At 55.1% G+C, this 61,602-nt stretch overlaps 2 protein-coding genes across 2 annotated transcripts; both read left to right on the top strand.

Annotated features, from left to right (window-relative positions):
* The first annotated feature begins 12,689 nt into the window (after window positions 1-12,689).
* Window positions 12,690-35,883, top strand: LOC134159797 (diacylglycerol kinase gamma-like). The gene is made up of 25 exons (XM_062611154.1): window positions 12,690-12,989; window positions 18,174-18,405; window positions 19,918-19,994; window positions 21,028-21,193; window positions 22,042-22,281; window positions 22,795-22,965; window positions 23,324-23,373; window positions 23,944-24,018; window positions 24,122-24,241; window positions 25,264-25,381; window positions 25,559-25,647; window positions 26,089-26,205; window positions 26,343-26,441; window positions 26,572-26,685; window positions 26,764-26,837; window positions 26,968-27,042; window positions 27,131-27,216; window positions 27,424-27,513; window positions 27,882-28,042; window positions 29,190-29,254; window positions 30,231-30,321; window positions 33,043-33,244; window positions 34,652-34,772; window positions 34,863-34,923; window positions 35,468-35,883. Exons 2-25 carry the CDS (start codon window positions 18,339-18,341, stop codon window positions 35,564-35,566), a joined length of 2,628 nt encoding a protein of 875 aa, XP_062467138.1. The 5' UTR covers window positions 12,690-12,989; window positions 18,174-18,338; the 3' UTR covers window positions 35,567-35,883.
* Window positions 35,884-40,619: 4,736 nt separating this feature from the next.
* On the top strand, window positions 40,620-54,312 carry ETV5 (ETS variant transcription factor 5). The gene is made up of 13 exons (XM_062611146.1): window positions 40,620-40,752; window positions 41,238-41,376; window positions 41,493-41,580; window positions 41,730-41,777; window positions 41,891-41,941; window positions 47,386-47,515; window positions 47,652-47,903; window positions 49,590-49,852; window positions 50,599-50,658; window positions 51,133-51,201; window positions 51,531-51,700; window positions 52,301-52,402; window positions 52,520-54,312. Exons 2-13 carry the CDS (start codon window positions 41,332-41,334, stop codon window positions 52,739-52,741), a joined length of 1,500 nt encoding a protein of 499 aa, XP_062467130.1. The 5' UTR covers window positions 40,620-40,752; window positions 41,238-41,331; the 3' UTR covers window positions 52,742-54,312.
* Window positions 54,313-61,602: the final 7,290 nt, after the last annotated feature.

Raw genomic sequence — 61,602 nt, 5'->3', positions numbered from 1 at the left:
CCCATTCCCAAAGGACAGGGGGTAAAACCATGTCCCAAAGCACTCTGCTCAGGCAGCATCACAACCCTCGTCACAGTGACGGTCAAAAAACAATTCTTTTGGGCTGTCTGCATTGCTGGGCATGAATCATAGAATCGGCCCCTTCAGGCACTGTAAGACTGTTAGAAGGTCTCCCCTGAGCCTTCCCTTCTTGAGGCTGAGCAAGCCCAGCTCTCTCAGCCTGTCTCCATAGGAGAGGTGCTCCAAGCCTCCTCCAAGTGGTGCGGAGCTCCTTGGCTCCAGCACAGGAAAGCACTCTGCTTTCTTGACCTATGGCATGTGAAAAACACCATTTATATTGATGCGGTTCTCACATTGCAAATGTTGAGCATGTGGGCTTGAGGTCAGTGGGCTTCTTGTTTTGCCAGGAGGAAGACCCCAACACCTGGCTTTTGCTAAATGAGGAGATAGGCTGGGATGCAAAGCCTTTTTTACAATTACAAGGGTAAATATTTACTCATTCACACAAGGTATCCCAGACAAATCAGGGCATCAGAATGTGGTTTTACATGGGCTTCTTATACTTTTCAAACAGTCAGGTACAACATGACTAATCACTAACACCCACACTACCAATCGCTAGTCGCAGTAGAACTTTGCAAAGTAACTATTTTTTCAGCATTCTTGCTGCTTGTCTATTAAATGAGGTGGTTTTGGTGTCAGTCTTGCTCAGATTACTGATCTGCAACACTAGACGGTGCTGGGCAAGTTTCAAAGACATGTCACAGGGGCTGGGATGCTGGTGTTACAGTGGTTGTGCTGAGTTATCCTTATCCTCCGTGGACTGCTCTAAGCTGAAGGTAGCTGATGACACAGAGCTGTGTGGTGTGGTTAACACACTGGAGGGAAGAGATCTGGACAGGCTGGAGAGGTGGGACAGTGCAAACCTCATGAAGTTCAACAAGGCCAAGTGCAAGGTCCTGCACCTGGGTCAGGGCAATCCCAAGCACAAATACAGGCTGGGCAGAGACTGGATTGAGAGCAGCCCTGAGGAATAGGACGTGGGAGTGTTGGGTGATAAGAAGCTCATCACGAGCCGGCTTCAGTGTGCACTTGCAGCCCAGGAACCAGCCATGTCCTGAGCTGCATCAAAAGAAGCATGACCAGCAGGTTGAGGGAGAGGATTCTCCACCTCTGCTCTGCTCTTGTGAGAGCCCCCCCTGCAGTCCTGCATCCAGCTCTGGGGCTCCCAACACAAGGGGGACATGGAGCTGCTTGAGTGAGTCCAGAGGAGGCCACAAAGGTGCTCCAAGGGCTGGAGCAGCTCTGCTATGGAGACAGGCTGAGAGAGCTGGGCTTGTTCAGCCTGGAGAAGGGAAGGCTCCAGGGAGAGCTTAGAGCAGCTTCCAGTGCCTAAAGGGGCTTACAGGAAATCTGGAGAGGGACTTTTTACAAGGGCCTGTAGTGATAGGACAAGGGGGAATGGCTTTGAGCTGACAGAGGGGAGATTTAGATTAGATATGAGGATATGATGGTGGTGAGGCACTGACACAGGTTGCCCAGAGAAGCTGTGGCTGCTCCATCCCTGCAATGTTCAAGGCCAGGTTGGATGGGGCTTGGAGCAATCTGGTCGAGTGGAAGGTGTCCCTGCCTATGGCAGGGGCTTTGAATTAAATATCTGAGGTGTCTTCCAACCCAAAGCAGTCTATGGTTCTATGATCACTCCAGAATTAGCAGGCCCATGGAAGTCTCTCTGAAGCTGCCTTCTGTACTGGGGACAGCTCTTTCACACTTGCTGAGCAACGCCCTGACACTAGAGGCACTGCCAGCCAGCTTGGGCAGCAGGAGGAAGCATCTACTGAACCATTTATGTGTGCAAAGTGCCTCATTTATTTGTCCTGGGTTCATCTGTAAAGCGACACTCGAGCTGCAGAGCATCCTGGTGACACAAGGCAGGGACCCAGGCAGGCATCTGGGCAGCGGGACCAGGCAAGGTGCCATCGGGCAAGCCAGGGAATACTGAAAGGCCACTCTAATCCCACCAGCCTTTCCACTCCCTCTCCTTATTTGTCTCTGAAGGGTATTTTCAAACCCTTCAAGATGGCCTCAAGTGGTTTCCAAGGCGACAGTGCTAAAGTCATTACTGCCATGGAAACCCTCTCTTTGGCATAATATAAATATTTCCCTTGAAGGAAGCTGGATGAGTGGGCGATGTGCTATTTTCTAGCACTCCCTGGCTGTAACAGGACAATCTCCAGGAGATGGGAGGGAGGAGGAGCAGGGGAGGATAAAATTAGCTTGCCACACTGGCTGGCGATGGAAAAGGTGATTACCAGCAGTTCAGTGCAAAACCCCGGCTTGTTTGTGTCAGCAGGGTCCAAATGAGAGAAGATTTACCCTGTAGGGAGAAAAAGGGAATAAAAAAAGAGGGGGAGGGAGAAGTAAGTTTGAAAACAGTCAGGTTTTTCCCTGTCCTTCTTCGAAGTTTTCCCTTTAGTCCCACCCCTGCATCCCTTCTGATCAGCGCAGACAGACGGGGCTTCTGGAGCATCCTCAGTGCTGGGCCAGAGACAGCTGAGCCTGAGCCAGACTGAGAGCATGGATGAGATGCTTCTTTTTTTTTTGTTTTTAATTGCCTCCTTTCTGTCTCAACAACTCACAAATACCTTCACTTGAGCCCTGGGGAGCGGTGTCGCCTGCAACCCCTAGCACTGATGGTGGAGCAGCAGCGCTTGGAACACTCTTTGTGATGCAGCATCCCCCAAACCTGAGGACTGCTCTGCTGTGGTCCCCAGCCCATTGACCCCTCCAGTCCCTGCCCCTGCCTGCACCGTACTCAGCACTGGGGCATATCTCCAGAGAGGGGCTACTGGTGTGCCCCACACAACATGGACAGCTGGGCAGACCCCTGTGTGATGGCAGGGATTGTCCCTGCTGCCACCTCACCACACCAGCTCTTGTCAGCCTCCGGGGGAAATCCCTGTGGATTTCCGAGCTGCTATGGGGGATCCCGACACGGCACAATGGTGTTTTCCTAAATGGAGACAGCTGCATCATCATCACCAGGGCTGTGCAGGGTGGAGGTGCTGGCTGTGTGATGGGAGCTGGGGACCAGGCATCTGCACAGCCCATCTCTGCTTGTGTTGGCACAGAGGTGTAAATACCGCCTGGCCTGGAGCAGATGGCTCCTCTCACATCCATGCTCCAGGCAGATACCAGAGGGCTTTCCTAACAAATAAACTCCCCACTGAACACACATTCCCAGCCTGGAGTGCTTCTCACTCTCCTGGAAGAAGGGGATGCTCTCACTTCACTGGGCTGCCCAGGCTATTTTTAAACCACCGCAGCAACTGAAGGATGGGGAGACACCGTGTGTCCTCCAGCTGCGGATGACACCCCCCCTCCATGCTCTCACCTGCTGATCTTGCCTTTGGCAGGGGCTGGGCATGAATGTGTGCTCCCAGCAGCTGGCCAAGCTGGAGGACAGGGGCTTGCCCTGTGACTCCCCAGCACCACCCCAGAAAACCTGCTATGAGGCAGAGAGCTGCCCTGAGGCCCTTTTGCCCTCGGAGGTGCTGCTGACAGTGTCAGGAGGCCAGTGTGGTCAGACCCTGGCATCTCCTTTCCTTTTTCTCCCTTTGGAAAAAAAAAAACCACACAAAACAAAATCCAAACCCAGAGCAAACAATGAAAATGTTCCAGCTGCTGGCTCAAAGCAGTGATTCCGGATAAAACCCCAAGGATCTGCTGGCTAAATATAGCCTGAGCCCCATAAATTAAACAAAAGCTTTTCACCGGGCTCTCAGAAAGCTGGTTCCAGCAGCAGTTTTAGCTATGTAAGGTATAACTCTGGCAGTATTTGTTATTATTATTAGCCGTACCTCCTCCATGTCATTGACCTCCCCAGCGCTGTCGTTTAGGAGCATGAGTTTTGCAGAGCCAGGCTTCTCCCTTCTGGCAGCTTCTCTGCTGTGGAGGATTCCCACCTCAGGCTGCTTTCCTGCCTTTTTCATTCTAAATAGGAATTTACAAACACTTTTTTTTTTCCCCCTTTGTTCAACTTGTAATTACTCGATGCTTGCCCATCTCAGATGTCTGGTGTTTTCTAGGGCCACCCTCATTTTAGGCCTGTCTCAGGCATCTCCTTAAGTTTTATCCCTATCAGCTGTCCTGTGAACCCTAAAATAAAACACTGCCAGCCATGCAAAGGTGTTGGAAAGCTCTTGCTGAAACTTTGCTAGCCAGTGCATATGTAGGTTCTTGTCTGACTTCCTTTTTCTCATCAAGGTTATAAACAATATATTACATATACTATATATATCTGTTATTGGATAGCGAATGACTTAATGGCTTTCTGAGAGTTTTCTCCTCCAACCCTTTAAGGAAGTTTCATCATTCTGCTGCTTTGAGCAGGAGCAATACTGCTTGTGCTGCTGAGCATGAGTCGGCTCCACTTTCTCTCCAACGCTTCCTCCCAACACTCTTCTCAGTGTGATGAGTGCATTCCTTGCCTGCTTTTCCATCCCAGATATTCACTTTCTTGCTTTTTCTATGGGCTTTTTGCCAAAGTATTTTACTTCTTGCACCCAGAGCTCCTCCATCCCAAAGCCGAGGGCTGGCTCAGCTGGCAACACCACTGCGATCCTGGCCCCTTGCTCCGTCCTGCTGCTGAGCTTTCATTTTGTTTCTGCATTTGCTGGTGCGCTTATGGCTGAGTAACGCAGCCAACATCTCAGAAAGGTGTGAGCAGGGCTGGCAGCTTACAGGATCCAAATAGCCTTTTCGAAGTGAAAACACCATCTCCTCACTGAGTTTTGCTCAGCCTCCCATCGGTCCCAGCTCCCAGCTCTGCCAAAACCACCGGGCAACGTTCCTTCTTGCTGAGCTAAGTGTGACTGGGCCCCCGCAGGCACCAGTCTTTCTCCAAGGCCACCTGCTTGTCTTGTCCCCCATGTTGTCCTGCCCCCCCCCCCCCCCCCAGCGTTTTTGGTTCCCTGCAATGGTTTCTATGGAGATGGCCCTTTCCTTGGGCAGGACCTGAGGAAGAGGAGCCCAGAGCTACCTCCCCTGAGTCCTACTCAGAGGCTGGATGCAACTTGGGGGCTCTGCCTATACATCCCCTCCATCCCTCAGAGCATCCCAGAGCAGGCAGGAGATGGTCCTCCTGCCACCTCCTTGGGCTTGTACCTCTGTAAACATGCCTCTACCTGCTCCCTCAGCAGGGCACAAAAGAAAACATAATACAAAAACCAGGCTATTTTAAGTGAACTCAACCTCCCCCCCCGCCCCCCAAGAAAGAAGTCAACTCTGAGGCTGTCATGTCTATATTTAGTTGGAACTTTTCTGTCCAGGATTCAGACTCTATTTGGAAACCCTGTGCCTTGGCGTGTGGCCAAGCATCTTGGTTTTATACAGTAATCCCTCAGCATATGGCAAATGTTTCTCATCTCCCAGCGGCTGCGGCACTGGCCCCGGCAGCCCGGCAGCCCGGCAGCGCAGGGTTTTAAGCTGACACGGAGACAAGCTGGCTGGCTGTGGCTGCAGATTCATGTCTTAGACCCAAAAGGATTTTTAATAGAAACATCTTCTGACGTGGCTTTTAAAAACAAAAAAAAAAAACAAACCAGGAGCACCAGAGCTGCCCCTGCCGGGCCCCAGTGCCTTTGTGGTGCAGAGCTCAGGGCATCTCTACCAGCTGTTGGCCTGGGGTGATGCCTGCATGCATGGTAATGGCGAGGAAGATGTGGGGCTGCCCAAACTGTGCCCCCAGGCCTCCCCAGCTGGTTCAGCTGTTGAGGTAAGAAACAGCTTCTGGCTTATTTTGCCCCTCTCTCCATTGAAAATGTCATGAAAATTCCCATTTCACAGGCTGGGAGTTCTGGTGTTGACACAACAATTGCCTGGAGCACGGTGTAGTTCCCAGTAGTGTGATGGAGTTTTGGTGCCAGCAATTTTTTCCTGACAGTCTACAGGTGGCTGAATGATGCTCAGGAAAGCATCATCTTCACAGCATCTTTGCACACCCTGTTTCTCTCCTCTCCTCTCCTCTCCTCTCCTCTCCTCTCCTCTCCTCTCCTCTCCTCTCCTCTCCTCTCCTCTCCTCTCCTCTCCTCTCCTCTCCTCTCCTCTCCTCTCTCTCCTCTCCTCTCCTCTCCTCTCCTCTCCTCTTCTCTCCTCTCCTCTCCTCTCCTCTGTTACAAGCTTGTAACATGGAAACTCATAAATTAGTTGAAAGTAAAACTGCAGGTTCCCAAGTGCTACACATATGTCCATGCTCTGTGGCAGCTGTGAGATAGAGGGAAGCAGGAGCCAGATGAGAAAAGGTGATCAAACAGCTATTTATACACCCCTTCCAAATATTTTAGACTTGTGACATGCATGATGATGTATAACAAAAATATCTGCTTCAAAACCTTCCAAGTTAAATCCCACATCCTTATTTCAATTCAGGAGTTCAAGGGATTTAAGGAAGTATACACTTAAAGTGATACTTCTTATCTCTCACAGCGAGGAATGCTCCTCAGGGACAATGTAGCAGGCTTTGCGGAGAGACCAACAGTCCAGCACCATCACCCTGGGGAAGAGGAGACACCATGGGGACACAAGTCTGGACCCATTGCAGGAATTATGTGAAGGGCATCTGCAGGGATGTGTGGGATCAGTGCCTTTGGGGCAGCTTGATTTGGGAACTCCCTGTCCCTGCTGGTGGCCCCATGAAGCCTGTTATGGGGAGACTTGGTGTATTTCATCATCCTCGAATGAGGCATTTCCCCTGCTTCCCCTTCACAGCGGGTTTGACCCCTGCAATTCCTCTTCCCGGAGGACAGTTTTCTACAGCGTGGTTATTGCCCCACGCAGACACCCATGTTCCTTGTGGTGAAGCAATACAGGATGAGATAAAAGTCCAGTGGCTTTTTGTGGATGAAGGCTGGTTGAAAACCTGGGCATCCCAGCCCGGCCTTTGGTTAAGCTGTGTGGTCCAGTTGACACGCTGCAGGGCAGGGATATCGTCCAGAGGGACCTGAACAGACTGGGAAGGTGGGACAGTGCAAACCTCATGAAGTTCAACAAGGCCAGGTGCAAGGTCCTGCATCTGGGTCAGGGCAATCCCAAGCACAAATACAGGCTGGGCAGAGGCTGGATTGAGAGCAGCCCTGAGGAACAGGACGTGGAGGTGTTGGGTGATAAGCTCATCACGAGCTGGCTTCAGTGTGCACTTGCAGCCCAGGAACCAGCCATGTCCTGAACTGCATCAAAAGAAGCATGACCAGCAGGTTGAGGGAGGGGATTCTCCACCTCTGCTCTACTCTTGTGAGACTCCCCCCCACCAGCAGTCCTGTGTCCAACTTTGGGCCCCCAACACAAGGGGACGTGGAGCTGCTTGAGTGAGTCCAGAGGAGGCCACAAAGGTGCTCTGAGGGCTGGAGCAGCTCTGCTATGGAGACAAGCTGAGAGAGCTGGGCTTGTTGAGCCTGGAGAAGAGAAGGCTCTGGGGAGACCTTCAGTGCCTAAAGGGGCAGACAAGAAATATCAAGAGGGGCTTCTTATGTGGACATATAGTGACAGGACAAGGAGGAATGGCTTTGAGCTGACAGAGGGGAGATTTAGATTAGTTATGAGGATATGAGGGCGCTGAGGCCCTGGCACAGGTTGCCCAGAGAAGCTGTGGCTGCCCCACCCCTGCAGTGTTCAAGGCCAGGTTGGACAGGGCTTGGGGCAACCTGGTCTAGTGGAAGGTGTCCCTGCCCATGGCAGGGGGGTGGAACTGGATGAGCTTTAAGGTCCCGTCCAACCCAAACCACTGTATCATTCTGTGATCTGTGCATGCACTCCCAGAGAGATGGAGCATCCATGGGAAACAGGTACACCACCAGAAGTGACCGTCAGCTGGGAGGCTGTTTGCAGTCTGTGGAACCCGCACACCACAGGAGATGAAGTGAGTTGTCTGGGAGCTGTGCTGCACAGCGAGGATTTTTGCTGTAATTATGGGTTTTGTCAGTCTCACCCTGGGAAGTTGGAGCGCACGGTGCCAAACGCCACCCTGGCATGTTTATTAATGATGATTGTAAAACCTTGGCAAAAGCATTCACCATCAGGTCTGCAGAAATCCTGCCGGATCCACTGCCTTCCAACCAGATGGGCCTTATTAAGAGATGTCACACCCCTAACAACACCTGACAGCTCTTTGACTCTCTTCCCCGTGCTGTTCCACGTGCTACAAGCAAGGCAGCAGCCTGAGCTGAGGGCCAAGGGGAGACAGGAGCCTGCTGTTCCCATGCCTGCCCCAAGGGCATAAAGCCAGGGCTCTGGCTTGCCATGAGCTCCTGCACCCTTCATTTACTTCTTGCTCCTCATCTGCCTTCCTTCTCCTCCCATCTCCATTTTCCTGCTGGAGGCACCTAGTTCACCCACGTGTGTGCAATGAATGACCAACAGCATCAGTCACTTGAGGTTGCAGAGGATACTTTGATATCTCTGTATAAGAGGAGTTTTCCCTGCATTTTTTGAATGTGTGATTTTTTCACCATGCAATTGGCACAGGCTGCCCAGAGAAGCTGTGGCTGCCCCATTCCTGGCAGTGTTCAAGGCCAGGTTGGATGGGGCTTGGAGCAACCTGGTCTAGTGGAAGGTGTCCCTGCCTGTGGCAGAGGGGTGGAACTGGATGAGCTTCAAGGTCCTTTCCAACCCAAACCATTCTGTTATTCTATGATTCCATTTACTGGAGTTAAAATAACTGCTGGGATCACAGAGATGACAGTCGACAGCACAGTTTTCTCTGTGTTTAATAACACTCTATCACACCAGCATTAGCACAGGCAGAACACCTCCTGCATGGCTGGGCTGAAGCATCTCTCACGTCTTTGCTCTGTATTTACACTGCCAAGATGTAATTTTGGGAGCAATGTGCTTGGGACAGCTATGGGAAGTTACGAAACCACACCCTGAATTTTGGGTGTGTGGTCATCCCTGGTGCTCTCTGCTGATGGCTCCTGGTTGCTTCATGCTCCTGATGGGGTCCTCCTCCAGACTCAGGGAAAAGGCCGCTTTGCCCAAATCCCTGACTCACTTGCACCATCTTTCCCTGACAGCAGGCTGGCTCCGTGCAGGAGCTGGGCTTGGGCAGGAGCTGTGCAGGCTTTGGAGAGCTGCTGCTGGCGCTTGCTGCACGCATTCCCTCTGACTGCATCACTGCAGCTCTTGCTTGCTGCCTGCCAGCGCTCCCCCCGTGTGATATGCCAACCCCATGGATTCCAAAATCAGAAATGTTTCACCTTCCAGAATGTTATCCTGCCTAAAAGCCATGCTCTGGGAGAGACTTTGGTCTCCAGACGCACAGGGGTACCCGCATCACCATGACCGGCAGATGGGAAGGGGCCAGTTTGGCCGTGCTGGCACCTCCCAGCTCTGTGTCTGTGTCTTTCTCAAGGGACATCCCATCCACAACACAATTGCTAATTTCCAGCCTAATCTGCAGCTCTCGAGGCTCACTGTGACTTAACACAAATGCCGGGGACCGCCCGCGGGCAGAACAAGAGCTGTTCATTAAAGACCAGCCTGGAAATTTCTCAAGTGTTTTGTTTTTTGGGTTTCAGGCTGTTTTTTTATGTGTTTTCCCTTTGGAATTTGCCGTCTTTTCCCGGTCACTAAGAACTGATTTGCGGGGGGTGAATGGCTTTTTGAGCAGTCCCCTTGTCTTTGGAGCAAAAGCTGGGGCCAGGGGAGCCTGGGCTCTTTTTAATTGTATCCTGACTGCAGTGTTCATTACTCAGAGCCTTAACAGGCTCTGCAGTTCCCATTTGTAATCACACATTCAGTAAAATAATGAAGTTATAATTGCTAGGAATCCCTTCTCCTGTACGTAACAGAGCCTGGGCAGGAGAGGTGGCACTATGACTGAGACAGCAGCAAACACCAGCGTTGCCTTGGTCAACATTTCAAGAGCAAATTAAGCAGAGTTAAAGCAAGATGTGAACTGATAAAAATACCCCAAATCTGCCTAGATGATGACAACAATGATGAAAAGACACTTTTAAGCTCTCCTTTGCTTGTTGCACTGAGAAAAGCATCCTCTTCCCATCAGGTGGACCCCAACCTGATCTAGTGGAAGGTGTCCCTGACCATGGCAGGGGGTTGGAACTGAATAAGCTTTAAGATTCCTTCCAACACAGACCAGTTTGTGATTTCATGAAAACAAGGCTTGAGGTTCTCCTGTGCCTCTGCCCATGGCTCCTCATCACTGCCCACCCTGCAGAGCAACCATCTCCTTGGGATACCAGCCACCTGAATCCCATGGGTGCTGGGCAGTGGTCTGGGAAGGGATTTCAGCCCTAAACCACAGGTACCTGTGTTTTCTGCCTACAGCTTTTCCAGCCCTTTTGCCTGCTGGGATTTGGGCCCTGCTAAGGAGAACCAGTAAAAGAGAAGAAATTACCAATCAGCACAAGGAATCATAAGTGACTCAGGTTTAAGAAGGGCAATTTTTTGCCAGGAAAATGTGATGGGGTTTTCGGATGGAGATGGAAAATGGGGCTGAAGCTCTAATCGATCCAGCGTTCAGCACATTAACCTGGAGAGTGAGGCTCAGCCAGCCCTGGCCTCAAGGCACAGGGCTTGGCAGGAGCATTTTGCCCAGGAGATAGGGGCAGCCATGGCTGTGAGGTCTCTGGTGGGTCATCACTGCTGCACAGCACCGAGCTATCAGCATGGCAGGGAGAGCATTGGTAAAGTGATGGGGACCAGGGAGACGTTATGAATTCCCAGGGGGAGAGATCATGGAACAGGGCAGAGTCCCCACACCAGCACTGCCAGACCTCAGTAGCTGCCACTCAGCAAACACACCCTCCTTTTCGTGCTGGTGAGAGCACTGTGGGCTGCATGGTCAGGGCTTTCAGACATGGAGATCGATGTTTAAGGCACTCATAGCAGCTGTCATCTGCCCAACCCAGTGTCTTTCCCACTAAGGGAATCCATTTTGAGGGTCGATCTGCTGCCCACAGACCTCAGAGGGAGGTGGGAAAGTGCTGGGACACAGCATGCAGCCCTCCAAGAGAGACGTCATTATCAGGACTTGTGCCTAATTATAACAGTTTTTTTCTTTCTAACATTTTATTTTAGTAATTAATCACTAGAAGGAATTGGATGAGAGTAAAGAATGAGACTCTTCCATCTGGATGTGCTGGAATTGTTTCACCGATAGCCTAGGCAGAGCATTAGCAAACCTAACAGAGAACTGGGGAGGACAGCATCTTGGCTGGGCCATTGGCTTCTTGTGGTCGAGCTGGACTTCCCGCTTGCAGAAAATATCCATGCACCACTCATGCAGGGACATTTCCAACAACTGACAAAAACTGTGGGAGCTTCCAGCTATCTGGAAAGCCCTGGGGAACTGCTGCTGGCCAGAAAGCATTGCTGGAGGTAATAGCACATCCTGTGTGCATCACTCCTGCAATGGCCAGGGTCAGCCCTCAGCTATGCAAAGTTTCATCTGGTACAAGGATTTTTTCTGGGACAAGGGCTGTGTGTCTGCCAGCTGAGCCTTTGCAGGAGGTATTTCACCAGATCTGGTCAGGTCTCTGCCTGACCAGCCTGGAGTCAATGTGCCCTGGGCAAAATCAATAGCAGATGTCCAGCCAGGAGCTTTCCCCATTCTCCTCCTCCTTCTCCACTCACCCCTATGTTTGACAAACTGCCACCTCCCTGGGATGGAGGAGAAGTGGCCTGGAACCATTGGACAGGACAAGGACAGGGCCCGGAAGCTCATCTCAGGGGAAAGGAGAGGACTCCTGATATGGCTATTCGACCTATTGACACAGGTTACAACTCCTGAGGGAGATGGTCAGTGCGGACAGCAGCAGGGAAGCTCAGAGCCCTCTTTGCATTGCTCCACAAGGTGAGACTCCTCTGTGCTTCATCATCACCAGGGACTGCTTGGTGCTTTGAAAGGGTGCTTTCTCTTGCCTGGAGCATATGATGTGCCACCATCTCCCCTAAAACTGTCATGACTCTGGGGACATTATTGTCCTCAGCATCGCAGCCAGGAGCCCTGACACATCCCTCTGGCATCCCAGCCAGGAGGGAAGGAAGGAAAGTGGGGCTGGGACCAAAAAGATCCCAGGAGCAGAGCAGGAACATCATACAGCACTAGCACAGAGTACAGCTATAGCCGTGCATTCTGCTTCTCTCTGCTTGTTCTCTCAGGAAAGTTCAGTCTCGGCTGTCAGTCCCCTTCTCCTGCTTTTTTTGAAGTTGCAGATCTACGTACATGATGGTGTCTCTAATTAATATAAATATAGCGAAACATAAATAATAGACATGCCTGAAATAGTGTCACCCCGAGCAGGCAGGCGTACGCGTCATGGAAAGAAAATAAAGAGGCTTTTTTGTCTGTTTTGGCATTTTTTGTTTGTTTTCGGTGGTTTGTTCTGTTCCTTAGGATACAGCAACCTTTGCCACGGGTGAAACCACTCCAAAGCAAGAGAGACAGAGGGGTAAAAAGCCCCAGGGAAGAGAGAGGGATGAGGATGGGGACAAGGATAGTGACGGGGACAGGGATAGCGGCGGGGCTGCGGGGCACGGTGCCGGACCGGTGGGAGACAGGGAAAGCCCTGCCGCTCTGGGGAGGCGGGGATTCACAGTAAATGAGGTTTATGATGGAAACGCGGTTCCCTGTCCTCCCCGCACGGCGGCTGCTCCCCGCCACGGCACTTCCCGGCGCTGCCCCGGGCCCGGGGAGGGGCGAGGGCGCGGTCGGGGCCGCCGGGCTCTTCCCTCCAACTCCTCCTCCTCTTCCTCCTCCTGCCGGCCGCCCGCCGGTGCCGGCGGACCGGGCGGAGCGGAGCGGGCTGGGCCCGCTCGCATCCCTCCGCATCACCCTTCCCGGCTCCGCCTCGCCGAGGAGCGGGGAGCTGCCGGGCTGCTCGCTGAGCCCGGTAAGCGGCAGACGCGGAGCCGCCTTCTCCGGAGAGACCTGGCTGGTCCGGCCGCCGATGACACCGCGCTGCCGCCGCCAAGTAAGGGGACAGCGGCGAGGGGACGCGAGGTGCGGCAATGGGGTGGTGGTGGGGACACATGACATAACGGGGACCCGCGGCGGGCTCATCCCCTTCCAAGGGGAAAACCCCGCTCGGGACCGTCTCTTGGGCAGCCCGGCGCTCGCTGCCGCCCCGCACAGTGCCCTCGGAGCCTATCCCGGTCCCGTCCCGAGGCCTTTGGGTCGAGTTTGAAGCGGTCTGGGGAGAGGGGACAGGCGTTCAAGCAGTGGGGCAGCGCTGGGGCGGGGAGCCCGTGGGAAAAGCTGCTTAAAGGGTCGGGAAGGACGGGGCAGCATCCTTTTGTCCACCCCAAGGTGGAGAAGATGGCTTCCACCAAGCCTCTGAAGAGCCCGGGGAGGCTATGTGGTCTTCACTGGTGTCTCAGCATGTGTTGGTTCTCAGCTTTGCTATAAAACAGCACACCCTTTTGACTGGCAGAGAAACAGCCGGAGTCAGCTGTTCCCCCACATTGCCAGGCCAGGGAAGCTCATTAGTGTCTTCCTCATTAAGTAAAAATTGCTGGGGCCATTTGCTTTGGAGGGCAGGAGGATTGAGGAGGTGTTCGGCATGCCCAGCCTGCAGTAAGAGGCTGTCTTCAACTGTTCTTCAGGTTGTTTCAGGGTATGAAAGGGCATAAGAATGTATTTCAAAGCTCCTGGAAAGTGGCATTATCCCATGCAAGGTGCAGTTAACCTGTGGGACTTGCTGCCGCACGATTCCTGCAGGGACAGAGGCAGAGCTTCCCTGCAGCAGCAGCGGGAAGCCCTGGGTTTGTAGGTGTGAAGTGATGGAGCCAGGAGGATACCTCAGCCCCGAGGCTGTGGGGGCCAGCCACTGCCTCCCTGCCAGCCCTGCCTTCCTGTGGGAAGGGGCTTTTCCGAAAGACAAGCTCCAGTCTAACTGGGACATGCCCGGGAGGCGGTGAGGGGACAGGTCTCACTCTAAAGGCATCCTAGCTTGGATCCAGCCTGCTCTGGATGCAGCCAGCAGAGTTATTCTCTAAAAAGGCAACAGGAGTAAGTCGGGAAGTTGTTGGTGTCCCTGGGGTGAGAGCTGAGCTGTCCTGGCCCTGGCAGGCTGATGGAGAGGGACTGGCTGTGCTGGGTCTCTGCTGTCCCAGCTGGGAGTTGGTATGCCTGCAGCCTGACCTCAGGCCACCCTCCTCCTCCCGTGCCACTGCCCAGCTGTGTGGGAGAAAGCACTCGCCATGCAAGAGCTGGTCATGGTGGCAGACGTCTCTGCTTTGCTTGTCCTTTACACAGCGATCAGGGAGAGGGGAGCATCTCTGAGCAAAATGCTGCTTGCTTGCTTGAAAGCTGCCAGGGAGCAATGCCCTGCAGCCAGGAGTGGGCACAGAGGCCCAGCAAGGTGCTCCTGGCAGATGTGTGCATGTGGCTCTGCATGGATGGGTGGGCAAAGGGAATGTGTAGAGAGCAACAGGCAGGAAGATGGAAAAAGCAGATCCCAAGTGTCCTCTCAGGCTGGCAAAATGCAGAGAAGTGCGTTCCCCTGTCATTGCAGAAAATAGTTTGAGCGTGACTTGGTAGGGGTTTGTTTGCTGCAGTGGGACAGGAGGGATTTACACTCCACCCACCAGCTCAGGGGCCTCTCCCCAGTCCAATGCAAAAATAGGCTGATCTTCCCAAATGATGTGGCGGGCTGGAAAATGCCATTCATGCAGGGACCCACAGGGCTTGTGCCCCAGGAGAAACTGTTGTGAGTGACTCTTTCAGCAGGCCCAGTGAGGGATGCAGGGAAGAGCCTGGCTTCGGGCTGTGCTGTGCTCACGGCTGCTGGAGAGCTACAGCCTCCACACGTGCCAGTGTGCAGCATAGGCACAGCAGGAGCTCGCCCTCCTCGCACAGTCTTCTGAAGCTTGAGGAGCTGGTGTTTTTTCCTTCCCAAAGGGCATCTGAAGCAGAAATCTCCCGTGGCCATCAGCACACTCCTGCTTAGCCGGCCAAAGGAGGCTCTGCAAGAGTGGCTGCTTTTCTGCCAGCACATGGAGGCTGCTGTCCTACCCACTGCCCGCAGTATGTCTGCCCCAGACTGGGTAAAATGAGGTCTTCAGTAGCTCCAGTCCTGGAGAGGGCAGGCGGATGCCAGCAGCACAAACCCTCCCAAATCTGTGGCGAGCCCCATGGCACTGCGCTGTGTGCTGGGCAGCAGCCCAGGAGCTGGATCCTCTGTCCTTAGCAGCACCAAGTGGCCAGGGATGGCTGGGGAGGCTTGTGGAAAGTGACAGCTGGCTGGAAAAGCAGGTCCTCTACCTGCCCATCATTGTCCCCAGCAGCCCCCCAGCCCTGGACACTGGGGGTGCCTGCAGGCAGCCCTTTCTCATGGATATTAAGACATGCCTCCTCTCCAAGGCATGGCCTGGCCACCAACTGCCTGGGCCCCACTGGCCAGTGGGGACTGGCCCATCCCCAGCTTCAACCTGGCATCACCCTTGTTGATGTGAATGTTTCAGGTCCTACGTGGCCGGGCCCTGGCTCCCATCGAGCTGCACCTCTGCCTGCATCCGGTGATGCTCCCCAGAGTGCCTCCTCCATCATCCCTCAGCTCCCACACCAGCCCCGGGGCGGGCAGGATGCTCCATGCATGAAGGGGCTTCCTGAGGGCTCTGGTACGAGCTAATCCCCAGGGAGGACTTGGGAGGTGCTCGGAGCCCTCCCAGCTCCCCCCTTTCCATCCTCCCCCGGCCACTTCAGCCATCCTGAGTCACGCCGTGCTGCCAGTGCCAGCAGAATGGCAGAGCCCACATGCACAGCTGGTGGGCATGGAGCGAGAAGGGGAGAGGGGCCATGTCCCAGGAGGTGCTTTCAGGCAGGGTAGTCCACTGTTCTTAACGCTAGCAGGGAGCTATTTTTAGAGAGAGGCAAATTTGATTTAATAGAACATAATTTGCTGCTGACAATTCAGAAGGCGACTGAACGAGCAGCTGGATTCCTAAGGAGGTTTTCCCTGCCCTTCCTGAAATCCAAAGCTGATGCGCCAGAAGTGGCATTTGTTATTCCAGCAATTGCTGGGGGAAAGCCCCTTGGGATGGCACAATTAGCTCCACTTTACTTTCCTTCTGTTGCTTCATGCTACCCCATAACCCTACACTAAACCAAGCAAGGGGTATGTTCACTGCTGTCCATTGCAGGAAGCTTGGTGCACTGGGACTCCTTTGGGCAGCTGGAACCAACCAAGAGTTCCCCCCCCCCCCCCTTGCATTTTCTTGTGCGGGCTGCTCTGGCTCTGTTCTCTCAGCCCCTCCTTGTATAAATTTAGGATAAAGAATAGGTTCTGGTCTAACAAAACAGCTCACTTGTCAGGAAACAGAAAGTGTATGCTCATGGAAGGTTACTTACAGACTGAGTTCTGCTGGACCAGCCTCGGAGATACCCTGGGACAAGCCCTTCATCCTGAAAAGGTGGAAACACTGTACTCCTGCTTGTCCTTTCCCCAGGATGAAGATCCCTAGAAAACCTGTGCCAGTATGGGAAGACGTTGGGTGGTTTTTACTGGCCCAGCTACACAGCTGTTTTAATACCTGTGTCCAGCCTTTCCCTGATGGGTGGCATGGGGACAAGGAGCTGCTGGGATGAGCTGGGATGGCCACAGGCTGGAGGAAAGGTGCCTCATGGCCAGCAGGGCCTGGCAAGGGTGGAGAGGTGGCATTTCCCTCAGGGCTGTGCATTGTCCCCACATGAGTTCCCAAGGGCAGAGCAGCATGAGGAGACCATCATCCCCCTCAGCCCTGAGGTAGCTGTGCCCCTGTAGTGTTGGGCAGGAGCAGCAGAAGCATCTCAGGGGTCATAGAATCACAGAAAGATTTGGGTTGGAAGCAATCTTGAAGCTCATCCAGTTCCAACCCCCTTCCACTAGACCAGGTTGCTCCAAGCCCCGTCCAACCTGGCCTTGAACACTGCCAGGGATGGGGCAGCCACAGCTTCTCTGGGCAACCTGTGCCAATGCCTCACCACCCTCACAGGGAAGAACTTCCTAATGTCAAATCTAAATCTCCCCTCTGTCAGCCCAAAGCCATTCCCCCTTGTCCAGTCACTGCAGGGCCTTGTAAAAAGTCCCTCTCCAGATTTCTTGTTGGCCCCTTTAGGCACTGGAAGCTGCTCTAAGCTCTCCCTGGAGCCTTCCCTTCTCCAGGCTGAACAAGCCCAGCTCTCTCAGCCAGTCTCCATCTCCCCTGATCGTGTCACAAAAGCCTTATGAAGGTGGTCACATTTCCTTGCCAGCCCTGGGGCTGCCCTTTGTGGCTGAAGTGAAGGAGGTCTGTCCCAGAGACACCTGGGGGCAAATCCTGGGATTAGGGGTAAGTGTCTGTCCCTGGTGTACCGCATATGCAAATATCCCTAGGGACACTGGGTGGGTTTGGTGTGGCACGTGGGACCCAGCAGCTCCCCAAAATGACTTGCTCACCTTTGCCAAATGCCTTTTCCTGCAAATGGACAGCACCACGAGCAGCCCAGCCGGCCGCTGGGGGTGCGGGTGCTCTCCAAGCATCATCCCAAGTTGTGTGGCCTTTCCCTGCTCGCCCTTGCTCCTCTTTCTCATCAGCTCAGTCTGGTAAAAACCGGGAGCCAACATTTAGCAGGGAAGTGGCTGTAAAATCAAGATCAATTTGCTCTCATCTGCTCCTTGAAGAGAGGCACCTCCTCGGGATGCTGTCTTTTCCCCTATGTCTGATTTGGTTAAGTGAAGAAGCTAATAACTCTTCAAGCCTGAACATGGATGGGCTGGAGAGGGCCACTTGTAGGGATGATTCCTCTACAATGCAGGTTTTTCCCTCTCACCCAGTTTTGAACATAGATTTTAATTTAGGATGGTTCTCCATGGAGGATCCAGTTAAAGGTCACCACCAGCTTCGGAGATAGAGGCACAAGCTGGGAGCTTCCGTTCGTTCAGCCCCCCTGCCTCCGTGCACTGCATCTTCTCTAATTAGTTGTGTCCTTCCTTCTGCTCCTGTCACGCTGGGTTCCCTTGGAAAACACCAGGGGTACATAAGGCAACAAACTCCTATCCCCACAGTGGCGTTTGCCTTGGCTCTATTGAGGCACATCCTCCAGCCGCCGGGAACTGTGGCTGTTGCTGGTTGCATGGTGCCACCCCTCCTGCAGCCGGGCACTGCTGAACTCTTCCTCTCTTTCTATCCTGCTCTAGGGAGGAAGGTGCTGATCCAGGATTTGCTGCCCATAGGCTCAGTGGGATGATGCCAGCTGGCCAAGAGCCCCCCACACCCCTCACCGTGCCAATGTGACTGAGCCAGCCCAGCCCTGCAAATACAGCAGCTTGTGGCCACCCCAAAGTGGGCCCTGCTGCCTGAAGATGAGCGATGGCGGGTGGATCTCCCTCAGCCCTGCCGAGTTCACACAGCTCCAGCAGTACACGGACTGTGAGTACCCTGCACATCGCCCCAGGACAGGGATGAGGAGCTCTAAAGACCTGTTGATCTGTGCCAGGCTTGTCCTCCACATCCTTGGTGTCCTCCTGGAGAAACAGATAACTCTTTAGATTTGGGATGGGGAGGCTGGGAAGATTCCAGCTGGTGGGACACAGCAGGAGAGTCCCTGTGCCTGCACTCCCTGGAGAATTCAGCTAAGCACCAGCCCCCCTGCTTTGGCGGACGCACACGTGAGCATGGCTCGGTCCCTCCGAAGGCGGCCAGCTCCCACGTTCATCCGTGAAGCAAAATGCCAGCAATGAAAGCAGACTGGCTTTTCCCAAACACATGGAGCTGCTCCACAGCTCGCCTCAGGTTGCCAATCCTCTGCGGCAATTTTACTTAGCGCTTTTGCAGAGCAGCCTTTCTCCTGCAGCTCCTGCCAAGGAGAGCAGGTTGGCGGTGGTGCTGTGGGGTCCTGGGGCTGCAAGAGGCTGCAGAGGGAGCCCAGGCAAAGCCTATGCACCTGAAACTGGGTCCTTGAGGTCCTGCCTACCAGAGAGCCAGCATGTGAGTGTCCTTGTTGCAGCAGGCAGTGGCAAAGTGATGTAGCCTGAGAGGAGGACAGGACAGGCAGGAAAGCTCAGTCAGGACCATGGCACAAAGGGAGAGGAGGTGTAAAATCTCTGCTTTGCAGAGGCAGCACGTCCCTGGGGTGAGCAGGCTTCTGCAGGAAAGGACTTGGAGGCAAAGGGTTCCGTCCCCATGACATCCTCAGAGCTGTCCTCAGGGCTGCTGCACATCGCTGGGGTGAGGCTGACAGCATGGGAAGGCATGGCTTCCAACTCAAACAAGCCAGTGCAAGCAGCTCCCAGCCCCCTGCCTGCCCACCTGCCATCCCAGACAGGAACACAGGGCTGCAGGCAGAGGTGTGTGCATAGCGTCGCTGTCTGCATCTCATCCTGCCTTTCTTGAGTCACAGACCATAAAACACCATCTGTAACGCTGAGCTCATGTTCAGTGTTGTCGTTCTGTTAATCACAGTGTGGTGAGCAAGGCTGCAGTGCGGGCAGCTGCCTCCTCCCCAGGCGGGTGGTCTGGAAGTGACAGAGGGATGTGAGTCCTCACAGGGACTTTAGAAACTCATCCAGTTCCAACCCCCTGCCATGGGCAGGGACACCTTCCACTAGACCAGGTTGCTCCAAGCCCCGTCCAACCTGGCCTTGAACACTGCCAGGGATGGGGCAGCCACAGCTTCTCTGGGCAACCTGTGCCAGCACCTCACCAACCTCACAGGAAAGAATTTCTTCCTAATATCTAACCTAAATCTCCCCTCTGTCAGCCCAAAGCCATTCCCCCTTGTCCTGTCACTACAGGCCCTTGTAAAAAGCCCCTCTCCAGATTTCTTGTTGGCCCCTTTAGGCACTGGAAGCTGCTCTAAGGTCTCTGTGGAGCATTCTCTTCTCCAGGGAGATTCTCTAATGGCAAAGGGATCTCACCTGTGTGATGCCTTTGTCTCCACAGACTCCACCAAGAAGCTCAAGGATGTCCTGGAGGAATTCCACGGGGATGGCGTCCTCTCGAAGTACAACCCTGAACAGGTATGGCCCTGTCCCCTCCAGCCTGCCCCCAGCACCCTGCCAGCTTCCCTAGCGCAGCTCCCTCAGCTAAAAGCAGCCATTCTCTCTGTCCACCTCCCACCTCTCCCTATGGCCATGCTCCTAGCACTGGGAAAGATGCTTTCACAGATGGGGAGCATCTTTCCCAGCCCCTGGCCACATATTCCCCCCTCCCCACCCATCCCAGGGGCAGGCTTGCCGTGCGGCCATCCCACCTCATCCCATCACTGCTGCCAGGAGCCCCTGGCCGTGCTGGTGTCCAGTGCTGTCTGCAGGCACTGCAGAGAGATGCATGAGGTGCATTTTGGGGCATCTCCTTGCCAGGCAGAAGCCAGGAGGGATTTTCTGTCTCTCTTCCCCCAAAAGCAAATGATTTTGCTGTTGCCAGCATGGGACGAGGGAAGGCCCGATGTGTTCTTGCTCTTGCCTGGGGAAGGCTGGGGTTATTTTTTCCAAGTGGTGCTTTCAGAGAGACCTATTAATGTGCCAGCAGGACAGAGCCTTTCACAGGGGCCATAATCACTGAAATGAGGCAAAATGAGAAAAATCAGTGGGCTGAATATGTCGAGGAGGGGCAGCAAAACTACCCCGCTATTGAAGGGCACCACAGGACCCTTGCTGTAGCTGGGGCCACAAAAGCCATCAGGAAGGCAATGTTCTGATGTGATGAGGATGCCCAGCAGGGAAGGAGGAGGCAAGGAGACCTGGGGAGGACAATAGTCCCCAGGGCTGGGGGTGGGTTGGAGAGTCCCCCTGCTCCGTGCCCTGCCGTGGGGGAGCAGGAGGCTTTCAGAGCCCCCTGCAGCCAGCTGGCACTGGGGATGTTTGGCCCTGCTGCCTCCGAGTCTCTTTAGTTTATATCTCACCACTGGGATGTTGGAAGCTGGTTTTCGAGTGGGTTCTGCAGCTGATGTGCCCAGTGATGGGGGTCTAGGATACCACCCTCCACTGGTGCATCTGCATCCCCATGGCATGTCTGCGGCACCTCCATCATTCTTCTGTGTCTGCTCCCCAGCCCATTGACTATGAGGGCTTTCACCTCTTCATGAAGACCTACCTGGAGGCAGACGTGCCTGAAGAGCTTTGCCAACACCTCTTCACCTCCTTCAAGCGTAAGATATGTCAAGCCTCCCCTGAGACCCAGCGCCAGAGCCCTGGCGTCTCGCAGCACAACACCCTTGGTAAGCCAACCGCTGTCACCCAGCTGGGTATGCCATGGCAGTTTGGCCTCTCTCCCATGCTGCCCCACAGGGACAGAGGTAGTGGGGTGACACCTGCAAGTGGGTGGCATCGAGGCCAGCACACTCTGTCCCATCCCATGGATGGGCTCCCAGGGGCCCTCCACTGCTCCAAGCCAGCAAAAGCTTTGCCTGGAGTGGAAATCCACAGGACACCATTGCATTGATTCCTCCCTTCCAGACCTGTAAGTCACTTGACACCAGCATTTCCATCAGAGCAAGGTGGCCTGTGCACCTCTCACAGGTACTGGTGTGGGCAGGCACCCAGAGCAGGAGACCTGTGCCAGGCACCCAACTTCCCCCTGCCCTTGCCCAGGTGGATTTGCAGTGCATGAAGACCTCTGCTGAAAGTACTGTAAGCTGCAAAAGAAAAGGGAGAACCCTCCCCGGGTGCTTGCCTGCAGTGTTGGGGCTCGAGAGCAGCTCTGGCAGGTGGCAGGGGTCTCATCCTGCTCGCCTGGTCCCAAGCACTCAGGTGACCAGTCCCCATGGGTGGCAGCGCTGCTGGAGACTGCTGGGCCAGGCAGGAGGGTGAGGCCTGGGGGGGCTGTGGTGCCCCTTAGAGAGCCCTGGGTCCAGGATGCCAGTGTGCTCTGGGATAGCAAAAACCTGAAATGTGTGACCAGCCTTGTGGCTGCCCCATCCCTGGCAGTGTTCAAGGCCAGGTTGGACAGGGCTTGGAGCAGCCTGGTCTAGTGGAAGGTGTTCCTTCCCATGGCAGGGGGTTGGAACTGGATGAGCTTTAAGGTCCTTTCCAACTCAAACCATTTTATGGTCCGTCTGCTTTGCAGGGATCAATGGGAAATCGCTTCTAAGTGCCCTAGGACGACACACTCCAGAGCCAAAGAGCTGCCAAAGCAACACAGCTGAGCCGCAGCCGTCATCCCTCACCCCGGCATCGATCCCCAGTGCCTCCCCCAGCTGGTCCAGGTCATCTTCCCAGAAGTCCACCACTGGCACCCCTTCTGCTCACAACTCCTCTGGCTCCTCAAAGATCTCCTCCGGGTCCCTGCTCAGCCCTCAGTCACCAGGTGAGCTTGGCTGGGGCTCCATGGGGACAAGCCCTTCCTGGTTTCCCAAGCTGCAGAACCCCACACCTAGCCCCGGTGGTGCAGCTGGTCAGGTCCCCAGCGTGATGGTAGTGACCTTCAAAAATAGGTGGGCTCCTGGCATCTGGACACCTTTGCTTTGCAAACTTAAGCCACTGATCCCATCTGGTAGAGCCCTCCCAGTCAATTGCCTGGCTCCTAGCTAGGGGGGATTGGAGCTGTGAGTCACGGCTGCCTCCAGCCCAGCTCCTGCCCCAACAGAGCATGTCCCCATGGCTTCTCACTGCCCATACCCACAGTGCTAGAGATGTGAGAGTCTGCAGCCAGGGACCAACTTGGCAGTGTTCAGCCCTGCTCCTGCGATGGGCCGCAGCACCACAATAAATGGCTCCCTGCCCCAGAGTGCTGCCAGCCCCATGTCCCAGCTGGGAGCAGCTCCTGGCACTAATGGCCAGCCGTGTGCCTGGCCTTCATCCCCCTGCTCCCTGCCCACAGGCATGAGAGGCGTGGAGAAGAGGTTACCCTTCAGCCTGCGGAAGAGCCACAGCTCCCTGAAAGCTGCCCCCCCACATCCCCCTGCACCCCTGGCACAAGTGGTCCACCTGAAGGACATCGTCTGCTACCTGTCCCTGCTGGAGAGGGGGCGGGCTGAGGACAAGCTGGAGTGTAAGTGAGACCCTGGAGCCATGGGATGCTGGTCACACATCACTGGAGGCATCTGCTGGGGGCTCACCTAAGGAGGGCTGTGGGAATGGATTTTCCTACTCACTTTTTAATGATGAAATGTTAAAACCGCTTGAGAAAACTGCTCAGCTTCACCTCTCTGCTCCCTCCTGCTGGCACCCGTGTCTGACACACATAGAGCTGGGGAGTGTATGGCTTTGCTCCAATGTCCCACAGCCCAGTATGGGCTCAGTTCCCATCCCTTCCCAGAGTCCCAGCAGCCCTGGCACTGAGCACTGGCTGCCTGGGGTGCCCCAGGACTGGGGTGTAACTGGCAGCCGGCTTCTTTTTTCCCCTCCAGTTATGTTTCGCCTCTATGATACTGATGGAAACGGCCTCCTGGACAGCTCGGTAAGCGTTCCCTTGGGAGAGGAGAAGCCTACTTGGGGGGGCTGAAGACATGCAGGGCCTGCTGTCAGCATGCCTGCTGCCCTGGTGTGGTGCTCCAAGCTAGACAGGGGTATGGGAAGGGAGGAGGAAGGAAGCAGCCTTTGCTGTGGGGCTGGACCGTGGGGCTGGGGGATGCATGCCAGCTCTGCAGCAGGTAGAAGGAATCCACCCACCAGTAACTGCAGCTCTACATCAGGTCACAGGCTTTCAGAAGAGAAAAACTGTGCACAACCCCCTCCCTGGGAGTTTCCTTTTTGTCTTTTGGGTATTGCCCTTGAAACCTGTTGCAAATAAAAATCTGCTATATCAGAGCAGCTTTTCTGAGGGGAAAACCTACTGCAGATCCTATGGCAGGTTTCAGGGGAGAAAGCCGCTCCCAGACCCACTAAGAAGTGGGGTATTGCTGACCCCCTGTGTGGGTGGGAGTCTGGGGTGGACTTGGGTGTATCAGGACGTAGACCTGGGAGCATGAGGCTGCTTGTGCCCAAAGCCATCCCTAAGTGCCAAGCACCGATGTCTTTCTGTGCTCAGGAGCTGGATCGTATCATCAACCAAATGGTCCATGTGGCTGAGTACCTGGAGTGGGACTCCACTGAGCTGAAGCCTGTGAGTGCCTGGGCTGGGGATCCTGCAGGAGCTCTTGGTGGGAGGCAGCAGCCAGGGCTCACAGGCAGCATCACCGTGACACTGCATCTCCTCCCTCCCCCAGATCTTGAAGACAATGATGGAGGAGATTGACTACGACCATGACGGGACCGTGACGCTGGAGGAGTGGATCCGGGGAGGCATGACCACCATCCCCTTGCTGGTCCTTCTAGGGATGGAGACAGTGAGTGCCCACATAGCGACCTGCTTTGGCCACATCCAGTGCTGCCCACTCCAGAAGGAAAGCCAGGGGCTTGAGAGGAGGGTGGCAATGGAGGGCATGCAGGGACCATACCTGCACCAACAGACTATGCGCCACCAACAGTCTGGCACCACACAGCCCCTTGCTCCCCGGTCCCAGCAGGCACCCTCACCCTGTATTTGCTGAGCAGCCTTGGCTCCCCAGATCTTCACAAGCTCAGTTTTGAGCTAGCTGCAGTCGTTGCCAGCTGCTGTGCCCCAGCAGGCTGGGTTTGCTCCCTGCCGTCAATACAGCGTACTCCTGTTTGATGAATATTTGATCAAAGAATAAGATGAGCATGTAAAATGACAGCTCCTCTCCTGGTGCGAGCTTCAAAGAACAGGAGGGGTGGTTTGGGACCCCTGCTTATTTTGCTGTGTTACTTTTCCACCCTTTTGGAGTTAATTTCATCAAGGTGCATCCCTAGCCATAGTTTGCTACTGGTAACCATTTGCAGGGAAAATACATGTTTTTGCTCCATGGTGTTCCTTCTGGCAGTTACTTCCTACAGAGTCAGGAGGGCAGGTTTTCTAGTAGCAACATTCAAGAAAATGGGGAATTTTAAGTGGCTTCTGCAAAGCACTCAAGCCTGGAGTCAGATGTAAGAGGCTTGGTTTGGTCACCCTGTTGCGGCAGGGTCTGTCCCCAGATGTGGAGTTACCTTCCTGTTGGCCACCAGCAGAGAATCCCTGGAGCCAGGCTGTGCTGAGGGGCTGTGCAGAGCTGGAGCTCTGTGCCAGGAGTGCCAGGAGCTGGACATGCCCAGGGAGCAGGGAGATACAGCAGCAGGGATGGGATGGGACCACCAGGGAGCAGGGAGAGCCCGTGGTCCAGCTGGGTGTGAACTGCAAACACACTGGGAGCTTTTCCAGAACAAAAAGCTGATGGAAGTGGCAGATTGAGTGAATGGGGACCCCCAGAACAGGGCAGTGACCCCCCCTCACCCTCTGCTTCCTGCCCTGCAGAACGCGAAGGACGATGGGCAGCATGCCTGGAGGCTGAAGCACTTCAAGAAACCTGCCTACTGCAACTTCTGCCACACCATGCTGCTGGGGGTCCGCAAGCAGGGCCTCTGCTGTTCCTGTGAGTTACAGACCCTCGCCAGGCTGTTGCACCCCAGGCTGGCAGCTCCCAACCCATTCCAGTGCCACAGGGAGGGCGAAACTAGTATCCATCAGTGCTGAGCCCTGCAGGTGCTGCAGGGCAAGTGGGGAGGGGATGCTGGGGTGTGATGCTCACCACCTTCTTCTCTCCCGCCAGTCTGCAAGTACACGGTCCACGAGAGGTGTGTGTCCAAAGATATCGCCTCCTGCATCAGCACCTACGTGAAGTCCAAGAGAAACACAAGCGTGAGTAGGTGGCCGGTGCACTTCTGAGCTGGTGGGTCTCCCTTGGAACTCTCCCAGAGGCAGCACCACTGGCAGCAGCAGGCCCCTGTGTCTACTGCCCACATCCCCTGTGCCCTTTTCCCATGGGATTTGCCTCCTGGGTCCTGGGCAGCAGCTCATAGGCATTCCCAGCATCCAGAGCCTGGGAGGGTAGATCCCATCCGCAGCCCCCAGGGATCTGCAGGACACCAGCCCCAAGGTTTGGCATGGCTTCAGGTGGAGATGGGTGTCCCTGATGTGCTGCATGGAGCAGCAGGGAGGGAAGGTGGCCATGTGAGGGGTTGTTTTGGATCAGTCAGCATCCCTGCACAGCACAGCACCCTCCAGAACCACAGCAGCAGCGGAGAGGCGATGGCTGAAGGTCAGTGGGTGCTGTGCCTGCAGTGCCCCTGTACCTTGCAGGTGATGCAGCACACATGGATCGAGGGCAATTCCCCTGTCAAGTGTGACAGATGCCACAAGAGCATCAAGTGCTACCAGGGTATCACTGGCCTGCACTGCGTCTGGTGCCAAGTTACTGTGAGTATGTGGGTGCACTGGAGCTGGGGTGCACCCTGCAGTGCTCCCTGCGCAGCTGGCCATGGGGAGGAGAGGTTCAAAGATAGGAGATGGCCGTGTGTCCCTGGCCCAACCTCCCTTCCTCCCATCCCCTCCAGCTCCACAACAAATGTGCCTCCCATGTGAAGCCGGAATGTGATGGGGGTCCGCTGCGAGACCACATCTTGCTGCCTTCCTACATTTGCCCTGTGGTCCTGGTAAGTGCCCCCTCCTTGCTGCTGGGTGGCAGGGACCTGGCAGGGCATTACTGTGGCCAACCTGCCTTCCCCAGCTGCTGGCGCTGCCTTCCTGGGGTGGCGTGCGCATCCGCGCCTCTGTTCCCCAAAGGACAGGCAGTCCCACTGCCGGAGATCCGAGAGCGACTCCCCTGCCAGCACCAACCCCGAGGACAGCCAGGGCTTCAAGTTCAACCCCAGCACAGTGGATGGGCAAGGACTGCAGGTAGGTTCCCACGGCGGGGACCGTGAGCTCTACTGTGGGTGCATACCGAGCCCTGCAGCAGCACTTTCTGCCCTCCAGATCAGCCCACGGCCAGGGACACATCCTCTCCTGGTGCTTGTGAACCCCAAGAGCGGAGGAAGGCAAGGGGAAAGGTAGGTGGAGTCCTGCACAGGGACAGTATTCCCTTAGGATCAGGGGCTGCCAGTCCCTAAGGCTGCCCTGGCATCTGTCACAGAGGGCAGCTCACCTCTGCAGCATCCCTCACACCTCTCCTTTTCCTAGGGTCCTTCGGAAGTTCCACTATTTGCTCAACCCGCGCCAAGTGTACAACCTGGACCGTGGCGGGCCTGCGCCAGGGTACAGAGATGCTGCATTGAGTCCTCTGCCCCCTCCCACTGGCCCCTGCTCCCCTACATCACCCCTTGTCTCTTCTGGCTCTCTCCAGGCTGAGCTTCTTTCGGGACACTCCAGATTTCCGCGTCCTGGCCTGCGGAGGAGATGGCACGGTCGGCTGGATCCTGGACTGCATAGGTGAATGGGGGGCAGCTGTGCTCCCACAGAGCTTCGTCCACCCATGTTCTTGGTGATCTGCTGCAGGTTCCTGATATTCTCTGCGCGACAGGGGATGGGGATCCTGCCAACAGCATTACCCCTGTGTTGCCCTCCAAGGAGGGACATGGAGAAGAGCAGGGAATGAGCCCTTTCAACCCCAAACCTCTCTTTCCTCTTGACTTGCAGACAAGGCAAACTTGGCAAAGCACCCACCAGTGGCCATCCTGCCCCTAGGAACGGGCAATGACCTGGCCCGGTGCCTGCGCTGGGGAGGAGGTGAGGCTGGGCAAGCATCGCACAGGGGGTGGCCAGGCTGTGGGCACTGTGGTGTGGCTGGGTGGGTGCTGTCTGGGGGCTGGGGAGGCTCCTGGGACAAAGCTCAGGGCTGCATCTCAGCCCTGATGCCTCCTGATGGTGCTTCCTAAAAAAGCTGCTGCTGCTTTCTATACCTGCATTGGGAATGCTGTGCCATCAGCTGAAGTCTCTGCCACTGCTGCAAGGAAGACCCAGGCATCTCGCTGCTGTTACAGCACCAGCTGCCAGCTCCCCTGGGTGTTTAGCACCCAAATACCTCCACGTGACATGGCTGCACCCCCCTTCATCCTTCTTCATCCTCCTCAAGGCCCATCTTCTTTCCTTTACAGGCTATGAAGGAGGCAACCTGATGAAGGTCCTGAAAGACATTGAGCACAGCACAGAGGTGATGCTGGACCGCTGGCAGATAGACGTCATTCCCAGTGACAAGGAGGCCAACGGAGACCCTGTCCCATCCACCATCATCAACAACTACTTCTCCATTGGGGTGGTGAGTACCACGGGGTAGGGCTGGGCCTTGAGGCAGCATAGGGCTAGTCACTGGTGCCCAGACAATGTGATGCACACTGGAGCCCCCAGACCACGGCAAAGCAGAGGGAAGAACCTGGGAGGTTAGTGGAGCGTAGGAGCTGTCACTTGGGTCCCCAGCACAGCCACAGCTTTGAACCCAGCCAGATCAGTGGCTTCCCAAGGGCATTTCCCACTGGCCAAGTTGTGGCTGCCCCATCCCTGGCAGTGTTCAAGACCAGGCTGGACGGGCTTGGAGCAACCTGCTGTAGTGGAAGATGTCCCTGCCTGTGGCACGGGGTTGGAACTGGATGAGCTTTGAGGTCCCTTCCGACCCAAACTGTTCTGTGATTCTATGAATTTGCTGGAATGGCCCAGCTCAGTGGGAACACTCTAGGGATGCCGGCCCCCACACTGGCTCATCCTGTCTTCTTCTGGACTCATCCTTGGCTCTCTTCTGAGCCATCCCTGAGCTAATTCCTAGGAGCAGGGTCTGATTCCTGATGCCATTCAGTCCTGGGAGCAGCAGGGGTTTGGGCGGATGGCAAAATGGAGAGTACTGCTTCTCCCAGGGGCTTGCAGCATTTTTGACCTTGGCCATATGTGCCTGAATGGTACCACCATGGTGGGTTTGCCCACCCAGCAGTGCTGCAGGGTGCTTCCAGTTTCACATCAGTTCCTGCCTTATGCCAGGGGATGTCACTGCAGGTGGCATTTGGTGACAGCTTTCAAGTCAGGCTTACACCCCACCCTGAAGAGTAGAGGATGCAGTGAGCTTCAGGAGAGCTGCTGGGGCAGAGCTGCCAGGAGCAGGGTCCTGGGGTGTCCCCAGAGCCCACTGCCCTGCTGGTAGCCCTTCCTTCCTCCCTCAGCATCCACCGTCATACAGAGCCGCTGTGATGAGGGAAGGAAGCCAAGTGCGCTAATTACATCTCGCTTAACACATCCATTCAGTACTCTGTGAGCAGCCTGGCTGAGGGTTCCTCCATCATCTCAGCATGTGCCATGGGGTCCGCAGCAAGGCCAAAGAGCTGAGCCCACATTATCCTGGCCTGTGCCCACAGGGGGGTGGAGGGGGGTTCTATTTCCCTGCTGTGCCACCAACCTCTCAGTGCTCCCTCTCCCTGCAGGATGCCTCCATCGCCCACCGCTTCCACATCATGCGAGAAAAGCACCCTGAGAAATTCAACAGCAGGTAAGGGCTGCCCATGGGCCCCTCCAAAATCTGGGTGAGGGGGGATGCCCTACTGCTGCCATGCACCATGCAGAGGGGAAGTGCTGGAGCTTCCCAGCCTCCCACCAGGCTCTTTTTGCCCTTCTCCTCATGGGACTGTCAGCAACCCTGAGGACATGGCATGGTGTTCAGCCAGCCTTAGGGGACAGGCATGGTGGGGGTCCAGGGTGCTCCTTCATGCCCCATGCAGCAGTAGCAGGTTGCTCAAACTTGGCCACGCACCCAATTACACTCATTTGTGCTTTATAATTAGCATCGAATTCCAGAACTGGCATGAGCAGGCCAGGCAGTGAGGGCAGGGCAGACAGCAGGTCACAGCTCGCTCTTGCTGTGCTCAGGGTGTATGGAAACGGTGTGATGGCAGCAGGAGCTGTGGCCTGTGACCCTCATCCCCATGTTCATACATACCTGCTAGAAAAACCCCAAATGGACCAAAGCATCTGTCTCTGCTCTGAAATCCAGAGGTTACAGCTCCCCCTGGAAGCCTGGTGCAGTGATTGATGCAGGGGATGAGCAGTGGTCAGGGGCTGCCTGGCAGGGTGCTGGGAGGGTGTGAGGCAGGGTTTGAGGTGGAGGAAAACCCCTCCATGGGGTACCCCACCCTGGCAGCCCTGTTGAGAGACAACAGCCCATGGTCAGCTCTGCTAAGATGAAAGCACCCCTGTCCCATGCTGAGGGAGTATTCAGCACCCCCATCCTTCCCCTCCACAGGGTGTCAGAGCCAGGTCTGCTCAAGCCACCCGCTGTCCCACAGCACAACTCCCTGGGGCTGTGACACCGGTGGTCCCTCCCCACAATTGCTTGTGTCCCCATCGATGCCACATGTCCCCATCACAACGGCTCCAGAAAGGTTCTGGCAGCCCATTCTGGGGGGTGGGGAGGGTATGGGGCAAAGTGCCACTTCCAAGCGGGATGCTGATGCATGTCTGTGCCCCAGAATGAAGAACAAGCTGTGGTACTTCGAATTCGGGACATCAGAGACCTTTGCAGCCACCTGCAAGAAGCTCCACGACTATGTTGAAGTGGAGGTAGGTTTCCTTGCGAAGGTTCCTTGCTCCAGCCATGGCACAAAGGCTTTTTGGGAGATGTTACCTGTGGGTCATAGAGTCATAAAATGGTTTGGGTTGGAAGGGACCTTAAAGCTCATCCAGTTCCAACCCCCTGCCATGGGCAGGGACACCTTCCACTAGACCAGGTTGCCCCAAGCCCTGTCCAACCTGGCCTTGAACTCTGCCAGGGATGGGGCAGCCACAGCTTCTCTGGGCAACCTGTGCCAGGGCCTCACCCCCCCGATAGTGAAGAGTATTTCCCTCATATCTAATCTAAATCTCCCCTCTGTCAGCTCAAATTCATTATTTCAGCTTAAAGCAGGGTCCCTTGGTCAGGGCTTTTGGGGGTTTGGGGAGCGGGTGCCATGGCAGGTTTGACCCCTTAGGGTGGCAGGAGGATGCTGTGGCTGGCAGGACTCACTTTCACTGCGCAGCACACGCTGCAGAGCTGGCCAGCTGCAGGCAGAAGAATAGCCCTGTATTCCCCCCCACCCCCTTTCCAGCTGTATTTGAGAGCGTGCCTGGAATAATCTCTGGATGACATGGAAACAGCCTTTAATTATAGCGGGGAGGAGGGTTCATGGTTGCTACGAGCGCTGTCATTTCTCCGCTTGTGCTGGAGGGTTTGGGCCATGTTTGCTGTAAACTTCCACCTCTTCTTACCCCTGGATACATGACCCTTTTACAGTTTTGGCTTGAGGGGAGTTTCAGCCCTTCCCAAAGCTCTTATGGAGTAGCTGCACCCTTGGCAGCTGGTGGGGAGGGACACGGATGTCTCACCCCCTTCTCCAGCCACATGCCAGTGTCCCACGGCACATGAAGCCCATGTCTGTGGGGTTTGACGCTGCTGGAGATGGGTGTGAGGTGCCCTCCACTGCTTGTGAGGTGCCCGCACACTCCCCACCAAAGCATCATCAGCTGCTCCGCACTGGCAGGAAAGCGTTAATCCCACAGGATCTGAAGTTGAAAGCGGCAGCCTGTCCTCCCCCCAGCTCCCAGGCAACTGTCAGCCTTGCAGAGAAACGGCAGTTTTGTTTTGGAAATTGGCACTCGCTCCCCTAACAGCTCCTGGAAATGAATCTGCTTTTCCCCCAGCTGCAAATCTGGACTTCCAGCATCGCTGCTAGTGTGCCGTCAGCTGCCCCTGCTCAAAGAGCCCATTGTAGTGCGCTGGCACGCTAACAGGGGAGGGCACAGGCAGGGGGTGATCACTCCCTGCATGCGTGGGTAGCTGTGGTCCTGTCTGCCCTGCAGCATCCCCGGAAATCCCACAGCTCAGGCAGCCCTGGGCTGCTCTCATCCCACTATGGCCAGGTCGGTAAGAAGGATGCCTGCGATTAGGAGCGATGCTCAGCTCAGCTAGGGATGGGAAAATGGGAAATCAAAGTTCTCTTGCTCAGTATCAAGATAGTTAGGGTCTTTCCTACAAATCATCGTATCATTAACATGTATTGAGAACGAAAGGATTCACAGTCTTTCCAAGCTCTGGAGAGACAGCTTTTCACTCCCAAAACAGAAGATTCCTGCCTTTTGCCTTCAACAGAAAGCTAAAAATAAGATCTTGGAGCACTGGGGAGGCAGAGCAGATCTGAACACACAAGAGATGCTTGTGCGAGCACCCAGCTCCACATACATGTGGCCGGCGCTCAGCGCTTGTAGAGAGGGTATCAAAAATAAGCTCGAGACCTTCACTCTTTGCTAGAGGAAAACAACTGGAGCCAAAGCAGCAGCAGGGGTTCATCCAGCCCATTTGCATTCCTCTTTTCAAAGCAAGAGTGGGTAGAAATGCCATTGCATCACCGAAATGCAAGGAATAAAAAGTGCTGCTGTTTGCTGAAGCGCAGCACGGTAGGCAGAGTTGCATAAAGGAGAATACAAATGCTCCAGAGAAAACACAGTTGAATGGGAAAGCAGCTGCTTCCTCCAGAGGTACCTAGAAAGGGGATCCAGCATCACTTGGGTAGCATGAGAGTGAGAAGACCTGAAGTTAAAAAATTCATTTCCATGGCTGCTGCTTTCAGGCCTGTGGGAAAGCCGCAGACAACAGATATTTTACCTTTCACAGGGAATTCTCAGCTGTGCAGACCTGCTGTAAGGATGTGAAGCCCAGGGTACCAGTTCTGTGTGCTTGGCTTGCAGTTTTCTCTCCCTAACCTGCCATTTTTATCTCTGACATCTTCCCTATCACTTCCTTCCAAGCTCATTTCTAGTTTCCAGATTGCACTTGAAGATAACTGGTTTGAGTTAGATTTTGGGCAGCCAAACTTTCTGATTCTTTGGCATCAGTTTGAACAAGGGGAGGCGAGGAAGCATGTGCTGGAGATGCTTGTATGGAAGTTTCTCCGAGGCCAAGGTGGAATTGTCTCCTATTTTGGGTTGTAGCACTGAGTGCAACCAAGGTTTTATGTGGTCTCACAGGAATTTGCTTTTCAAAACTGCCATCTGGGATGTGCAGTAGAATTCATATTGAATGGAGGGGAAAGCAGCACAAGGAAAGTGAGGTGGTTGTTGTCAGCCCTAGAAAAGCAAAACGGGGAGATATTTCTTTGCACCTCCAGCCCCAGTCACCCTGGGGCAGGATTGACCTGGGGATCCACTATGCTTGGGGAGCCCAGCTCCTTTGGTGTGCAGGTGGGGAGAGGAGGCTGGGCTCCATGGTGCTGGGCACCCTGTGTCCTGACACTGCCCGTGTGCCCACAGTGTGACGGGACCATGCTGGACCTGAGTAACACATCCCTGGAGGGCATCGCTGTCCTCAACATCCCCAGCATGTACGGCGGCTCCAACCTCTGGGGTGAGACCAAGAAGCAGCGCGGTTACAGCCGGCTGGGCAAGAAAGTCCCTGAGAAGCTGCATGCCACGGTGGTCACTGATGCCAAGGACCTCAAGTTCTGTGTGCAGGGTGAGCAGTGGAGCCTCAAGATGACTGGGATGTGTGGGGTTGGCATGGGGTATATGACAGTTCTGGCTGAGGCTCAGTGCACGTGGCACTGGAGCAATAGCACTGGAGGGGTTGCTATTGTCTTGATGTCTTTTGGGGTGACGGGGTGATCTTAACAATGATCTGTCCAAGCTGGAGAAGGGGGATGGCTCTGTCCATCTGCATCCCATTTCTCAGGGCTGGTCGTGCTGTTCCATGGTGACCAGAGAGGACGTGGCTCCCATGCCTGGCCATCCATCTCTCCTCCCACCCTCTGGGGACCATGCTCGGAGATGGGGAGGGGTGTTCCAAATGGGACCCATCACCTGCAGGCATGAGGCTGGGCAGCCCCAGTGCTCTCTGTGGCTGGCAGGCAGGCGCTGCTGCAGAGGAGGAACTGGAAGCAGAGCTGCAGAGCTGGCACCGAGGGCTTTAGTAAGCATCTTTCCAGGTTCCAACACAGCTCTGCCAGCCTGGCTGGGGGAGGGGGGATGGAGTTCAGGAACACCACAGGACCCAGGCCGTGCCCCACTGGCACTTTGGACCCGCTGCTGCAGCCACTGGGACTGTCCCCGGGGCACATGTGGGGCACAGGCAGCCCATAGTGCTGGCAGGGCTCCCCAGCACAGAGCAGTGGGTTAGAAAGCACATAGCAAAATAGGCAAAGGGCCTGTATTTTCCAGCTGCCAACCTCCTGCAGCCTGGGGCTGGGGTGGGAAACTGTCCCCCTGCAGCATGGCTCCGAGCATCCCAGGCTGTCATTGGCTCAAGCGCATGGGCAGCAGGGAGCAGGACAGGGCAAAGGCCTGTTCCAGAGGTGGTGAGAGGCAGTGGGTCAGTCTCCTGGGCACATCCCCAGTAGGTAGGAGGCTGTGGAGAGACTCAGAGGGCTTCTCCTGGGGGAGTTTCACCAAGGGTGAAAGAGGACCCTGAGGGGAGTGAGAGACCATTACTTGCCCTGGTGTGGAGCACCTTTGCTGGTGTCCCTCCCAGTAAGGATTCTGCTGTGCATCCTTGCTCCTGTGGGGCTGCAGTGCTCCAGGGCACCCAGGGAGAGGTGTCTGCCACCATTTCATACACCAGTGCAAACAAGCAAAGGGCTGGGGGTATCTGGGCTGCCACCTCGCAGCTATGCGGGGCTGGGCACTACTTCAGACCACGAGTATTTTTGCTCCAGAGATTTTGGACATCGCCACTGCCCAATGCTGTGAATGCTGTGCTCAGTGGTCTCAGGGCATGAGGGACATCAGGACACATCCCCACAGTGTCACCGTGTCACCAGCCTCGGTGCCCTGCAGGGCAGGCAGTGGCCCCAGTGTTTCAGATGATGGCAGAAGGTGGGGGATCCCCAGACACAGGGGAACCGGCTGTGATCCCTCTCTCTTGCAGACCTCAGCGACCACCTCCTGGAGGTGGTGGGGCTGGAGGGTGCGATGGAGATGGGGCAGATCTACACAGGGCTGAAGAGTGCTGGGAAGAGGCTGGCCCAGTGTTCATCTGTCACCATCAGGTATTTGTCACCCTTCCCAGCTGAGCACCTAACCGGCGGCAAAAGCTGATGCCTGTGTCATCCTGTGTTCCCTCTATTTGCACCTTGCAGGACATCCAAGCTGCTGCCCATGCAGGTGGATGGGGAGCCCTGGATGCAGCCATCCTGCACAGTGAGTCCTCAGTGTGCTGGCAGTGTGTTGGCATGGGGCAGGCAGGGCTGGCAGCATGATGGGATGCGGACAGGCAGGGACTGGCAGCATGATGGGCAGCCTTGGCTCCCCACACAGCATGGCAAAGCCTGTGGAGGAAGGCTCCTGTGCTTGCTGGTGGGTAGCCCACAATGTGCCATGGACTCATGGCAAGCAGTCATGGGAGCCATGGGGACAGGGACACGCTTGTTCCTTGCAGGGTGGGTGGGCACAGCCACATGCCTTCTGGGGGGGGGGGCTGCAGTGTGGTCCCCCACCATCTGGCAGGCAGCTTGTCCAGAGGAGAAATCCTCTGCCTATCCCTGGATGTGATTCTGGAGCAGTTACTCCCATGCAGTGGGATGACATTTAATGACAGAGCTGTGGGGCAGTGCTGTTCCTTGCCTCAGTGCTGGGTGTTCCCAGCTTGCTGAGGTCACTCTGTGGGGTCCCTGGGCTTGGGGTGCCCGGGGAGGCTCAAAGCCCAGGACCCCCTTATGAGCTGGGGTTTTCACTTCTCTTTTAGGTCAAAATCACACATAAGAGCCAAGTGCCGATGCTGCTGGGCCCCCCCCAGAAGAGCAGCTTCTTCTTCCTGAAGAGAAGAAACCGAACTCGAGAATAAGCAGTGTGCAAGGAGCCACAGCACAGAGGGGTCCCGAACACACACCCAGTGCAGGGGTCCCCCAATCCCCACTCTGTGGCAGGGAGAGAAAACTCCCTCCCGAGCCCAGCGGGGATGATTTGTCCTAGGAAGGTCTTGGAGGTTCCTTCCCAACCACCACAAGCATCTTCTCCAGGCAGATGGAGGCGGAGGGCGAGGGCAGGCCGGCACACAGGGAGCATGTTTGCCAGTGCAGCGCCAGGACTGGGTTTCCTTTCCCTCTATTTAAATGACGCCCGCCCCAGCAGCGCTGCAAAGGAACATGCTCCGGAGCAAAGGCCAAGTTTCACTTATTTATTTCCAGCCCTCTGGAAGGACACTCCATGTTCTGCTGCCCTGGCTTTGTGTCCACCAGCCCCTGCACACGGAGGAGTTATTTATTTTCTTAGCCTAGAGGAGATGGTCTCTGCCCTGCCTTCAGCCACTGTTCTGGGATGGACTTGAAGCAGCCTTTGCTGCCCTGGGAGCCGCAAGGCGTGGGACAGGCTGGGGACAGATGGTGCCTGGGCCACAGGGACGAGCGTGGGATGGATGGGAGGAGACTGTGTTTTGAAGGGGAAACAACAAAAATGGGATTTCGGGGGAGCTGTCAGTCCTGCCCCCCCCCCCCCCCCTTCCCCCATGCCCCAGGTCTGGACTTCATGTTCATATTGATGTGAGTATTCAGCAAGCTTTGGGGGAGCTTCAGGGGTCACCTTCTTTTTATGAGCCTGGGTTGGACACAAACACCACCTGCCTTGTCTGCTGGCTCCCCATGGCACCTCCTTCCATGAGGACTTTCCTCTCTCCTAAAGCCTGCCAGCCTGCCCCAGGGGCTAGGGATCCTGGAGACAGACATCCAGATACTTGTCTCACTTGGAAGTGTGTGTTATTCCCCCTTTTTACATGTCCTCCCTGTGTGCTTCACCAGGCCTGTGCTGTCCCAGTGGTGATTTGTGCTGCCTCTGATGCTCCTGGGTGGCTGCAGGGAGCATGGAAGAGCTGTTGCACCTCAGTTTCCACATAGCCAGGTCCCCAGCCCACCCTGAAACTGAGGAGCCTTGCAGATGCTGGCTGCTAGATCGCAGCTGGAATGCACAGGCAGGTTTTGGTGGCATCACCTATGTGTCCCTCACTAGGTGTTTGGGGGCAGACCACAGGATGCAGCTTCCCAGGATGTGATGGGGACCAGAAAACAGGCAAATGCACGGAGGCCATGGTAATCTGGATGTGTGACCTGCTTCACAGTGCTTCCAGCAGCCAGGAGAAGGCAGGGTCAGCCCACAGGAAAAGCTGCTGGTTGTTTCTGCAGGCAGCTGCTGTCTCCTGCAGTGACGCTTGTGTGGGGGGATGCCCAGCTCCCCAGTCAGTCCCCATTCCCAGGCAGCTGCCTCCTTTCTGGTGGAGGCCCCTGTGCTACTGTCATGAATCCAGGAGCGGTGTGTGCCCCATGGATGTTGCCACAGGCAGGAAAACCACTGCCTGTCTGCACTATGCCTCTGCCACAGGGAACAAGTCACCATATCCTCCCCAGTGACGCAGTGGCTGGTCCCTCCTCACGCTGCAGGTCTCCATTCAATAGCATCCTCCTGTCTGTGCAGAGGGTGCTGCTGTCATTATGTTTCAGAGTGAACAGTGAGCTGAAAGAGAGCTGCTGATCACCCTCCCAAGCAGGGGCAGTGCTGCCGTGTGTGTGCTCTTTCTGATAGCAGCCATAGGGCCCTGCTTACAAGGGAGGAGGTGGCAGCACCCCAGGGGAGCCCCAGCCAGGCTCCATCCCACAAGTGCCCCTCTCAGCCAGGGCACAGGAGGAGGCTCCAGTGGGCTGCCACAGCTCCCCCTCCTCCTGCCCTCGGCACCAGCACCGGGCAGGGCGAGTTGGGGGCAGGCGCTCGCTGCAGTGTAGCACCCAGCAGTGTGCTGGTGGTAGCTGAGGAGCCGTGAGGAGGGTGCCCTGTGCTGCGGAGCACAGAGGTTGCCACAGTTCGCAAGAGCTGTGAGCCGTGCACGAGCACACTCCACCCACAGTGTGTAAATCCACCCTGCTCCTCCTCACCCGGGGCGCCTGTTAATGAGTACCCAGGTGAAAGCATACGGGAGCCAGGCCAAATAAACCCCGTGTCCCACAAACCAGCAGCCTCCGCTTCTCCAGCCCTTCTGCAGCAGCAGCTGTGCCTGGAAGCCCCCTGCTTGGGGTGGGTGAAAGAACCCTCAACCATCTCTGGCAGTGTTCAAGGCCAGGCTGGATGGGGCTTGGAGCAGCCTCTTCTAGTGGAAGGTGTCCCTGCCCATGGCAGGGGGTTGGAACCGGATGAGCTTTAAGGTCCCTTCCGACCGAAACCATTCTGTGATTCTGTGATCTCCAGCACTTTGCCAGCAGGTGGGGTGATAGGTTTGATCCATGGGATGACACACGAGGTCAGCAGTGTTTATAGCTGCAGATCTGGATCCATTTTCCTGCCTGCTCAGCCTCAACCCAGGGTTTTATCCCAAGGCTCCAATTAGAAAGTGCCTGTATGGAATTAGCAACATTTTTCACAGCAGACCTGCTCCTTGCACCCGGTCATGGTTTGCTGGCTTAGGACAAAGAGCAGCGCTTGGGCCTCTGCTTGTTTGCCATTGGTGGTGACAGAGGCAGGGGAAGCAAGCAGGCAGCATGCCTGGACCCAGGGGTCTGGCAGCGTGTTAGAGATGAAGAGCATTCCTTTGAGCTCAAAGCCAGGAAGGAGCACTCAGACGTGTTCTGCAGGGCACGGGGAGCCTGCCACCTCCCCTGGGAGATGCAGCTTCCATCCACTCCCATTATGCCGAAGCCATAGTTCAATGTGCCTGGCAGCTGATGACTTCCTCAGTCTAATGGTGCAAATGTCTCCAACCCAGGAGGGGACCCACAGGGGCTGGGATGCTGGCTTGGCTGTCCTCGTTCCAGAGATGTGGCTGAGGGAAACTTGAGGCTCTGAACCCTTTGTCTCCTTTGGTGTCTCCCAGCTCAGCCCCATTGATCCCTTGAAGGCCACAGGATGGAGCAGAAGCCTCCACACATCACCTCCAGCTCCAGGCACTGGTGCCAGTGCTGGGGGACCCTTGAGAGCTGGGGAGCCTCATTCCCAGCCCTGTCCTCCTGCTGTGTGCATAGCTGTGGTTGCCTGCATGGAAATGGTGTCCGTAGTGTAGCGCATGTTGCCGTGTACACCTGGACTGCTGTGGGCTTGCCTCAAATAAAGATGGTGATGAAATACTTGTCCTGAGGTGCACTGGAGTTCCCTGAGTCCAGGCATGAGGTCGCCACCTTTGAGATCCCAAACAGGAGGTGCCTGATTTGGGGTGCTGGGGCCGAAGGGGTGTTGGCAGCAGCAGTGCAATGGAGTGATGCTGAGTGGGAGCTGCAACGGCCTAAATCTGGAGCCTGCAGTTTTTTAGATCTCTCTTTTTTTTTTCCCCATGAGTGGGCTCTAATTTTAGCAGGTGCCGGTTGCCATCCCCCCTCCCAGCCCTGGCTCTCCAGGGGCTTCAGCTCCTCACAAGGCACATCTGTGGCCTCCCACCAGCCTGCCCCACCACTGCACTCAGCTCCCATCACTTCTTCATCTGCCAGGTGGCAGCAAGAGCCCCAAGGGTGCTGAGGCTGTGGGTGCCTCGGGTCACTGGTTGTGCCCCAGTCTGCAATGACCCGCATGTCCTCAGCAGCCTGCCTTGTTCCCCGGCCCAGGTTTTGTCACCCACCTGCCCATGTGTCATCTGCTAATTTTACCAGTGGTGATTTAATCTGGGTTGCTTGTGTGCAGAGGGGAAGTGAGAATGCCAGCAGAGCACCCCAGGAATGATCCCTGTGCAGCAAGGACATCCCGTGCCCTCTGCGCACTTCCCCCTGTGCTGGGGGCAGGCACCTGGTGGGCAGTGCATCCTGGTAGGTGTCCTCTCAAATATAACACAGGACATGATGGCAGATGAGCTACCAGCCATTTACCAGCATCATCCCCGGGGGATGGTGGTGGCTCTGGAGGACTCTGGAAGCTCACCAGTACCCCAACACTGACAGAGAAATCCCACCAGCAGCCCAGAACCATGCTAGGCAGCTCTCCCAACACACTGGCAAGGCTATGACCTGAAGCCAAGGATTTCAAAATGGCTTCAACATTGTACCAACAGGCTTCTTAAGGCCTAAATTCCTAGGATCCGAGAGCAGACTCCTCTCCTTTCCCAAGCTGAGAAGCTACTGGGGCACTTGACAGAGCAATGCCAGGCCCTCAGCGGCATGACTGTGTCCTAAACTCACTCCCAATCCTCTAAGCTATTTGCAGTCCTGTAAGGGCTTGTGTCCACAAACCCACCTGAGCGGGTCTGTGGCCACAGCAGCCACAAAAACCCTGCAGGTGGGTACTATTTTTCTTATGGCCTCCTCCAACGAGCTCTTCTCAAAGACAAACCTTGCCCCCATGGTGGCTGCAGGAGAAAGGCCGCCAAACCCAGCACTCAAGCATGGGCTAGCCCCGGGCCCGCAGGGGAACCCGTGTGACGGCGTCTTGCTGCTGCAGAACTGACCCTTAAGCAAGCAGACTGTCCCCATGGCATGTGGGGCCTGCGGCCCACCCCATCTGCAGAGCTGCTGTGCGGCAGGTTCTCGGGCACTGCGTGTAGAGATCAGGTTTCCTCCATCCCCGTTCGGATCCGGTCCCCAGACCCATCCACCCTCCGTGGCTATCCTTTAACACAACAAGGCACCCTGCGGGAGGGGATCGCGGCCCCTTTAAATGCTGCGCGGCAGCAGCCCCACCCGCCGGCCTTTTCCCCCTTCTTTTTTTTGTGAATGAAAAACGTTCCCCGCGGAGCCAATGCAAATCCCGCCGCGCCCATTGGCTGCCGCCGTCCCCGCCCACCCAGCCTTCCTCAATGGTCTCGTCCGAGCTGAGCGCGGGCGGGCACGCAGCGGCGTTGCAACCAATCAGACGGCTCGAGCGGCAGAGCAGCGGCGCTCGATTGGCTGGCGCCGAGGGTAAACAAGCGGCGCGGGGCGGGGCGGGACGCGGCGGAGGCCGCTGGCTCGGGTGCTGCGGGTGCAGAGCGGCAGCGCGGTGCCCGGGCGCGGAGCGGCCCCTTTCACGGCCCCGGCTCGCCCGGCTGCTGCCGAGCCCGCGGCGGCTGAGCCGAGCCCGCCGTTCCCCGGCCGGGTACGCGGGGCCTGGCGGCGGGGCGCCGCGCAGCGCGGCCCAGGGCGGGGGAGGTGTTTATGAATGGCGCTGGCCGAGCGCTGTGAATGGCGGGGGGGTGGGGGCGCCAGCGCGCACGGGGGGAGGGGAGGAGAGGCGGAGTTTATGAATGGGGCGCGCGGGGCGGCGTGGGAATGGGTCCGGTTGCGGCGTGGCCCTTCCAGCGCCTAGCATCAGCAGGGGCGGGGGGAGGCGAGGCGTGTGCGGAGCCCTCCCTGCCTCCCTCCCTCCCTCCTTGCCTGCCTCCTCCCGCGGCGCGTGATGTCACGCCCGTTTCTATAGAAATTGGGTGACATCACGAGCCGGGGGGCTGCGACCCGCCACGGCAGGAGCGGGCCGGCTCCCCGGGGAGGCGCGGCGGCCCCGCACCGAGCCAGCCCCGGAGGCGGTAGGGGCCAGGACTTGGTCCTGACACTCCCCCTCCCCTCTCCCAACCCCCTCTCCAGCAGCGCACCTGCCGGAGCCTGGGCAGGATCCCCCCCTTCCCGGGCCGGCGTCGATGCTGAGCGGGCCGGGGGGACTCCCCACCTCCCCTGCACCATGGATGGCTTCTACGACCAGCAGGTTCCCTTCATGGGCCCCGGGGTAAGTTTGCCCCGTGCATCTCCCCCTGCCCCATCCACCCTGTCCTTGGGGGCACCCGTTTCCCCGTCCTTGGGGGCTGCTACCCTCACAGGCTGTTGTCACCCTGGTTGTTGCAGAAGTCCTGCGCAGAGGAGGGCCGAGGCCGGTTGGGATCTGATAGGAAAAGGAAATTTTTGGAGACTGACCTAGCCCACGACTCAGAAGGTAGGCAGGGCTGGCCTGAGCAGCTGTGGCCTTGCTGCGGTCCTGTGAGGCTGCTCTCCTCACAGTCGTTGGTTTAGAAATAATCCTGTGAATAATGGCAGTTTTATTTATTATTCTGTGGAGTACATAAGTCTTTCACTCTGTTCCAGAGCTCTTCCAGGATCTCAGCCAGCTCCAAGAGGCCTGGCTAGCTGAAGGCAAGTCTTCACCTCCTCCTTCTGCTGTGTAAAACCTCTCTGCAAGCATTTTTTTTTTTTTTTTGAGAACTGAAAACGGTATAAACCCGGTGTTTTTGTTGTTGTTTTTTTAGCTCAGGTCCCTGATGATGAGCAGTTTGTCCCAGATTTCCAGTCTGAAAGCTGTAAGTGATTGTTCTGGGGTTTTATTCTCTGGGGGAGAATATTTGGGTGCCTTTGCAAAGCCTCATGCTGGGTTTGGAGTGTCTTCCTTGGGAAAGCAGTTGCTGGGGCTGAAACTGTGAAATCACAGACTTGGGAGAAAGCACGTGTGGTTTGGGTTCATCGAGATGAAACTTGCAATGTCCCGTCCCTTTTAAATAGGGGAAACTAGCCAAATGCATGGAAATACTCTAACTGATCTCTGGGCTTCTCCGAGACTTGCTGCTTGTTCATAGTAATGTTGATTTGCGTATAAACACATCTTTTCCTTTTCAAGTGGAAGCACGAGCCTGTGCTGGGCTCCTTGGTTAGCCACAATTTCTGCAGTTTCTGGAGCTTTTTAACAGTCGTGGCCCAGTGCTGTTGGCAAGAGTGGACCTGAGCGGTGAAACTTGAGCCGCTTTAAGCACCACTAATCACTGGCAAGCCAGCATGTTTAAAAGGAGGCCAGTGAAAATGCAGCTCCTCTTGAATTGCGTAAGAGTGAGAGTTGGTTCTGAGCTGTGGTTTGTGCTGAAATGGGTTAGCGGCCAGGGCAGGGGCTGGTTAATGGTGTGCGGTACTTTGCTTCTCTTGGGCACTGGTTCTCCTCGGAATGAAGGCTTGGTCAGAGGGCAAGGGGGAATCGGGATGTTTTGAGTTGTTACCTGGCAAATGGAATGAGTGGCGTGGTGTTGGTGGCTGGGTTTTGCTGTTGAGCCAGAGAGCTATGCAACTTAAAGGAAATCAAATTTAGCCTGCAGTCGAACAGATTTTTTCATTCCAGCTTTGTCACAGCATGCAGCAGGGTATCTTCTCCTACAGTAAAACGCGTGTTAATTATTGCTCTTTGATTACTTCTGAGTGGGAAGTTTGCCATTAAATTGTTCCAGACAGCCCAAGTTTCAGATGCGTTTTTTTCCCTTGTCTCCCCTGAGATAAAAGGCGAGCCCAGAGTCAGAATCGCAACTGGCTGTTGACATCCTAGCGCAGCCTGGCAGCTCTTGCTTGGAGCGGTAGAAACCGCAGCGAGCGTGGGAGGGTGGCTCTTGGAGCTGGAGCCGTTTCCAGTGCCTTTTGGCAGTCTCTTGTTTCCTTGTAACCTGAAGAGCGCAGAGAGGAGAGAAAACTTTTCTGGGTGATGCAGGGAAAGGAAGGAAAAGACAGAAACAAAAGGGGGCATTTGGTCGAGACTCTTAAAATGTTCTGACCTGCTCAGCCTCTGCAGACCTGGCGTTGAAATGACTTTGTCACTTGAAAGCAGAGCTCCTTATGCGACTCCCTGCTATAATAACCTTCCCTAGGTGTCCCGGACAGAGAAAGCAAAGGTTTCCTGGGCTGCGCTGGCTGGGAGGGTTCAGTCCAGTGGAGGAGAAACGGGTAGCCTGGCTCTTCCATACCAGCACTGAAAAGAGTTTAAAGCTTACTGCTTTCTGGCCCCAGCTTCTCATTTCCTTGTGGATTTGAACTGTGTGTAGTGTAGGAAGAAAAAAGAGGGATGAATTTGGTGCAGCCTCCCCCCTGCATTCAGCTTTTGCTAAAGGGGGTATGCTTCTTTTCCAGACTGGGGGTTGCATGGGGTTCAATGCCCATTGGATTCTGAGGAAAGGCAAGTCCCTATATTATGGATGTTTTCAGGCATGCATTGGACTCTTGTGCAGCTTGTGCCTTTTCCCTGAGGAAGTTGCTGCTCTCTTGTCCTGAGCAAGCCAGCTCTTATCACCTGCCCCATGGCACTGGCATTTCCAGGGCCAAGCTTCCTCTGCTCAGTAGCAAAAAGGGACAAGCCAGGCTCAGTTTGAGATGTTGCTGTAGAGAATGCTGTTGAATCTCAGGGATGCTCCAAACAGCATCTTTCTCACCTTGCTAAAGAACCCCTCATGGCATGGCAGCTGCCTGCAGCTTGGCTGCTGCTAGCTTGCTGTTCCTGATTGTGTAGCTGAGGTCCCTGGCAGACATGGGCTTAGGGTTGGGGTTTGGCAACGAAGTACCATAACATGCTGGAGGGCAGCAGGTTGCTGCTCCGGGGAGGAAATCCTGCTGGAAGGCTGGGGAAAGCAGGGCTCCGCTGAATAAGGGATGCGTTGTTCTCGGCACCTTGGACTGAGCAGCGAGAGGCTGTATTTGGTGCTTGTGAGCTACCCAGAGCAGTGGCAGATGCCCCTGGAAGGGTAAGGAGATTGTGAGTGACTCCAGCATAGGTGCAGTGATTCTCCAGTGGTGCAGTCTGGGGAGAAGGGGTAATGTACAATGTTGTATCTCGATCGGTTCTTTAAGTAATTGGGAAGCAATGGGTCAAGCTGAGGAGATCAAGCGCCATCATGAGAGGCTTTGCCATTCGCAGGGCTTGCTCCCAGGGAACATGTGGCTCCATGCATGGGCAATGAGTGGTTAAAGCCATGGCAGGGGATGGAGTGGAGTTTCTTACACACCAAAATGAAAGCAGGAGGTTTATTTCTGAGGAAGGGTTGTTTAAACAAAGGAAAGCAGGAACCTGGCTTCTATTTCTGGCTCCTCTCCTGGCGTGACCTTGGGCGCGTCCTGTAACGCTGGGGGATGGAGGGGCAGACGTTGAGCACAGCTTCCAGGTGACGGCTTGAGTGGGTGCCAAGGTCCCCAGCTGGTGGCCAGGCTGGAAATGGTTTTCATTGCTTTCCCCATGGTTCGAGCAGTGGGTGCCACCAGCCAAGCCAACATCCTCCATGTTGGACCTCTTAGAGGTCCCATCATGGTGATGGCTGGGGAGCAACCTTCCCTGTCCCCCACCAAGGGCTTCACCAGCAGTTCAAGGTCCCAAATGACTTTAGGATGTCGCCTTTCACGTGGCAGATCTCTTGGCTGAAGGTTGATGTTTGGGGCATCTCCAGCGTGGCCAGTAGGGTGGCACTGCAGGCTATGCCTGAGCCCCCTGGTTGTGCTTCTTTGCTGGCAGGGCACAGCAGTGGCATGTGTGTCTAGTCCCCTTGCCTGTTCTCTGTGGGATCTTTCCATCCCCAGAGGCTGAAACAGCCCAAGGAGGGGCTGTTGGGCACCCATGGGTGCTCTCAGCACTCCCACAGCTCAGTCCTGGCATGGGTGTCCTGAGGTGCGTTCTCCAGCCCTGTCTATAGTTAAGCTTCTCCCTCTGCCTGTTTTTATATACTCTTTTAGCTTTTAATTATAGTCCCAGCGCAGGACCGGAAAGGTTAAAAGCAGTTGCACACCCAGCTTGCCTTTGAGGCACTGGAGCAGGGCATCTTCTTCCCTGGGAACCCTCCTGCCCCCCTTCCCAGCTCCCTGCCTGGCCACTTCCCACTGGGGACCTAAGCCCAGCTCCTTCCTCCCCCGAGAGCTGCACCCCAGACCTCGGTGCTCCTCTCTGCTCCCAGGCTCTCCAGCATCGCTGCCCTGGCTGGCCATGAGTGTGCCTTGCCAAGCTGCGCCAGCCGGCCCTGTGGTGTTTGTGTAAGGAATCCAAACGTTGCACAAAGTCCAGCTCGGCCAGCTGGTCTCTGTTAGGATCTTAAGGCTCGTTTCCCTTTTCTTGAATGGCAGAGCTAAGCTCTGGGGAAATTTTTCTTTTCTTTCTTTCTTTTTTTTTCCCTTCCCCAGCCACATGAATGGAGCGCTCCAAATTGTTTATGAATGGAGGGTGGTGCCTGCGCAGAGCCTTTTTTTTCCCCGTTTTTTTTTTTTCAATGAATAACCAGGCCCCATTGTACGGCTGGTGGAAAAACAACCCGCTCCAACAACACGGAGCCTGTTAGGAAGAGACATGCCTGCGATAGGCAGCTGGAGCCCTTCCAAAGCCAGTTCCCCTTCGCTTTCCCGCGGGGCGCCTGGGCTTTGCTGCCGCCACGCTGGCCTCCTGTTAAGGCTAGAAATGCTGAGAGTGGCAAAACCTCGCTGGGGAGGGGGGGATAAATCCAGCTTGGGAGCGGGTGGGGGGGCTGTGCTGGCTCTTGTTGGGCTTTGTGTTTCAAATCCTCCTGGGGGGGGGGGGGGGTTTACACCCTTGATGTACCAGGACTTTGCGGGACGGGGGGGAAGGAGGGGTAGAGAGAGGAGTCAGCAGCTCTTTACAGGTTTTGACAAATTAGGGGAGCAGCTAATTACCTGGCAAGCTGTGAACAGTTGTCCTGGAGCTATTCGTTCCTCTCCACTGTAGCTGGGCCGTGTTTAGACTTTGCATGAAGCTAATACTCCACTTCCGATTAGTCTTGGCTCTCCGCTGCAGGCACTATTTAGGTAAAGATCTCTGAGGCGCTTTCCCTTTCCTAGAGCGCCTGCTTTTAGAAATGAAGTAGGTTAAGCATATATTACTTGGTTTAAAATTATATATAGTGAGGGGGCTAGGGAGGATTTGGGTTTAATGGGATGTTTGCCACTTGAACTCATACAGTTGTGGGACCCCTTGGAGCATCTTGGCTGGGGGAAGGTGGATTACATTAGGCTGCTTGCCAACTCTCTTGCCAGGTTACTGGGAGCTGGGTATGCCCCTGCAAGGGTGAGCAGGTTACTGTGTCCTGCTTACAAGCTGTCCTGGGATGGTGGGACTGTGCAAGCTCTGCCTTCCCTGGCAGAAGTCAGGCCCTGCCACCCTGGCCCAGTCCACCAGCAGGTCATGATCTGCTAGGGCACTATCCTGCCATGGTTTGGTTGCCTAATGCTCTCAGGAGGGTAATTCAGCAGCTGATTCATGAGCAAAAAGCACCCAAGCAGATACTTCTCCGGGGTGATGTTCCCCATCACCTCCCACCATGTGGGTGAGCCTGTATCATAAAATCATGAAATGGTTTGGGTTGGAAAGGACCTTAAAGCTCATCCAGTTCCAACCCCCTGCCATGGGCAGGGACACCTTCCACTAGACCAGACTGCTCCAAGCCGTGTCCAACCTGGCCTTGAACACTGCCAGGGATGGGGCAGCCACAGCTTCTCTGGGCAACCTGTGCCAGGGCCTCAGCACCCTCACAGGAAAGAATTTCTTCCTCATATCTAATCTAAATCTTCCCTCTGTCAGCCCAAAGCCATTTCCCCTTGTCCTGTCACTACATGTCTTTGTAAAAAGTCCCTCTCCAGATTTCTTGTCAGCCCCTTTAGGCACTGGAAGCTGCTCTAAGCTCTCCCTGGAGCCTTCTCCAGGCTAAACAAGCCCAGCTCTCTCAGCCTGTCTGTATAGCAGAGGTGCTCCAGCCCTCGGAGCATCTTTGTGGCCTCCTCTGCACTCACTTGAACACATCCCTCTTGTGTTGTTGCCCCAGAGCTGGATGCAGAGCAGAGGGATGGGATCCCCTCCCTCGACCTGCTGGTCACGCTCCTTTTGACGCAGCCCAAGACATGGTTGGTTTCTGGGCTGTGATTGCACACTGATGGGTCACGGTGAGTTTCTCATCAACCAGCACCCCCAAGTCCTTATCCTCAGGGCTGATCCTCCTCTGTCTCATTGCAGTGGTCCTGCATGCCCCACCTCCAGCAAAGATCAAGCGGGAACTGCACAGCCCTTCCTCAGAGCTGTCGTCCTGCAGCCATGAGCAAGCTCTCTGTGCCAGCTATGGGGACAAGTGCCTCTACAACTGCTGGTAGGTAGCGTGGTGGCTGCTGCTGCCCACAGACCCCTTGGGTCACGGTGGCAGCGATTTGTCTCTTGTCCCTCTGCCATGCAAAGGTGTTCTTGTTAGCACTGCTGTCAGTGCCGACCCCTTCTCCCCTCCACAGTGCCTATGACAGGAAGCCCCCTGCCGGGTTCAAGCCATTAACGCCCCCTGCCACTCCGGTGTCTCCTGCGCATCAGGGATCAGCCCTGCCGCCACCAGCCCCAGCTGTGCAGGCAGCAGCCCATGGGGCAGCCCCGGCGCCGCACGCGCTGCAGGAGCAGAGGCAGCAGACCTTTGCCGTGCCGCGGCCGCCTCACCCGCCCATGCACATGCCAAAGATGATGTCTGAAAACCAATACCCCGCAGAGCACAGGTAAGGCTTTCTCCACCCGAGCAAGCGCTGGCGTCTTGCAGGTGTTTATGGGAGCTCTGGCTCTCATGAGACGAATCAGTGGCCTTAAAGCATGGGGAAGGAGGAGGGATGTTGTGGTTGCAGACTGTAAGGCCAGATGTTGCTGCCTGTGGTCCAGTATAAACTGGTGCTTGCTGCTTCCCACTGGGATCTTGTGGCTCTTTCTCCCCATGAGGCAGCTCCCTGCTGACAAGGATCTGCTCTTCCCAGCTCTGGGGACGCCTGGGCAGACCCTTTGCATCCCCCTTGCCAAAGGAGAGGGAGGCTGAGGCTGCTGCCTGCATCCATCCCTTTGGCAACAGGCAGTGGTGCTGAGTCAGGGCTCCCACTCTCTTCTCTCCCACCCACTGCAGCTCTGCTGAGCTGAGCCCTGCTAGGCTTGGGAGCTGCAGGCATCCTCATCCTGCCCCTAAGCACCCTTGGGTTGAGGGTCAGTCCTTAGCTCCTGTGTGCATTACACTGCATTGCTGTGATTTTGGGACTGTGGAGGGAGAGGCCCCACTTCCTCTCCAGTGGCTTTGTCCCCCATTAATGCTGCATCCCTGTAGGCTTTGTTGATCCCCTCCTTCACCTCAGCTTTGCTCATGCTGTTGGTAGGTGGCATGGTGCAGGTCACAGCTGACCTCCAGCTTTGCTTGTGGCTCCTGAATGCCCTTTGCTGAGGTGTCATCTATGAGCATGGGGCTGGAATGTGGTAGCCTTGAAAAGGCCATGGAAACCCTCAGTGTATCCTCACAACCCATGAGCATCCCTCCCCAAGCAAAATAGGGTTTGGCTGTGGGTGACCTTCAAGCCATGTGGGGGGGCTGGGTGCAACCCCTTGGGAAGCACCATGCCAGCGCAGAGCTTGGGTTTCACTCAGGAAGGGCAGACGGACACCACTCGGAAATGGAGTAATCCCAGCCCGGCAGCTGGGAGGGCTCTGGTTACAAAGACAAATGGCACAAGGCCAGTGGAGAGGAGCTGGGTACGGACATCAGAGATCTCCTTTCAAGGTGCCGGAGGATGAGGGGATGTGGCAGCACCCCCTCGAGTCGGTCCCGTATCCAGGGACTGTGCTGGGGCTTGAGCTGGCAGCGGCAGCACCCCAGAGCTGAAAATAGTGCTCCCTGCCACCAAATCCAAGGTTTAATCCCAGCCGCACAGGCGGATTAGAGCTGCGGAGTGGATTTGGCTTTGCGTAAGCACCCATCCAGGTGCAGCATCCCCTGCACCCTGCAGTTCTGATCCCCCTGGGGGGGGGGGGTGTGCATGCATTTCACTGTTGTACAGAGATTTTACTGTTGTGGGGTGGCTTTTTTGTTTCCTTTTCCCACCCCTACCAGCTATCCTGGCTGCAGCACCAGGCTGCCATCACCTAGTGCTTTGCAGTGATGGCCCATGTGCTGTCCTGCCCCTCCAGTGGGGCTGTCCCCAGGCCTTGGAGAGGAATGGGGCTCTCCAATACTCCACTGGGTCTCCACAGGACGAGCCCTCATGGTGGCTGTGCTCATGAGGAGCTGCGGATGGGACCCAGTGCTGCTCAAACCCCCCAGCGGCACACTGGTCTGAGGACACTGGGCCAGCCTGGGGTCCTGGTCTGGGGTAGGAGCCAGCACTGTGCCAGCAGTGCCGACCCTGCCCCAACGCCGAGTCCTCTCCCGGCAGGTTCCAGAGGCAGCTGTCTGAGCCCTGCCTCCCCTTCCCGCCGCAGCCCGGGGTCCCAGGGGACAGCCGCCCCGTCTACCACCGGCAGCTGTCGGAGCCCCTCGGCCCTGCCGCCCCTCGCCCCCCTCAGGGATTCAAGCAGGAGTACCACGACCCACTCTACGAGCATGGTGGCCCCAGCCTGCCCGGCCCTGCCCCCAGCCACAGCTTCCAGCCCCCCATGGGCATCAAGCAGGAGCCCCGGGACTACTGCATTGACTCAGGTGGGTGCGAGAGGCTGGTGCTTGGGGGGTGTATGGGTTACCCCACCGGCATTCGGGGAGTGGAGCCACCTCTGCCATCTGTGGCTTGTGGGTGCAGGGTTGAACCTTAAGAAGTGGGTGTTTCATCACCCTGGGGCTCCTGTTGTGCTGGGGCTGCTGTTTCACATGGTAGATGATATCTTTTCTTTCCTTTTTTTTTTCTTTTATCCCCCTTCTCTTTCCTTTCCCATGTGGGGGGCTAAAGCAGGAATTCACTAGATGCACGCAGTGTGGCCTGTGCCACAGCCACAGGCTGGGTGCCCCATGGCACTCAGCGGTCCCCCTGCAGCCCTGGCCTGAGGCCAGCTGTGATTTCTGGCTGCTGGACCCCACCAGCATCACGGAAAAATCCTCTAATCGCCTTAGGACCTAAAAATACCCCGACCTCAGGATGGAGGATGGCACGGCTGAGCAGATGCCTCCCTCCCCGCAGGGCCAGAGTAACATGGTGAAAACCGCAGGCTGACTTAAACCTTGCTCCCAGTGCTCATTCCAGTATGCTCCCCCCACAATCACACTGGGTTTCCCCCCACAACTGGGGGTGAGGGCTGGGGGTGGTGCTGTGTCCCTGGGAATGCTGGTGGAGGGGTTGGGGGGAAGATGCCCAGGCTTGGCCAGAGGATGTGCTTGGGGAACGGAGGGGGAAAGTATGCTTGGAGGACCCCATGGGACCCAGGTCCTTAGCACCACCTTCGTGTTCCTTGCAGAAGTGCCTAACTGCCAGTCCTCATACCTGCGGGGAGGTGTCTTCCCCAGCAGCCATGATGGTGAGTGTACCTCTCTTGTTGGCATCCCTGGCGTGTCCCATCCCTCCCTTGGGGCAGGCAGAGCTGCCAGGCATCCCTCAAAGCATGCATGAGAGCCCTGTCGTACCTGCAAGTGTCTGCATGCGAGCAGCACAGGCACCACCACTAAAAATAGGGCTTGTGCTGTGCTGCCACTGACCCCTGCGAGCATGATGCGAGGGCACAGCAGTGCCATATAATCTGGGGTAATGCACCCAGCATAGCTGCTAAGAGGGTTCTTGTTTCCCCAACTCCCTGGGGTGGGTGGGACAGAGCTGCATGGCACTCAGCTGTCAAGCTGGTGTGATGCTATTGATATAACTGGGGGATGTGTCTGCTTCCAGCACTGGGGAACTGGGGTCTTGTTCCTGGATTAAGTCAAGGCAGGTTTTTTTGGGGGGGTCCAGCTGGGATGGTGAAGGGACCCTTTGCTCACTGAGGTTCTCTTCCCCATAGGATTTTCATATGAAAAAGACACGCGATTGTATTTTGATGACACATGTGTGGTACCGGAGAGGCTGGAGGGTAAGAACTCAGCCCCAGAGGAGGGAAGGCTGTAGGGTGACCAGGGCTCATGGTGGCAGATTTGGGCCTGGGCTCTGTAGTGGCCAGCTTTTAAAGCCAAGCTGTGCTGGAGCCATGCTCTTGACAGCTGCTGAGCGTCATCCTGCACAGTGGCTGGGCATCATGGCCATCAGTGCTGTACCCTGTCCCTGCCACCCACCCTGCACCTCACCTGCCTGCAGCACCACCGCCAGCACCTCTCCCCTGTCCAGCTCTGTAGCCTGACCCTGTACAGAGGGTCCCGGCACAGGAGTGAGCTCAGTTATCAGCTGTGTCTTGGCTACATGCAGGTAAAGTGAAGCAGGAGCCCACCCTGTACCGTGAGGGCCCTCCTTACCAGCGCCGTGGGTCTCTGCAGCTCTGGCAGTTCCTGGTCACCCTCCTGGATGACCCTGCCAATGCCCACTTCATCGCCTGGACTGGTCGGGGCATGGAGTTCAAGCTGATCGAGCCTGAGGAGGTACGTGGGATCCTGCCCCAGAAGCAGGCATGTCAGAGCCAGGGATGCAGCCAGGGGAGCAGGAGGTGGGGGGCAGATCCTTCCCATGCAGCACAGCAGTTCACACTTACACTTGAAGCAAGGCTCCCTCCCTCCCAAACATCTCCTGGATCCTTTGCCCTGGATCCTTGGTGCTGTGCTGGAGCTATGCAGCTCTGCGAAGGGTGATACAGGAAGAAACTGGGGAGTGATCAAAAGCAGCTGTGGTGCTGAGCTGCGCATTGTGGGTAATTACCCATAATATCTCTTAATGCTGTGCATGGAAATTGTGGGAGGTTGGGTGTTTTTTTTTTGAAGCATCTTTTTTGGCAGACTTCCCTAATCAAATGTCTTTTGATTCAGCCCCTGGTTTGGCAGTGGATGCTTTGTGGTGCTTGGAACTGGAGCACTTACTGCAGCAGGCAGGGAACTGCTCCAGGACCTGGGTGACCCTTTCACCCCTGGCTGCTCCAGCCCCTAGGAACAAACCCCTACCCTGCATTTCAGCTGAGATTTCCTTTGAGGATCCAGGTCCAAACCCCAGCTGCAGCCTTCACAGTTACCACCTCTCTGTCCTTGCAGGTAGCCCGGCGTTGGGGCATCCAGAAGAACCGGCCAGCCATGAACTATGACAAGCTCAGCCGCTCGCTGCGCTACTACTACGAGAAGGGTATCATGCAGAAGGTAAGAGACCCTGCCACCACGATGGGGAGGGGGACCAGGTCTAGTGTTGGTTATGCCATGCTTGTCATTCCCTGTGGGAAGGTGCAGGGCCCTTCTCATGCCCTCCTCTCCTTGCAGGTGGCCGGTGAGCGGTACGTCTATAAGTTTGTTTGTGACCCCGATGCCCTGTTTTCCATGGCCTACCCTGATAACCAGCGCCCCTTCCTGAAGACAGAGCCCGACTGCCCGGTGCCCGAGGAGGAGACGGTGCCGCTGACGCACTTTGAGGACAGCCCGGCATACCTCCTGGAGATGGATCCCTGCAGCAGCCTTCCCTATGCGGAGGGCTTCGCTTACTGACTCAGCCAGGCTGGCAGAGCCACGAGCACTAGCGCATCCACTTGGGGCAAATACGGTTTTCTAAAGAATACTTTTTGCTGTTCATAAGGAAAAACAAACCCACCAAACTGCATGCACACACAAATTGGAGGAATCTAAAACGCCCTGTGTGTGTCACTGCTGAATTCCCACCCTTCCTGTCCAAGGGCTAGTGCATAGGACTGCCTCTGGCTGGCACCTCCTGCCCAACATCTGCGCGATGCTTTGGGGCGATGGGAGGTAAAGATGCAGGTCTCTGACCCAGGCCCTGTTCCTCGCCAGCACCGTGAGGCCTGATGGCTCCAGCAGTGCCCCGGGACTGGGCTGAGCCGCCGTGGCCGCCTCGCCAATTGTCACGACAATCTGCTTTGCATCGAGCACAATCCGCGTAGCTGCCTTGTGTGGTGGAAAGGGCTTTGATTTGCACAGAGGAGGGATGCAGGGGGGGCCTCGAGGGCCACCACCCCAGGGCTGATGTGCGCAGCATCCTACCCCAACCCTGAGGAGCCTTCTGCCTTCTTCCCAAACCCACCCTTACGGTATAACCTGATACAATGGTTTCCTGCCCCAGGCCCTCCTGCTTTCCCACCTAACCCCTGGGTCCCCTCTGTGTCCCATGTTCCTCTTCCCCAGTGCTGTGGCTGTGGGCCATGGGTTGTGTTTCAGGGGAGGAGGTCCTGACCCTATCTCCCTCATTTCTTTTTCTTCTTTTTTTTTTTTTTAATGTTTTAGGAAGAAAAAAAAAAGGTTTCAAAGGTTTCTAAACTGATTTTTATAGATTTTTTTTTTTTCTTTTTTTGTATTTTAAGGCAAAGCTATTTTTTTGCAGCCCGGCTGCTGTTCCCAGAGCCCATGGGGATGCACCCCTGGCTTTCCCGGTGCTGTGCCTGCAGCTCCCCGGGATAGCTGCTGAAGTATCTGGTCCACTCCATTTCACCACTTGAGTCCTCTTTCCCAAAGGAACTGGGGCTGAACCCTAGTGCCTGCTCAGCTGCACTCCCCTCCCTGCTCAGCATGGCCTCGGAGCTGGGTTGTAAGCCTGTGGTAGGTGGGGACGGTGGGGTCCCCTATCCCCTTCCTGGGTACCCCGCATCCCTCCAGCTCCCCCCTCCCTGCTGTGCCTCCTAACACTCCACCACTTGTATCCATACCTGCCTGTCCCCTCCACTGGCTACATGTTTTTGTTGTAAATGCTGTATAGGAATTTTTTTCTCTTCCTTAGTTAGCTTTGGTTGGATTTTTTGGGTTGGTTTTGGTTTTTTTTTGACTGATTCATTCTTTTGGGGGAAGTATGAAGATTAACTCTGGGTAGACTCAGTTGCTCTCCCCATCGTGGTTGCAGTGGCCTGTACCCCTGGGGAGTAGTCGGTTGCAGGAACCCCACCTTGGGGCAAAGTTTTAACCATTTGCTCAGTGTGGCAGATCTGTGGTGCAGAAGGAGTTAATCTGAGGACTGATTTGAAATAACCTTTACTCGAGCAGGGCTATGTATCTCCTGCAAAGCTGCATTACATTCTGTACTGTGTACAATAAAGGATCTTGCTTTCTGTTCCTCCCCGGCTGCCTGGGCCCCTGTTTTGCACTGTGGGATGCTGCCTGGGCTGGGAGGGATTCTCTGCATGGGGTATATGGGGCCACGTGTCCTTCCTAGGAGCAGGGATCAGGTCACCAGGACAGGGCTGCCCTCCACCCAGTCCTGGGGCTGTTGTGTCTTGGTCTGGATGCTGCCACGGATTTCAAAAGCCACATCCAGTGAGAGGATCTGTTTGAAATGGGTGCATCTTCTTGGGAGGTGCAGTTAAATAGCGACTCTTCTCAAGGGGTTCTCAGCTAATGGATCCAGCTGCCTCTGACACCTTTGCTCTTCCTCTGGAAACCCAAGCTCCCTGCCGTCATGCAGGGCTAAAGCTGGTGGGAACCTTTCAGTGTTGGCACCTAGAAAGGAAAGCCTCTTCAAGCACTCCTAGCAATGGTTCCCCAGCACTTACTGACCCCATTTCTAAGTCTGGGAAAAACACCCACGGAGCAGCAGGATCTGTAAAGGGCTGAAGGAGGTGCATGGAGGACAAGGGCTGCTCCAAGAGGACTTGTCTGAGCTGAAGGGTCTGTGTTTCCTCTGATGGGTTGGGGAAAAGCTCAAACATCCTCTAACTGCCCTGTCCTGTTGGTCTCTGTGTTGGTCAGAGTAGACTGAGTTGGGGTGTCCGTTGGCCTCCATCCCCATGAAGGCTGGTGGGGCAGTGCTGCTAGGGACAGCTCTTCTATTGCAGGCTGCCAAACGCCATCCTTAGAAATGGCAGTGAAGAGATGGAAGGTCCTAATGTGATGATGCTCTTTCCATCCTGCACCGTGCTTCAATCTGCACCTGGCTGCCAGCCATGTTGCTAATAGGTTCTTGAGCTGCTCTTCTTCTACCATCATGCCTGAAGTATTAGGCTGAGCAGAGAAACGTGGCTGTCTCCTAGCCCAGGCAGGGGCAAGGCCGTGTCCTCAACAACCTGCAAAACAAATTCACCTGGTGTGAAGCCTTCCAAGGAGTTAAATCAGCTGCTCAGCCCCTGAGGGCATCTCATGCTCCCTAAGGAACTTCCTGGCACCAAGTCTCAGTGTTTTGTCCCAGGGCAGTGGGACCTCAACCTGGTGGTGAAGTGTGTGGGACCAGTTATGGCTGCTGGGGATGGGCACGTAAGGAAAAGGCTTTCAAAGCCTTCATCAAGCAGCTTCTCATGCCAAAACCCAGCCATCACTGCAAATCTTGCTGCAGGCAGGGCTTGGGGGGGGGGGGGGATGTCCAAGAACATCCTATGTGCTGCTCTTGCCAAAGGTTCAGTATAGGAAAAGAGGTGTTTTTCTGTTCCAGCCTGTCATGTGCAGAACAAAAGGAGAACACTGGCTTTTAAGTAGTCAAGGTGTCAAGAATTTGCTCCTGCTTTGAGCCTACTGCACGTTACAACTCCCTCTACTGCACACAACAGGTTTTCGTTCTCTGCAGAGGGGATGGAGCTGCCTAGGGTGTACAGTCCCACTCATTTCCATCTGTGGGCAAGGGGCAAGCCACATCTGCTCAATGTTCTGCCTGTAAATTCACAGGGATGAGGGCAAGAGCTGTCAGGCAGCTCAGAGGCTGGGCAAAACCCTAATGCTGGCATTGGCCTCTCCAACCCTCCAGATCACAGCTTGCACCACCTACTCAGGTCGTGTGGTAACAAGTCCATCAGTGATTCAGGGTGAGCAAAAGTCTGTGATACTGCATGAGCAGATAACAGAATGATAGCATGGGGAGAAATGTGTTTTCCCTATTTTCTTCTCTTTACACTCTTATAATGTGCACCAAACTATCCTGTCTCCAGAAGAGAGCTTGGTTTTACCAGATAGTCCAAAAGCTGTTCAAATGAGAGGCATGTGTTAATCATTTGGAAAAGAGGAGCCCATAAAAGGGAGAACATCATTATGGGCCTCTACTCATCCATTATTCACTGAGTGCATTTCTGCTTTCCCTGTCTCAGAAGAATATAGCTAGACTGGAAAACATTCAAAAAGCAATAGAGCTAGCCAAAGGTCTGCAGCAGCTCTTATACAGGAGTGTATAAATAGCCTAGAATTTCCATTTGGGACAGGATTTGTGGCTTGGGGACTTCATACTTAATAGCCCATGATGGAGCCTTACATCCCTGACTGGAAGAGCATTTGTGGGAAGTATTACCACGTGGCTTGCTCTTACAGCAGCTGGCAGGACCAGCAAGCCTGGAGTGAGACCAGGGATGCTGCATGGTCAGTGGTGGCTCTGCATGAGAAGAGGGATGCAGCTCTTGCCTGGCCAATGTCCCTTTGACCCTCATAGCAGCCTCGTAGAATCACAGAATGGTTTGGGTTGGAAAGGACCTTAAGAACATCCAGTTCCAACCCCCTGCCATGGGCAGGGACACCTCACACTAAACCATGTCACCCAAGACTTTGTTCAACCTGGCCTTGGAGTTTGTTGTATGTGTGACTGCTGGGTGCGCTGACCAGGGAAGTACTTTCCATCATAGCAACTCCTCTATTTCCTAGCTCTTCAAACACGACATTTTTCAGTAAGTAAGTGGGTTAATTGGTCTTTCAAATACCTGCAGCAACACGAGTGGCTGCATGTGGGAAGCCAACTTCAATACGGGTGAGCACCAGGGAAAAAAAAAGAGGAAATATTTGGGCTGGTGAGTAATCAAAAGGTGCGGACCATCCACCCCCCTGGCACTGTACATCATCCATGGGCTCCCTTCACATCAGTTTGGCACCACCTCGTGGATAACTACCTTCTGCTGCTGGCCACCATGGTGTTTTGTGGCCCTGTAACACCGCATGGTAGCAGAGCTATAAAGATTTGTAATCCAAAATGTGATGGTGTTTATACCTGCAGGGTGAAGCACTTGCATGGGAGGGAGGACTTCCACTCCAGCCTTTGTCCTGGGGCTTTATTCTGCTTTAGGCTACAAGCAGGCTGACTTTCATGGGAGATATGAGTCCAGATCACCAATTCAAAGTCTCCCAGTCCTGGGCAGGCTGTAGGTAGAGGGAGACCACTGAAACCACCTTCTCCAGTGCTTCCACTGAAATGAAAGCAGGGCCTGCACAAACACCTTGGGGTGTTTGAGTCCTCTAGAGCTGAACTTCCAGCCACTCATAAGGCATTCATACCATAATAAGCAGCTAAAGGCTTCTGAAACCATTAGCCAATTGCTGCATCAAATGTTCTCAGTGCCATGGGGGAGGATCTGTCATCCCTCAGCCTGTTTTTGGAGAGGCAATCACCAAGAAGCTTTCCATCAAGCTGGGCTGAGGTCCTTCCTCCATTTGGGCTAGGATGGGGTTCAGTGTCGGGGAGACCTGCAGCGTGAGCAAGCCAGAGCAAAAGGTGCAAGTAGAAGGTTTTATTGCAGCAGGCAGTGAAATCAGGGCAAGGGACCAGAGGAGGGAGCTTGGCACTTATCTGGTGTACATATAATCTGCCTTAGCTGGGCTGTGTCAAAAGGAGCATGGCCAGCAAGTCGAGGGAGGGGATTCTCTCCCTCTGCTCTGCTATTTTGAGACACCCCCCCCACACACACACTCCTGTGCCCAGCTCTGGGCCCCCAACACAAGAGGGACATGGAGCTCCTCAAGTGAGTCTGGAGGAGGCCACAAAGATGCTCTGAGAGCTGGAGCAGCTCTGCTATGGAGACAGGCTGAGAGAGCTGGGCTTGTTCAGCGTGGAGAAGGCTCCAGGGAGAGCTTAGAGCAGCTTCCAGTGCCTAAAGGGGCCAACAGGAAATCTGGAGAGGGACTTTTTACAAGGGCCTGCAGTGACAGGACAAGGGGGAATGGCTTTGGGCTGACAGAGGGGAGATTTAGATTAGATATGAGGAAGAAATTCTTTCCTGTGAGGGTGCTGAGGCCCTGGCACAGGTTGCCCAGAGAAGCTGTGGCTGCCCCATCCCTGGCAGTGTTCAAGGCCAGGTTGGACAGGGCTTGGAGCAACCTGGTCTAGTGGAAGGTGTCCCTGCCCATGGCAGGGGGTTGGAACTGGAGGAGCTTTAAGGTCCCTTCCAACACAAATTCTGATTCTATGATTTTGGAGGCTTTTTAGTTGAAGATAAATAAAACCATCTTGAAGAAAACAGGTAGCAACTGAGGTTAGAAGCCATGATCTCCCACAATAGTGGGCTGGCATAGCTGCTACCCTTGCAAGAGCTAGCCAAGCTGATCCAAGCTGTCTTCCTGCCATCCACTTTGCTAGGAATCATGACGAGATCCAGTGAAAAAAGGTCTTCAAATGGTGCAGCCAGGCCAACCCTAGTACCAGCCTGGGCAGCATCCCTGGGCCTAGCAGCCTCTGAGGGCCCTTCCCTACCTGCTGCCCCACACGTTCCCCTGCGAGGTTGCAAGAGGACTTGTTAAGGCTGACCTGCACCAGGCTTCAGGAATCTCCGTTTGAAAATCATACCTTGGCTTCTTGGCTGTCTCGGACCCAGGAGAGGGCAGCAGCAGCCCAGGCTGCAGCCTCACCTACCCTTTCTGAATCTCCTCTTCATCTCCTGAGCTGCTCAAAGAAAGCTGAGAACGAAAAGTAATGCAGGAGGGAGCAAGCAAAAAACAAAAACCCAATGGGCAGGCTAGCAGGACTCTTCTGGGCTTCAAAATCATATGGTTTCAAGCTGGAACTAGACAGAAAATGTTTTTTCTTTGTAAATGAAGTGGAGTAGCAGGGCATTCCATGGCAGTTTTAAATTCTTTAGATATTGCTGATCACTGTATGAATGCTTTTGACAACACCAGATAATAAGGTGGCGATGGTGTGGATCTTCCCAATAGATGTGGAAGGTAAGCACAGGCAACGACATGTAGTGTGTGCACTTCACAGTGTTGCAGAGATGCTGAAAGCTCATGAGATCCTGCTCTGGAGCTCTTGTGTCTTCACTCAGAGCACTTAAGGATAATGAAACGTGATTACCAGCGCTTCCCAGAACACCAGCTGCCTTTCCCTTGCTGAGCTTGCTGTCCCTGAAAGGGAAGGCTGAGAGAGGGACAGCTTCTACTTCACCTTGGCACCTCAAACACAGGTTCCCTCCTAGCTCAGTCATAGCTGAGCACCGTGAAACATGTACTGCACGTTTTCAGTCACAGCATCACATTTTTAGGTCAGCATCCCCCCGTGCAGCGCAGCGGCAGCCCTGCCTTTCCGCACAGCCAGACTGGCAGCACCCTGCAGGTTTTAATGAATGAGATCACCAGGATGAGTCAGGGAGCAGGTGAGCTGGAGGAAAACATCCGTACAGCCACACTGCAATCCTTTGCCAACACCTTACTGAGCCAACCTGGTTTTTGCTGCAGGCACTTCCATTTCTGTGTGTGTTGTCCACCCCGTGGCACATGGGCCTCCGTGTGTCCCTCTCCTGGCATGCAACATAAGGCTGTGCCCATAGCCATGTGGCCTCCGTTCTCAGTCGGGCTCAATTGATTCTTCTGATTATTCTTTTAATCTCATTTTTCAGCTCACACCCTCTGAAATCACAGCAAAGTGCAAAATTCCTGCTTACCAAAGCTGTTCTGCAATGAGTCATTAAAGAGGGAGCCTTGTCACTCTGCCAGGCGCAGCCTGGTTGCCTCTCTAAATGGAATGACACAAGAGAACAGCTTGTTGCTCCGTTTGGCTTCAACCTGCTTGCACCCCGGATGTCACCCAGCTTCCACCCACAGCCTGGACAAAATAACTCCTGCATTATTCCCACCTCTTCAGATGACAGGCCCTTTTCACCCCATTTTTGGTTGAAGGCCCTGCATGTCCATAAGCTGTCTCTGATTACGTTTCTTCAATTGAGTGTGCAACCAGGAGCTCTTGCATGTCTTTACGGCTTGGAGCATGGAGAGTGTTCATCAGGAGGTCTGCTAAGGAGATCCATGTGTCCTGTTGTGTTTGCTGACAAAGCCTTTGCAAGCTACTGAACATGAAACTGTTGGGCTGATGAGTGCAGTGGTCCTCAGTGCTTATAGGTGTGGTAAAATTTTGGTGATGCCATGTTTTGTATCAGGCTAGCAGCTTGCTTGGGAGCTACTGCTGTGTCCAGAACTCCTGCAAAATAGACATTTTGTTCTTTTAGTCATAAAACCATTCAGCCAAAATCACTGTTGGCTTTTCCATCCATCACCCCCTCCCTAGTGGCACCAGGGGAGAAGAGAGGCTGTGAAAGAGAGGAGCAGCAATAACAACTCCACATCCAGTGCTGTGTCCACGCAAGCTGTTGGGAGTCATTAGAAAAATCACAGCCAGCCTTTTGAACCTATGAAGGTCACCAGATTTGTGCACCACATGCAGCCTGACTTCCTTTTTCTGCCAAGATAGTATCTCATATCCTATGTCTGCAAAGTCTGTGGGAACAGTGTATTCTTGGGGCTTGAGACAAGCCAGCACACAATATTAGGTATCTTACTGCAATTTGGAATATACTTCCTTACCTTGAGGTTTTAGACTTCTTCCCAGAATATGAGGTTTTGATATTCTTCTTAAATAAGTGCCAGAAACAAGAGTCAAACACAAGTCTTTAGGAAGCCTCTCTCATGCATCCAGTGAGAGACCAAGAGCACATGTGAAGCTAGACCTATTTTCCATGACTGCTCTTAGTTCCTTTTGTAGTCTGGAGCTGACATAGCCCCAGAAAAGCATTGCTCAGGTGCCTGTTGTTCATCTCCACCCAGCTGTAGGCAGCTCACAGTAAGCTGCAGAGCACAGATCCTTGAATCTTCTTTCTTCATTCTTTTCTCTCCTCTGCGGAGACTCTTCAGCCAAACCCTGTGATAGAGCCCCCGGCCCGGTTGCTGGACACCTGGCTCTCAGATCTTTCCTGCAATGAAGGTCTCCCAGTACCTGGAAGAAGTGCGTATCTCTCATGTGGGGCAGCCCATGCTCAACTTCTTGTAAGTCCAGAGGTGTTTTGGCAACAGCTTTTGGATCAGAGCAACTATGACTCCAGTGAGATTCATTGGCTTCACTTATTTTTTTTAAAGGAATAAAGTAAACCGATTTCATCCACCAGCTAAGAGGATTTGACAAGATCTGGCCTGCTAATTTCATTTTTCTCTGAAACTGCTGTTTTTCAGCACTGTTGAAGCATGTCCTAGGCTGCACACCTGCAGGCAGTGAAGGCTTCCTAGCCTAAAAGCATGTCCACATATCTGAGCATCTAAAAATGAATTTATACCTTTATAATGGAAGAGGCATAAATGGACAGGCTCAGCAAAGTGAGCATAATTTGAAGCCTGAGGTGTTATATGATGAAAAGCAGTACAGGACAAGCACCAGAGGTGCTGGAAGGGAGCTGAGAAGTGAAGCT

This window comes from Pezoporus occidentalis, unplaced genomic scaffold (assembly GCF_034315485.1).
Source record: "Pezoporus occidentalis ecotype Australia unplaced genomic scaffold, CSIRO_AGI_Poc_V1 ctg151, whole genome shotgun sequence".
Classification (NCBI taxonomy): domain Eukaryota; kingdom Metazoa; phylum Chordata; class Aves; order Psittaciformes; family Psittacidae; genus Pezoporus; species Pezoporus occidentalis.
The sequence above is the reverse complement of the archived record's forward strand: the minus strand, read 5'-3'. Positions and strand labels throughout refer to the sequence as shown.

Coding starts and splice junctions, on each gene's coding strand:
- LOC134159797 (XM_062611154.1), top strand. CDS start 18,339: ATGAGCGATGGCGGGTGGATCTCCCTCAGCCCTGCCGAGTTCACACAG. Junction 26,838..26,967: donor GGAGGAAGGCAAGGGGAAAG/GTAGGTGGAGTC, acceptor TCCTTTTCCTAG/GGTCCTTCGGAAGTTCCACT. Junction 34,924..35,467: donor GGATGCAGCCATCCTGCACA/GTGAGTCCTCAG, acceptor CTTCTCTTTTAG/GTCAAAATCACACATAAGAG.
- ETV5 (XM_062611146.1), top strand. CDS start 41,332: ATGGATGGCTTCTACGACCAGCAGGTTCCCTTCATGGGCCCCGGG. Junction 41,942..47,385: donor AGATTTCCAGTCTGAAAGCT/GTAAGTGATTGT, acceptor GTCTCATTGCAG/TGGTCCTGCATGCCCCACCT. Junction 47,516..47,651: donor AAGTGCCTCTACAACTGCTG/GTAGGTAGCGTG, acceptor TCCCCTCCACAG/TGCCTATGACAGGAAGCCCC.